Source organism: Castor canadensis, chromosome 13 (assembly GCF_047511655.1).
Source record: "Castor canadensis chromosome 13, mCasCan1.hap1v2, whole genome shotgun sequence".
In the NCBI taxonomy this organism is placed as follows: Eukaryota; Metazoa; Chordata; class Mammalia; order Rodentia; family Castoridae; genus Castor; species Castor canadensis.
Window position 1 is genome coordinate 75,684,871 of NC_133398.1, and position 72,089 is coordinate 75,756,959.

The 72,089-nt window shown below is 38.2% G+C and overlaps 1 protein-coding gene across 2 annotated transcripts; it reads right to left on the minus strand.

The window, feature by feature from the left end:
• Nucleotides 1–7,905: 7,905 nt before the first annotated feature.
• LOC109677403 (aldehyde dehydrogenase 1A1-like) lies at nucleotides 7,906–58,598 on the minus strand. Of its 2 annotated transcripts, XM_074052046.1 has the most exons (14): nucleotides 58,574–58,598; nucleotides 52,976–53,055; nucleotides 35,891–35,995; nucleotides 30,954–31,094; nucleotides 29,167–29,296; nucleotides 27,558–27,619; nucleotides 26,632–26,760; nucleotides 26,100–26,213; nucleotides 22,080–22,182; nucleotides 20,070–20,254; nucleotides 16,075–16,239; nucleotides 13,079–13,236; nucleotides 10,630–10,704; nucleotides 7,906–8,437 (listed from the first exon to the last, which is right to left on the minus strand). In XM_074052046.1, exons 1-14 carry the CDS (start codon nucleotides 58,581–58,583, stop codon nucleotides 8,365–8,367), a joined length of 1,530 nt encoding a protein of 509 aa, XP_073908147.1. In that variant the 5' UTR covers nucleotides 58,584–58,598; the 3' UTR covers nucleotides 7,906–8,364. The 2 variants fall into 2 exon arrangements, with proteins under 2 accessions (XP_073908147.1, XP_020008983.2); XM_020153394.2 differs by lacking the exon at nucleotides 58,574–58,598 and having other exon boundaries at nucleotides 52,976–53,129.
• Nucleotides 58,599–72,089: the final 13,491 nt, after the last annotated feature.

Below are 72,089 nucleotides of genomic sequence, written 5' to 3' on the forward strand. Positions count from 1 at the left end.
TTCCTCTCCAGTATTGCGAGAGACATCTGTGCAATATTAGCCACACTCCCACACATTGTCTATTGTAAAGTTCAAGATTAATTCTCTATCTGGGCTTCTTCTTAGAACAATCACTTCTTTAGATCAGGTTTAAGCCCAGATAACACAGAAGTCTCCCACACACTGATCTCAGCACCTGGGACTGGGGAAGCCATGGCCACGACAACCCCGTTTTAGAAAGGTCTAGGAGATTCCATTTTTAAGGACATCTACTGGGTTTGGGAATTCCCATGTAGAAAGATCTGTACTAAACCTGACTATAATAGTCCATGAATCCTGGAAATATACAATAAATACAATTGGGGCTCAGCAGTGGAGTCTGGATTCTTTGGCTGAAGTTGCATTGCAAAATCTGAGGGACTTAGATATCCTCACTGTAGTCACAGGGAGCCTGTGTACCATGTAACATGAAACATGTTGCTTGTATAGAAATGCATGTGGGCTAGTTGAGAAAACCAAAGCCAACTTATACCTTATAGATGAACTTAAGGAACAAAAGAGTCCAGGTTAATTGGCTCCGCGAACTATTTTCCTAATAATCTCTTTTCCCAGATATTCCCTCTCTTAGGCCCCCTCAACATAATTATCCTCCTCCTAATTTTTGGTCCTTGTAAATCATCTCCTCTGACCTAGAATCAATAAAGCTTCAAATGATGATGGAATTGGAGCCATGACTGCTTCTGCCATGCTTAAGGATCCTTAGACTGACACCCTGAGAAGAAACCCTTAACTGATGGCCCCAGAGTGCCCATCTCAAGTTGGAAGTAGGCAGTGTGGTCATCACCCTCTTTCCCTAAGAGCAGCCAGAGGTTCCTTTTTTAGAGGGGGGAATATTAGGAATTAACTAGTCTTATCTTAGGGAGGTCGTCCTGGGGCCCACCATGGAGTGGTTATCATCAGCAAGAAACAGATATTAGGTGAGAGAACAGAGGCAGCACTGACAGCCCTGAGAATGTGAATGTGGACTTAAGGAGGTTAAGGAACTTCAGCTAGCAGAAGTTGTATCCTGGGCCCACCTATCAGAAACCTCTCTTCAACACCCACCCAAAGGACCACTTATAGAAAGCTTTTTCCAGGGATTTGAAAAGTCTGCCTAAAAAGTGTGCCAAAAGCTAGAGAAACCTTAGACAATACAATTGCCACAGTTCAGTCTTTCTGAGTCCCACCCACGTAGGTATTCTGCCTTTCTTAACTTCAATAAATATCTTCCTTGCTTGTATTCATCTGCTGTCTGAGCTTGTCATTTTCCACTGACCCTGCAAAAGAACCAGACAAAAGCAAAACCAGTATTGCTTTCATGGGAATGAGTATTTAAGAGATATGAAAGGTATTCTCTAACAGGTTTTTTTGGTAAGTTTTACCTCCCATCAAGAGCACTGGCTATGGATCTTTTTGACAGCAGAGGTGAGAGAACTGGACTTAAATGTAAAAAGCAGAGAAAAATAAAATATATTTGATGTCTGAAAAACCCCAATGACTTTTCATGAAACATCAATGCAAAAAAACCAAAATTCACTTTTGCTGGTAATACTCGATGAGTGAAGGGGAGAGGGACAGTGTGTGCCATGGAAGAGCAGAATGAGGGGCCGTGTGATGTTGGAGGTGTTCTTTACCTTGGCTGGAATGATTCCACTGCTTTGGTTGCTGTGCAGTTCTTACTAAAGTTATGCAAGATGTTACCACTGAGGGAACCTGGGAAAGAAAGTACCCAGCTTCCCTTTCTATTATTTCTAATAAGTACAATTGTGAATCTAAAATTTTATAAAACTTCAAACTCAATAAATTTGTTATTCATTGCAAAGTTCCTAACTGTTCATTTTATGACTTGACATTGAATACAAGATTTACACCATCTTTCCCCAAACCTGCCTATCCAGATTCCTATTCCAGCCAATATTCCTGTTCCAGTCAAATAGGAATTTCATTGTATGAGCTTGGGGCTTCCTTCTTTTACCTCTCATTTCCAGGCTAAAACATCCTTCCTCCTTCATCTGCACATGTTTGGGTTCTACTTCAGGTCAAGGGCAGGCCAAATGCTCACTGTTCCATGAAAATCACTCTAGAGGAAAATATTTAGCTCCTACTAAACAACTGCACACTTCTTTGCAAGCAATCTTATGATATTCTGTGCCTTCTGTCTTTTATTTCCATAATTGAATGAGTATTTCTCATCTTTTGAAATACATGACCATTGTGAGAACAGGCTCTTTCACTCACATGTGATGCAAATAATTCTGAACATTACCTTCCACTGAGCCTGCACAGGACAAGGACTTCTTACCCATCGTTCTTTATTCAGTCCTCAGAATTTTGTCCATGGTCAGTTGATTCTTCACTGAAGATTGTGCAAATATAATGAATTTTTTTTTGAAGTTTAGTTACCAACATTATTTTTGTAAATAAATTAGAAGAGTGTTTAGCAAGTGATTGAAACTAATTGATATTATCATAGGATTTATTTAAACTATAATTTAAGCCTTTTGTTTTTAGACAAAATTAGTATCTCCTAGTAAATAAAATACATAGAGATGAAGTATAAAAGTGAGCACTGTAGCTGGGCACAGTGGTTTAGACCTCTCATTCCTGCAATAATGGAGGCACAGATTGAAAAGATCATGGCTCAAGGGCAGCACCAGAAAAGTAAAAGTCAATGAGACCCCATTTCAATAGAAAAGCTGGGTGCGGTTGTTCACACCTGTTATCTTAGCTATGTGGGAAGCATAAGTAGGAGAACTGCAGGCACACCATGACAAAGAAAAGAAATCCTATCTGAAAATAACACAAGCAAAAAGGACTGTTGACATGGCTCATGTGGTGCAGCACATGCCTAGCAAGGGGAAATACTGAGTTCAAATCCCAATACCACTTTCTTAAAAAGTTGATGCTGCATATCTTTTCCTTATTCTAGACAAAATGAGAAAAATATAATATAAAAATATATAATATTATAATATAAAAATGGAGTAATGGGTGTTGCATATATATTCAATTGCTAGTTAATTATCTTGCAGTACCAAATGTGACAAAGGCTTTAGCAATTCCTAAGAGTTAGGAAATGAAGGCTATTAACCAGACTCTGACAATGGTAATTTAGTGACCTTTCAAGTATGGCTTGAATTCTCCATGCCTCTGTAAAATGAAGTTACTGGGCTAGAAGAACACCAGGTTATTTTCCAGCTCCTATATCTCTGGTTATATGAATGGGGCATGACTATACAGTGGGCACAAATGCTAAACCCTGTGCCTTTCAGTCCAATAACCCTTCCACTGAATTCATGTAAGCTGAGTCTCTGAATCCATCAACAGGTGACCAACATCATTGTGGGCTCCTGTGTTGCATTTGAAACCAGCGTCTTCTATTTGATCGTTCACTGAGTCTGCTATCTCTATTAGCTTAAAGATTAATTGTGATGACTTGTACCCCAGATGAACAGCAGTTGAGTACATTTAATCAGAACAAACTCTACTTTGATATTGCATGTAATTACATTTCTAGCTTCACCTTTGAGTCAGCTAGTTGGCTCACATTGTTCTTACCCTGTTTTTCTGAGATAGTGAATTTTAACTTTTATTTGAAGAGAATAAGAAGAATAAAAAATAAATGGAATTGCAAAATATCACAGTTATGGAGTCTTAATTAAGATTAGCCTAACAAGACAAAGGAAAACTGAGACAAAGAACTTTTACAAAAAGTATACAAAGTCATGCTCAAGAGGAAGTAGACCTTGGTGCCTATCAGAAATTATAAATTTTGATTAAATTACTATCAGGACAAGATACTTTTTAAGGAGATCAGTAACATGTGTTAGGCACTTGTCATGTCCTAAGATCTTTGTTTAACATTGTAAAAACATCATTCCATGTAATAGAATAATTCAATGCAGTCGTAATCATTGGAAATTCCTTTTTGTAGATAAATAAATTGGTACTTAAGAAAATGGAGAAATTTATCTGAAATCCCAAGATCAGTTAATTCACAACCAGGATTTGAAACCAGCTTTCTGGGCTTCATATGATTAAGTAAAACATTTGTTGTTTCCAGAATGTTCCATGATCTGATGAATGACAACTGTATGAGAAAAGTTTAATAACTGGCCTAAGGTCACATTACTAGTGATAGCTGGAATCATAATTTTGCCTCTGTTTGACTCCAAAGGTCTGGATGTTACTAGCATAATTATGTTTTGAACGGAGTGTATACTTTCTATGTTGCTAGAGGAATTGTAAGTAATTAATTTTAAGGTATCTCCCCAGATGTTATCAAACAGTACACCCCCTGTTATTAAAGGAAAGAATTCAAATAAGTAATGATGAAGAAGAAATGAGAAAGTGCAATACTGTAATACACGCAAAGAACAGACAGCAGCATTTTCAAGGGAGAATAACTTTTGTTCCCTATTCAATTGCACAAGTTAGAAATCACATTTTTTGATGGAGCTACAATTTGAATTCAGGTCTTTCATTTCCTGAATCCACTCCTGTAGCTCAAAGTCACATTTTTCAGCCTACATACCTATTCTTTCCTCTTTTATCATGAAGGATGATAATTAAGGGTCAAAGATTGAAGTGATGTATTTTTTTCCTTAAAACCATCACTTCCTTTTGGCTGATTATTGTTTACTAGTTACTTTGAATTCAGCAAGTTTTTTTCTATCTCCATTCCAGGACAAGGAATGATTATTTGGTAGGCTTACAAGTTATAGCCCCATTATTTAGGCATAGTAAGACAAAAGAATCATTAATTTTTGGTTCATGGGATAAAGTGCCATAAAGGAGATTAAGTGGGACAATTAGAGAAAATTATAATAGATTGCGTATGGTGTTAGTTGGTAATGTGAAATTTCCTGGAATGGATTTTTCCACTGTGTTTTTATGAATGAATGATCTTATTTGTAGAAAACGATATTGCAATATCATGGACTAAAAGGATATGATGTCTTGAAAGTATGTCTTAAGGGGGAAATGTGTCTACATAAAGAATGGTTTCATTGCTATTGCACCTTCTTTAAAAGTTTGAAATTATTTTAAAGTGGAAGTTTAAAAAATCCATTTCCAGCTTAAAACAATTTTGTGTTTTAATATTCAATATGTATATCCAAGGTTAATGAATCTTTCAGTAAATGTCTTGAAAAAAGGCAGCATAGCAATTGAGTGAAACAATTTCAAATTGGTACCATGTCAACCTGCTAGGAAATGTGCATTAAAAATAAAAGGAAAATTGTTGTTAGACTAGCCAGTGCATTGGGCTGAAGTAAATGCTCTAAAAGCATTAGTGTTCAATTAGTGTTGGTATTTCATGAAGTGATCATGGTGATTTTGTAGTGATTTGGGAATTATTCTACATGTTCGTGGGTGAGACTATTTTTCTCAGGGATAATCAGGGCAAGTTAAGAGACATGACCTTGAGCTATCTCAAGTACCCACAGAGAAATTTGTGGTTGTGTCTGCGGAGAGTGGGCTTCTGCAATCTTCCACAGAATGAATATTGAAATGATAAGTAAACTGTTTGTCTTTCATTTGTGTATTGACTCAGGGTATCATTTTGCAGAATGTCTTGGTATGCTAGAGTAAAAATCTTCTACTCAGCACACACTGAATTTGACTTTCTTGGAAATGTGCAATTATCTCTAATTCTCCTACCTACATATATATTATTTCATCCTCAAAATTGGAAAGCCCCAGAGGGGGGGAAAAAAAAAAAACCCAGGGTAAGTTAGCACATGAAAGTCTAATAGAGAATTTGTCTTTAAAAGAAAATATACACTGGTTAATTTCATATGCCTTTAGAAAGTCACCAGAAGGTAAGTGTTTTGTTGATGGTACTCATGTACAACTGTATTTTCAAAGCTCCTGGTGACAAAAAGTTACATGAATTGCTCAGGAATAGGATCTTTTGAGTTTATCATTATTTGTTGAATTATGTTAAGAAATGACAATAATTCTCTAACATGAGTTGATTTTAGGTGGTAAGAAGAATTTAGGAAAACATTTATTCCCTATTTGTCCTTGGTTTTTGAAAAAAATATCAAAGAACAAAAAAAGAGAAAGAAAGGATAAAGGGGCAGGGGAAGAGACAAAAGCCCACTAACCTAGACATTTAGAATCTGTATCTGCGACCTAGCATTGTACCAGCCCGAGGAGTAAATTCTAATTTCTGTTGCTTAGTTTGGTGTTCATTGAAATGAAAATACTTCTACCATGTGGACATTGAGGATAGTAAGATTATGTTTATGACTGCAAAATGGAATAATTCATAAAAATTCCTTAAAATTGGGATACTAAGAAATCCTATAACTTTTCAAATTTTTAAGAATTCTTAGCATTTATATATTTCATACAAATAATGAAGTATAACAATGTCCAGAAGATCAGGATGAGCTAATATAAAACAAACATTTTCTATTTAATCTTATGATGTTTTATTTATACAATGAAGATTTAATTTTCAAATACTTACACTTGCTTCTGGGTTTGGTCTTGTTTTGTGTTGAGCTCTTCTAGTTGTACTTAAAAGTTGTTTTTTGGGATGCCATTGCAGTATTTACCTGTCTACCTATTAATCTATTTACACATCATTGTAAACATATGTTTTTAAAATGTAGGCACTGTTTGGTTTTAGGAAATCTCAATCCTTCTTCATATTTGGATATTTTTTCTTCTCAATGTCTAAAGACTTTTCATTTCTACCTATGGCTTTAGTTCTTCCAGGTTTCAAAATGCTTGTTATGTCCCAAATCTTATAAGGTAGCTCAAATTGAAAATTTCATAGTTTCTTTCATATTTGAGAAACTCAAAATTGGAGTTGAAATTCATTCAAATCTGGGAAGCTAAAGGATTTAATTCATTCTTACATTGCTATACATGACTCCTTTAGCTGATATGGTGTCATATATGTGATCTGTTATGGTAAAAGTATACACTAAATTTTTAAAGTCAAATCTTATTTTTAAATAAAGTTATCCTAAAGATCACTAAGCTTAAACTTTAAGTTGTTGAAATAAGAACATTTTAAAATGTGCACAGTAATATACAAATATTATCTAGACTTACAGAAGAATGAGAAGGTCTTTGCTTTGAGGGGACAATGGAAGCATTTCAGTTAGTTTTTCAGCTGCTCCCTTGTGATCTTCAGAGTTCTCCCTGGAACACTAAGGGCTGCCTCACTGCATAGGCCAGAATCTTCCTACATGGGGTTCTTAATATTCATTAAGTGTTAACTGAAGTCAGAGGGAAGGCAAACTTTCTGCTAAAACAAATTTGGTAAAAGAAATATATATATATTAAAACAAAGCTAAATAGTTTGCAGGACTCCTCAGAACCTTGAAGATACTACTAATGTGCAGTTTGAAAGTCTAATAGAAGAAACTAGGTTGTCCTCCTTCCTTTATTCACAGAAAATCCTCTCACCATTAATTCTCAGGTTCAGTCAAATCTTCGTGAAACCATTTCCAATTGCCTCCGTCACACTCCTTCACTTTCTCTGGGCACATTATGGTATTAAGAATGCTCATTTTCATTTTACATCCTCTCCTTTTTAGGGTGGCAGGAGTTGTTATCTCTACTTGCCAGTAAATTAAAGTATTTGAAATGACAGGCCATTCACTATTTGCCTGTTTTGTGTAACGCTTCTTCTGCTTAGAACTTTGTAGGAACTCAATAAATATTTGAGAAGAATTGCTCCTATCTATCTGAAATGCATGCTATTTGTCTCAAGAATTTGTCTGGATCCATTTGGAAATAGGTGTGGTTAATATTATTTTTAAATGTATCTCTATTTTCACTTAACAGTGCTTTTGCATGATGGGGGATACATGGTAAATCACCATAACCCAAACATTCAACTAAAACAATTGAAACTCTCAAGAATCATGCAAAGTTATTTTTATTGAGCTTTGTATACTGATTACAGCTAAGTGTTTCATTTGACAAGCAGAGATGAGATTCTAGGAAACATTTCAAAATACTTCAAGCACATTATATCTACTGGGGACATAGCTACTTACTTTGCAGCTAACATGTATATTGGCTTTAAGTAAAGGGCTAAGTGATTAATGGCTCTCTTCTATAAAGTGGACAAGAAGTAATAAAGAAAAGCATATAATTATGATAGAATTACACAGATCTTGTTTCCAAATACATCTTTTTTATTTAGGACCAGAATTGGACTCAGATCAAGAGGAAAATGATTCTTTTAGTCAGATACATGTTTTCTAAGTGTGGTTTTAATAATAATGATTAGTTTATGTTTAAAAACTTAAGAAAATAAAAATTTTATATATGTTTAGCTCTTGAAGAAGAATCTTCTCTCCATTTTGCAGGGCATTTTTAGGAGTTCTTCTGAGAGATTTTCATTGTGACTGTCTTGATCTCTGTGTATTCAAGGACACCCTCTTCTCCCCTGGAGGCAGAAAAAAGATACTTATGAATACCATTGCTCACAGCAGTGCAAGAATACTGCAGTCTTTGATTTGGTAGAAGCTTTTCCTTGTTTATGTGGCTAGGAACAATGTATAATATTTTCTGTGTACAGAGGATTTCATACAGTAGCTAGCTGATCATAAGTTATGTGGTTGAACATAAATCCCCCTTTGGAAAACAATTCTGAAAATTATCTTTCACTTAAAATAATGATACATACTCAGATGATTTCCAAGATATTGTCCATTTTTAACATTAGTCTACTTGACCATTAAAGTTCTAACTAGAACTCACTCAACAAAATTTTATAAACCTGGATTAGATTCAAATAAATAAGGTAAATATAATTCAAGAAAAGTGGCAATATATAGCCACTCAAGTAAAATCATAAACTGAAGTTGGCCATACATTTGCCATCTCCTTTGGCACAGATCATAATTAGATGGAAAGTTATCATGCCTTCACTTTCCTTCTAAGGGGTCCTAAACTTTCAGAGTTGTAATTTTATCAATATCATTTGATTCTCGACAAAACCAAACAAAACCTTGACCTTTACTTTTAGAGTTTTCTTTCTTTTTGGATTGTATGTTTTTCTTCTTTTTAGGAAGAGTAGAAATAAACATTGGCCTACATTCTTTTTGCTGATATTCTTTTTGCCTAATTCTCCACCACTTGCTTACATAACTTTTAAGTTCACCAAAATGACCAGACTTAACACAAGACAATCTGTTTACACTATGTTTTCTTGTTATCAAAATAATACCTCTGATCGCTTTTGGAAAGTATGGTTTACTCTTTGTTGAAGACACAGAAGGCTTGGTTTCAGATGTCCTCTGTATTATTTTGATGAGAAGATCAAATTGCATGTACTTAAGAATATACTTAAAATCGTATCACCTATGGACTTGGAGGCATACAGAAGAATAAGATAACGATCCTTTCCTATAGTGTACAGGTATGTCAAAGATATCTCTTTCTCCTAAGAATCCTAATCCCTTTACATTGACTATTTTCTTGGGCAAGTAAGTTTTTGAAAGCACCTTTCAAAAGCTTCAATGGGTGTGTTCTTCAAAGTAATGAAAGGATTTAGACTGCACTGTCTGAAATCCACTTATCAACATTCCCAGGGGTACATGTGATGTAGATGGGCCTGCAATGAACTAACTGAACTGGCCTTTAGAGTAATCTAACCATTGTAATACTGTGTTGTACAAATTAATTAGCTCTGTCAAGGAATTTTCCGGTAATGAACCACCATTATGAAGAGAATAAATGAGGGAAAGGGGAAAAAGTTTTGAGTCCTTACCTGGTGATAGTTATAAAGCTAGAGATTGAACACTCTGTGTTATTTAACTCACAATTATCTTAGGAAGGGCACAAATACTTCCATTTTAAATATGAGGAAATCGAGATTCATAAATTAGACAAGTGGAACCAGCCCACCTTGTTTAACAGATAAAATTTGTGGGAGTTTAGAGATGTTTTTGATGTTGTACTCTCTTGGCACTCAGATTTTTTGTGCTTCAACAATTCACTCTTCAGTTTAACTGCTTCCCTTATGTCATGAGGTTGAGCTTCTGATCTATTACTACTTATTTCATACTGTGTGTAGCTCTTTTGCACTATGTACCTGTTTACATATTCTTTCTGACACTACAGTAAAATAGAGATTGAAACATAATGCTAAGACTCTGGAACTTCTACAACCTCATTAATAGCAAGTACATAGTTACTATATGTTGAGAAAGTGGACAGAACATTTTATCATCCTTCCAGTTCTCTGCATTGCCAAGTATATTAGTTTTATTTCAATTAAAATCAAAATAAAACCCTGAACTTTACTGTTAGAGTTTTCTTTCTTTGATGAATGATTACATTCATATATATAACAAGTAACCTTAAAAGTAGGAAATAATTCAAACACCAATGTATAGTGTTAAATATGGTTCCTTATGAATAGCAAGAGCTTAGTAAATTATATTTCTCTCTTGCTATTGTCTTTCTATACTTATGGAGTATATCCAATATTTAATAAGCTATGTGGTGGTATGAATTTTTGTGAAAGAACTGAGGCATATTTTGTTTAAGGTGGTGAACATAGATTGATTACCTTTGAGTAACAAACCATTTTCATCAAAATAAGCATTTATCTTAATAAATGTTTATTCTTACATTTCTCTTCCATTTCCAGACATCTTGAATCCACCAAAGGGGTTCTGGACAGATGACATCAGATAGCAATTTACCCTGAAAAAAAAAAAAAGAAGTATGTTATAGATAATACATAACCTATAAAATAACTCCTTAATTGAGAACTTCAGAAACTACGAGAACTTTTTAAGAACTCCATTCAGTTCAGTATAATATAGTCACTGAGATAAAGAATAAAGCAGAATGCAAAAAGCATACAGATGTGTGTTTGTGTGTGTGTATATATATAAAACATAGAATGGCACAACTATGTATGTGGGTAGTCCTTTGGGTAGTATATCATGTCTTTAAGAAGTAGTACTGAATTAAAAGATAGGACAGCCTGTATGCCATGTGTTTGCTACAGAAAGATATGTTTGCTACAGATTACAATTTGCTGTATAGGTATATTCAATAGGCATTATAATTCTCTTGAGGTTTATTTACTTATCAGGATAGAATCACAATGATTTTTTGTGATTAAAATATATATCATAATATTTGGTTAAGTTTTTCATTAATTGGCTCAATAAGTTTCTTAAACACAGTCCTTGGCAAGAATTGTACTTCAGGCTGGAGATATTGCTCAAGTGGTAGAGTGCCTGCCTAGCAAGCATGAAGCCCTGAGTTCAAACTCAAGTACCACCAATAAAACTATTGGTCTTAATTACCAATATGTCTATCAGTTGTCATAGAGTGTTTAAAGATGCTTATATGAAGAAATATAATTACAAAATGTGGATAAAATTTTAGACCAGATTTCAATAGAATATCAAGACAACAGAGGGGCCTATAATGCAGTTGCTCATATCATGAACAATTTGTTTAGCTCTAAATTTCATAGTGACCAAAGTTAAATGCAAAATATAATTACCTACATGATTTTCATTACACACAAAAGGAAAAAAATTAAAGGAGAAAACAATATTGTATTTTTATAGTTCTTGTCCCCACATGCTTTACAGTAGGTGAACAGCCAGGTGACCCCCAGATAAACTGTGCCTGGAAGACTCTAGTCATTATTTTGATTTTGAGGTAATGTTCAGAAGTTTTCTCAGGAAAAGCAGTTACTATTCCAATTCCCACAGTTCTACATTCTCACAAGGCCTCAGAGTCCTTACCCATGCCTCCCATACTGGAGGGATAGTTCCTTGAATAAATTTACACCTTTAGAAGGAGGCTTTTGTAGGTTTTAGAAAATGCTCTTTCGATTAAAAATAAGATTTCTACTTATTTTTGGTTAAAATCCAAGCAACTCTGGAATTCAATCACTCCCCTATTACTGGCTGAGTATTCCTAATTCTAAAATTCAAAATGTTCCAAAACCCCAAATATTTTGAAAATTATATCAGAGCATTTTAGATTTTAGATTTGTGGATCAGAACACTGTACTTGCACTAATATACTGCTGGGATTGAGAGCCATTGTTTTAGAGTAGGACACAGTAGGTTTAACTGTCAGCTCTGTTGTTTATTCTGAGATCTAAATAAGTTACTTAAGCCCACTAAGCTTTTCACCAATAAATATGAGATAACAAACAGTCATTGTAAGGTAAAATAAAATGATGAATGTAGAAATACATTGCCACATGGAGTAAATAGTTAAGGAATAAGACTCTTACTTGGGATAAGTGGAAAAGACTCAACAGCACCTAGAGGAAGAGGAATTGCTTGGTTGTGTCCCTCAAGGACACTTTTCAATGTCTAATACTGTTTTCTTTTCCTTTATTTAGCTTGAATAGGTGTGATACAGAGGATAATCTTGTGCTTTTCCCAGGACTGAGGGAAAAACGGGAGCTTCGACAGAATAAAATCTATTGACAGAATAACTCAGGAAAGGAGACTGGGGAAGCAATAGAACATTTTTAGAGTCAGAGCCTTAGAATTTCAATCTCTTAAACTAAATATAAAAATCAAACACATTAATGAGATCCAAATGAGGTGGACATGCTGTTCAAAACTCAATTATGTTCTTCTAAATTACAACTTTCAGCTGTCTCTAATAATCCCAGAAAAGTAAGAATCTGATACAAGAATTCAATATGTGCATCCATAAGGTTCTCAGTAAACATCATCTTATATAATTAAACTTTATTAAAGTTACTTTTCTTTTATCTTCTTTGTACATAACATAGTGAAAATACCTAGACTGCCTCTCAATACCTATTTTGTATAAATCAAAAATCCATAAAGTATTTTGGCAAAGTAATTGCAAAAGTCTGGATAGAGTTAAAGAAAGGTCTTCCAGTATAGTAGTTATTTATTAGAATTTTGTTGCTGTTGTTTTTGTGATGTTTTTACTTTTAAAGGAGTAGCTATTTTACTATCTGGCCACGTAATTTCAAATGAAAAATTCAGGGCTGCAAAAAGTTCAAGTGAAGTGAACCTTTTGACATGTAAACACCAAAAGGCTTAACTTCAGTTTCACTTACCACACTACACCCGCCTGCAGAGCAGAGGAGACTGTTATGGCTTTGTCAAGGTCTTTGGTAAAGACTCCTGCTGCTAAGCCATAGGGAGTATTGTTGGCTCTCTTGATCACTTCATCTACAGATTTGAACTTCATGATTTGCTGTACTGGTCCAAATATCTATAGCATAAGAAATTAATGAAAAAATAAAAATAGGTCATAAATAAATATCTTAAATTATATTAAAGGTTTCCCCTATTCTAAATTGGTTAAAGTTTTGTTTCTTAGTTCAGACCCATGTGTAAGAACCAAAACAGGTAGCTGTAGAAAAGAAAGGTGAAAACAGGCAATAATCATATGTTAAATTCCCTTTGAAATAAGAAAGGATACAAATAATAAGGCAATACTTATTTTCCATGTGTTAGAATTAAGGTTCATATAACTTATACTAAGCATGAGTTCACTGGCAATGGCTGTAATCATAGCACAGGTAACAAAATTCACAATTGGATTATTACGGTAGTCTCTAATTATCACGGCCCAAACTCATTCTGTGTCTTACCCCAGATAAGCAGATTTTCTCTTAAAATGAAAACTTCTGTATATCAATAAAACATTTATAAAAACTAATAGAAGAGATAACTCTCTGAGTGCTGACAGAGTATTATGGGAAAAGTGAATGAGGTAGGCAAAAATCAGAAATGATGTTCCCCATTGATGTATGTGGTATAGGGAGGGGTGGGGGCTGACACTCAGCATAGACTGAGTGCATATCCTAAGGTTGTAAGTGTAATCATGACATTGTAACCCAGGAACTACAAGTAGAGAAGCTGTTGCTACAGTAAATGTGTTAATATTTTACATAATTTTACTTGAGCATAATACAAGGCTCCAGGCTCCTACTTTGAAGCAAAAGCTACTATTCTGCTATTATAAGTATATAGATAGATGATAGATAGATAGATATCACTTGATCATCCACACCCCAGCCCTTTTTGCTTCAAATGGTTTTCAGATAGGCTCTCTTGCTTTTTGCCCAGGGCTGCCCTCAGACTGTGATACTCTTACCTCTGCCTCCCTCTTAACTGAGATTACAGACATTCACTACCATCCCTAGCTTGTTTTTATTTTTTTTGTGATATGCCTTCACTAACTTTATTGCCTGGGTGGCCTTGAACTCTCATCCTCCCATCTTTGCTTCCCACATAGCTGTGATTACTACACTTACTGTAGAAACACGATAAATGTTTACTTGAATTATGATTGTTTTCTCTAGCCTTTTCTCTCTAGTATTGATCAAGATGCACAAGAACTATAGCTCAAACCAGACAAGAATTTTCTAATACATGCAAATGTTATAATTCTGTTGAGGAATGAGTTGATGTGGAGAAGCTCAGTATGTTGGATATCCATGCACTGTAATTTGTTTTCCCTATTTACTTCTTCTGTTTGAAAATCTGATTGTGTCCTTTCTCTTTGATTTGCTATTTGGGGGAGGGGTAAAGAAAATAACCTCAGGGCCAGATGTGGTAGATCATGCCTGGCATTTCAATTACTTAGTAAGGATGATCATGGTTCGAAGCCAGGCCAGCCCAAAAGTTAGCATGCTCCCTATCTCAACAAATAAGCTGGGCATGGTGGTACATGTCTATAATCTCAACTATGTGGGAGACATAGGCAATAGGTTCATGGCATAAAACAAGCCCTGGATAAAAACATAAGAATATCTCTGAAAGTTAACTAAAGCAAAAAAAATGCTAGAGTGTGGCTCAAGTGCTGCCAAGGAAGTGCAATTGCAAGTGCACGGCTCATTTCAAACCCAGTGCTGCCAAAAAGAAAGATATAAAGTGTGTGTGTGTGTGTGTGTGTGTGTGTGTGTGTGTGTGTGTGACAGAGAGAGAGAGAGAGAGAGAGAGAGAGAGAGAAAAGAAGAATAAGAAGAAGGAGAAGGAGAAGAAGAAGGAGGGAAGGAAGGAAGGAAAAGGAAGGGAGGAAGGAAAGAAAGAAAGAAAGGAGAAAGAAAGAACCTGTCATATGATGGACATGAAGTACAAATATACTATTTGTATATATTGTATATTAAGTATGTAAATATATCTATTAAGTTTATATATTTGTCTGCTATATCATGCCTCACCTTTCATGTGCTCTTGATCTCAGATGTTTCAGATGTCACACTTCCAATTTTGTGTAATATTGTTAAATATTTGGTAGGTATACATAAATATACTTGTATATTTATCCATAGAAAATTAAGAAGCCTAGCTGATGAAAATCTATACAGTGAATAGTGCAGTGGAAGTTGGGGAGTGACTTGGGGCTGAATAGTATTTTTAAATATACAGATAGTTATGTATAGTAAAAGGCCATAGGGCAAATATCGTTCCAATGAATAGGATTTAGACATTGGCTTATTTATCTATTTGTGTTTAGAAAGCATAAAGTCTTCTCTCAGCAATTTTCAAGTATATGATCCTTTGTTATTAATTATAGTCACCATGCTGTACAGTAGATATCTTGACCTTATTCTTCCTAACTGAAGTTTGTGTCCTTTAACCAAAACACCACAGTCCTCATCTCCACAAAGCCCTGGTAGCTTCCATTCCTCTCTCTGCTCCTGTGAATTAATCTGTTTCATGTTCTACATATAATTGGGATGGTTCAGCATGTGCCTATCTGAGCCTGGCATATTTCATGTAGCAAAACGTTCTTCATGCTTACCTGTGTTGTCACAAATGGCAAGATACTTTTCCATTACTTCTGGACTGTGAAGGAAGGAATCCCCTAAAGATTATTAAGCATTCTGTTCTGTATTTAGGTAGAAATTCTTGGCAGGCCCAGTGGATTCCCTACTATATTGAGTCTTGATCACAGATAATTTCAGCCTTTTTCATAGCAGAAATGAAGAGTACCATCTACTGAGAAAGATGTTCAAAGAGCTGAGAATGTCAGAGGCACAGCTGGTGCACACAGACAACGCATGGCAGCGAAAGGAACAGAACGGAACAACACCATTACCTCCTCCTTGGCAATGCGCATCTCATCTGTCACATTGGAGAAGACCGTGGGCTGGACAAAGTAGCCTTTGTTCCCCCAGGGTCCTCCTCCACATTCCAGTGTGGCCCCTTCTTTCTTCCCACTCTCAATGAGGTCCAGTATTTTATTATATTGTTCCTTGTCAATCTATTTTTAAAAAATTACAGAAAAAATAAAAAATATTGGTAATATATGAAGTTAACAGGTCTGTTGATGAGGGCTTAAAAATTCTAGGTTATTATTAAATCTTGTTGAATCAAAAGAGCCAAGAGTGGTTCAGGTTTATTTTGGGAGACATTTACTTCTCATGAATTTTTTTTGAACAATACCTTGACAATACTTATATTCTTAAATATAAATCTAGAGTCATGTCAGAGATGCATATTGGGATGGCAAACACACATCAACCTTTCAAACAACTGTTATGCATTTACTCTGGAAGACAAGTTTAATAATGGTCTTACACATTTGAATGGAAACTGCAGTCCTAACTGAAATAAAAACCAGTAAAAGGAAAAAGAGAAAACTTTGATTCTGGTTTAATTAGACATAGCAATTGGGAATTAGATGTGTTTGGACTTAAAAAGGCCTTATACTTCCTGTCCCTTTAGCATCCCCTCTGGTCTGGTAAATACCCGTGGACAGCCCATTTTGAACGTGGATTGGATAACTTCCTCAGTTTCGATCAGTAGATTTGCTTGACATTTATGGCCAGTCCTTATTATTATCTTCCTGCTTCATTGAATGGTCCACATGTAAATTGATGTCAAGTATTACAGAAGTTAAATGGTTTAAATAATATTTAAGTGGAAATAAAAAAGCAGTCAGTGTTCTGGTTAGGAGTCACCAGGAGTACATACCTCTCCTCCATGCCATGGAATGGAGGGATTCTGTATTATCTCAGTTACTATAATGGGAGTTTGAATGATTGAGTGACTATTGGTTGGATATCATCAGTGTGGACTGCCTGTCACAGTTGTGGATTGAAGTAAAACAATGAGATCTAGGAGCTAAGAAGATTGGGATTCTTGCCAGGTTAACTTCTCTCTTCTCACTACTCAGAAACAAGAAATTCTTTATCTTCTTAGACTGTAAATTTTCCCATTTTAAAGGTACAGAAAAAGCTTCCACAAAGTTATTTTTGACCTCACACAACTCAGCTCTCATCTAATTAAATGCTATCTGCAATCAGAAACTATTTTATAAAATTTGACGCAATAATTGGTGCCACGTTTTTCAAGGCCCTTCCATGCCCAGTATTCAATAGGACCTTCCACAAAGAAAACCTCTCATGTCCAACAGCTTATGGAAGTTGTGCTATTGGTTTAAAAGGAGAGATTTTTTTATTACATATTGGTTAATATAATCAAACTTAAGAGTTGGTGTTAGATAGATTCTGTCTGGTTAAAGCATTCTAGTAAATAAAGGTTCCATGTACCTTCATGAAAAGCTTCTTTGCCTAGTCTAAGATGTTAATCAGACTATGACCTTAAAATCAAAATTTTTAGGTTATTTTAAGCTATGTTTCCCTTGAGCTGTTGGAGTAGCTCAAGTGGTAGATTAGCTGCCTAGCATAGTGAGACCCTGAATTCAACCACAGTACTGCCAAAAACAAAAAAAAGAAAAATTATGCTACCCAGGGCATATTGTTTCTCTATCTGTAAACAGTGTGCACAGTTGGTAAGAATCCAGTCCCTACATGTGCACTAAAGAAAGAGGCTTTTTTGTTGTTGTTGTTGTTGTTGGAAAACTTACATAATCACTGACTTCTAAAAATACTAAGTTTTATTGTTGAGTGCCTTGCTAGTGACAATGTGTTCCTATAGTCAGTTGGTCTGGCATCATTTGTTAGCAAAATGTGCTTCTCAGGACCCTCCCTCAACTCACTGAATCCCTGTGTGATTCTAATGCATAGGGAAGATGGAGGAACACCATGCTAGAGCATGGGACTAGTGACAGAACATTTCAGCTACGCTGAGGGATGCATTCAATTTGGTCTGGCTAATTTTGATTCACCATCAATACAAACCTATTTAGCATGTTTCAGATACATTTAAGATGAACTTGGCTTTCTTGCAGATAGCAGGAGCTCCTTACTACCAGGTGAATCACTGGTTCATGGATGGGTCTTTGGATTGGTAAGAATCATGGCATTGTTGTAATGTTCTTAACATATATTTTAATGTGAGGATTCTTTTATTCCTTAGGTTTAATGGGTTGAAAAGGAAGATAAATTGAAAAAAGACACAAATACAACCCTCAAATTAGTTGCAAACTATAAATCAATATGAGTTATGAGAGCAGATATATAAAGTTATTAATCTACACACTTGTCACAAAGGTGTAGAGGCATGACATTTTCACTTACTTAATAGACATTTAGGCATACATCAGTATTCTGATGGAAGCATTATATAGCTTATATTATTTTACTGTACTATGGTTCGGTAGATTGATATTACTGTGCCCAGTTTTACAGGTAAGGAAATAGAGTTGGCCAGAGGTTTTCTTTTAAATCCAGCCTGTAATTTAAAACCTATCTTTCCATACAATGACAAGATCCTACTCTGCTGATGTTAATATGTTTTATGTAGATATAACTTCTTTTTTAAATGAATATTCTAACTTTTCCAAGTTTTAAAGGAGCTCCATATTTTTGTCTATGAAGTCAAGTAAGAAAATCACTTTAAAAAATGAAAAATATACATATGAATACACATATATAATATAAATATAAGTAAATCACAAGTAGTGCAATTGATTTAATGCTCAATACTTTGTAATCTTTCAAATTAGAAAAATAAACTTCTTTTAAAAATTATTTTTCCTAAAGAAATATTTTGATCATTATTTTCTCTATATTACCATTTTGTTTAATATTACTGAAGAAGATCCTAGAGATATGTTTTGTATGCCTTTTACTTAACCAACAATGAGCATGCACTAGGCTAAAATGTAGTAAATGAGTGTCTCTTTTCTATAAGGCCTTTTTCATGACAAAACATAACAACATGAAATATTCTGAGAGTAGAGATGCCCTGGGTTCTTCTCAGTCTTTTGTTTCTCAGCATTCCAAAATACCTCTTATCCTATGCATAAAATGCAACTTGTGATAAAAATATATTTACTTATAGAGATTAACATCTTACATTAATCAGGCAGACAATTGGGGTACTTTCTTTAGAATTCTAGGAATGGATGTTTTTTAAAATCTATTTTAACTTCCTCCTCTTATGAATAATGATATATTTCAGCTCAATTTTTTTGAGCCTGTTGTTGAATTGCAGACTCTTCAATGGAGGAAAATATTGGCCAATCAATATTTTCAATATTAAATATCTTAGATAGTCTCCTCTTTTCTTTTACTATGTGTGTACATAGTATGTAGATAGGTATGTATCTAATGGAAAAGGTACTTTATGTTTATAGACATAGATATTCAGATAGAAAATAAAACAGAAAAGTTAGAATTGTCTTCCATTTGGACAGTGAGATCAGTTTAGATTGGAATCAAATATATTCTTGGCATTCATTTGAGAAGTTACCAAATATGATAAAAATTGGCAATTCGTATATGTAGTCTTACACTTAAAGACAAATCCAAAATATAATGAGATTAAGATAAAAACAAGTTATTACTTCATTAGCCAGTTGTGTTAGGACTTTTAAATTTCAATATTTGTAGTAGACCAAATCCTAAGGTTTTCTCACTGGATACTTGGAATCAGCTGTGTTTGTTAATTTTCTGCACACCTTCACTTCTCAGCCTGGCTCCTAAACTCTTTCTATACATGAAAAATGTACAACCCAAGAAAGAATGATTTCTTTATCATGTGGAATTAGGGGTTTTAATCACCAAATTGGTACATTATTGTTAAAGATGTGCAGATGAGAGGTAAATCTTAATCACAATTAGGGCCTAAAAGGGATCTTTATTCCTGCCCCTTGGTATGTCATTCTTTCTGTTACTCACTTACCTGAGGGCCTTGAGTTATTCCTGGAGTCAGAGGATTTCCAAGAATATACTGCTTAGCCCGCTCAACACTCCTTCTCACAAACTCATCATAAATTGATTCGTCCACAAAAAGCCTGGATGCAGCTATGCATATTTGGCCCTGGTGGGCAAATACCCCGTGGTGTGCAAATTCAACAGCATGGTCCACTGCAAAAAAAAATTAACATTAAAGGAGGAATCTTTTGGTTTTTCAATATTGGGGTTTGAACTCAGGAACTTGTGCTAGCTAGGTAGGTATTCTACCACTTAAGCCATGCTCACAGCCTTAAAGAAGAAATACTTTCTATTTTCATGTGTTTCTCAGAGGTAATATGAGGATATAGAAAAATGATGAATTGTATAATTACAGATGAGCTAACTATAGTTCACCTCTTAAATGCCAGGTGAGAAATTAATTTTTTTAATTCTGTATTTACTATGGAAATAATAACAATTACCAGCTCCTAAAACATTACAAATAAGGACTTTACTAAGAATATGCATTTGATCATAAGATCAAGTATCACTTCAAGTAATTTTTATAAGCATCTCCATTTATAGTTAAAAGTGGTATTTATATTCCTTTACTGTTTATTGACTCCATGTACTTATAACACATTGATAAACTAAATATAGATAAAATTTTTTTGTATGTGATGAAAGTTTCTTTTAGACCTCAGGTTTTAGATAGATTACAAAAACACCTGCACTGTCCATTTCCTTAAGTAAGTTTAATTTTAAAACTTTCTTAAATACTTTCATCTATAGGAAAATAACTTTTCTGAACAATTAACAAGAACATTTAACCAAATGCCACTACTCTTTTGAATCTCTCAGTCACCTTATGATCTTTTTCTAGGACAGTTTCAAATAGATGTAAAGTATATGTCATATTATTTCATATATGCTTATAAACTCCTTCTGTTTCATTTATGTGGCACAGTGTGCATGACTCGCTTCATTAGGATCTTGTTGATCCCAAGAAAAAGGACAAAGTTTTATTTGCATTTTAGTTTTCTAAATGCTAAAGATTCCATTCAATACTAAAGCAACTATATATGAATGTGTGACCTCAACATAACTGTGTAAGATGTTGAAGCAGTTTACAGATAGGCTTGTCAAATTACAAATTTTATCATTTTTATAGAATGTTCACCAAGATAGTATGTTCTAAGAAAACTTAAGTAAGGTCACAATAGTAACACAGGTAGTTCTATAAAACATTTGTGTTTATGGCCTGACATATCAATAATGCAATCATTTAAGTGATTTAGGGGAATGTTTTAGTATCTGTTTCTGATAATGAACTCCTGTGTAGGAAGTAATTTTGGGATTCTGTTAGGTAATATAATCAGAATGAACCTATAATATCATATATGGAGATAACATAAGAATTGTATAATTAATGTATGTAAACTCAACTATACCTGATAGGAAAAAAAGAAATTTTAAAATAGGTTTAATTTCTTCTATATAATGTGCATAGCACTCAGAATGGAGATGTCAAATGTGAAATTGCAGTCTCCCAGTGGGTCTCAGTCCACTATGTCTAAAAAATCTCATAAAGCTAATACAATGCTAATAATTAAAGAAAATGAATTATTAAAATTGCATCATGGCTCCTAAATGCAAACCATTTATGCTATCTAAGTTTCAGATTAGGAAGTAGCAGTCTATTCCAAATCCACAAAATATTGTATCCATATGAAGTTTGTCTACGTGTTATAACTTCAGGACAATTTAAAGGACTTTCATGAAAGACCTGAACACAAACAGTTCATGGAATTGACCTCTATTAACATTGTGATCTTAATTGAGGGTATTTTTTTTTTTTTAGAATATACTACTTTGTTAAACTCTGTACAAATGTTATTATTAATTCCTTATACTTTACAGAAGCAAATCTGTTTGTAACAATTCAAGTTCACTGCATGGCTTTATCAGATATCCAAACAAAGGAAGGGTGAAAAGTTAACAAAGGGGCAATACTCACAGTCAGCATCAGCAAACACGATGCAGGGGCTCTTCCCTCCGAGCTCCAGGGTGACTCTTTTTAGATTGCTTTTTCCTGCAGCTTCTTTGATCATTTTGCCAACCTGAAAAAGAGTGTTGCAAAAGAGGAGGCTTAGTCTGCTCTCATGAAAACACATTCTTTTATTATCTTAAATTTATAAGATGCTGTGCCGTAATTAAACTTCATTTGGAAGAAACAATGAATAGCATTTTTCTACTATCCAAGTATGCAGACATTAGATGAGTTGGAGAAGTACTCATAGGCAAGAGAGCAGAGATACAGAACAGAGCTGTTATTGAGGTTATTTTTTGTTTTCATTAGAGCATCATCTATGGATTGATTTATTTGATATCTCATCCTTCTATTGATGTCCAAAAGCCTCTGTCCATGCAAACTGACATAATCTCCTAAATCTCATCTATCTTCTTATTATATGCCCTCCCTAACCTGACTTGCCTCCAAGTCCTGCCGTTATTTGGGTTCCAGCTCATATTTCAGCTCTTCCTTGATTTCTTCTTTGATGACTCTGCATAGACATGACCATTTCTTCTCCTGGTCTCCCAGGGAATCACATGAACACTCTTTCAGAGTCTGCCTTGAATTGTTGTATTTATATATGTATCATTTCCCTACACAAATTTGTCACCTCCTTGATAGTCATGACAATATCATATCATACATCTCCTCATCTCCTCAGTAGATTTTATCCCAGTTGTTGACAACTCTCTCTCTCTCTCTCTCTCTCTCTCTCTCTCTCTTTCTCTCTCTCTGTTTCTCTCTCTCTCTCTTTCTCAATCCCAAAATCTTTGGACAGTGGAGTTAGAAGAAAGAAATTGGAATTGAATCTGGGTTCTGTACTCTTACTGCAGTGAGCTGGAATCCAACTGTTCTGGTTTCTTCTTTAATGTTAGTTGTTTCTTTGGAAAAAAAGATCTTCCTTCCTTCCTTCCTTCCTTCCTTCCTTCCTTCTTTCTTCCCTCCCTCCTTTCCTTCCTTCTCAGGGTCTTGGTTTACAACTCAAAATGTGCTCAAACTCATGATTCTCCTTTCTCTGTCTCCCAAGTACTGGGATTATAGGTGTGTGCCAGCACATCCATATTTTTTATGACCATTTTCATTTGAAGTGATTAAGAATTTTTTATTTTCTACATAATGTTTTGTGTTCTCCACCATTTTTGAGTTTCTCAGTTTCTTTCTGCCCCCTATTCTTTGCTTTTCCTCTATTTTAAACTTAGATTTACTGGTGAATCTCTAGATTTTTGTCTAGGTAGATTTTTGTTTTGGGGAATGTACTAAAATCAGAAGTATTTTTCTAGATGCTACAGGAGTCAAAAGTACAAATGCAAAAGCTGATTAGAAGTATGAGTGAGGAAGATTACATTTTTGCTTAGTGCAAGTTTAGATGGTAAATAAAGGCTTGCTTGCGACTTACCCAAATCTAACTCAATCCAGAACAAAGAAACGTTAATTTTTATGCCATGAATTCATTCCCTTTCTTAGGAAAAAAGTAAAGTTTTATAATTTTTCTCAGAGAAGTCGGTGATGAAAATAAACATAAGAACTACTAAGACTATGGTGAGCAGTGTGTTGTATAGTATTGTGTCATTGCTGTGTGAAGCAGAAGGAGCACATTCTTGTGAACATAATCTAACTTATGCAATGTTGTTGGGGTTCTATTTTAAATTAATTTGATGAGGTATTAAAATTCTTAACTTAATAGAGTGGGTCTCATTTTTCTAATGACCATAAGGAATGCAACCTAAAATGTTCCCTTAAATGGCATTTGGCAAGTTCCCTAATTTAAGGCAAACAATAAACCTGAAGCTGAAAAGGAACCAAAAATGAATTCTTAGGTGCATTTGAGTTGGTACTCGTGCTAGTTGTTTTCTGTGTCACTTCTAAAACCATGTTGTTTATACTTACTTCATCAGAATTCATTCACAGGTAGTTATTGTACTGACTTCTGAAGTAAGAATAAACAAACAGCCTTTGAGAATGCTCAGGCAAGAGAGAGATAATAAGGCATTGGGCAAGTAATTTCATAATCACATATCACAGATATAGGAACACAGATGGGAAGATTTTAAATTCATTAGGTTCTTAGGACACCAGATATAGGGAGCAAGCCAGAGAGGGAACATGGGGAGTCATGTTAGAATAGCTTCCAGTTACAAATGAGCATGCATGGGGAAATAAAAAGATTCATGGAATAATCAGAAGTAGTAGGGCAAAGTGGCAAAGATCCAGGAAAATCAAATGGAAGGGAATAAGGGTAGTTAACTTTTCAGAGACACGTAGCTAGGAGAGTTGGAGGCAGAATTTGAATCTAGATATTTCCTAGTCTTATAATTTCAAGATTTTTTTTGGTAAGTAAAGGACCTCCCAAATGCTCTATGACCTGAGAGGTGAGTAAAAACAAGCATGCAGTGATGCTGCCACTGGATTCAGGGAACCACAATCCATAGTGAAAACTTGAGAAGAGAGTATAGGATCTGGACCCTGAAATGTATGTGGAGTCTCTGTTGGGGAAGGTTTAGAATGTGAGACTGAAGGTTTAGAATCTTTTACCTTCTCTGCTGTGATTTCAACCTGTGGCTTCACCATTTTTTACATATTTTGGACATATTCAATTCACGGTTTGTCTTTTCTCTGTCTCAATTACAGATTTGCAGAATGTAACTTTTTTTTTTGTCTCATCTCAATTTTCTGTGTAATTAAAATATATACATAATGAAGTGACTAACTGGAATTATAAAATAATCAACTTTCCCTCAGCTCACTGTATAGATTGTTTTTTGCCTCTCAGTCTCTAGGAATTTTAAAAAGCATATGTTCCTTAAAACCCAGAGGAAGTTCTAGCATTGCCTGCCTTGTTTCTTATTTGCGTAGGTGGCTTTATAAAGGGAACTATGTGTAGTCTTCATCCTCTATGCTGTATACCAAATGAGAGGAATGCATTGTCTTTTATATTGAAAATCTAACAATGCCATAACCTAACAGAATGACTCAAGAATGTCTTTGCTTGATATACTACACTTTCACTACTCTCTCAGTCTTACCTGCTTCCTTTCACAGTGCTCATGGTTTGAGTCCTGATTTCTTACTTTATTTCTGGCCAAGTTGGACCACAGAGAACAGTTAAGCAAGGCCATCAGTAACACTGAGGGAATTTGAGGTTCTGGCTACCTTTCAGGATATATAAGGAAGAGAGTCCCAAATAAGGAGCTAAGGATGAGGCTCTGATAGTTAATTTTTCTAATCTTTAAGATACAACTGCATTCATTCATATAAGTCGCTGTGGCCTAATTAATGTTTTCCATCATAAATTTTACCAATCAGATGACATGGGTTAAGCAGCTGTAATTCACGTGACAGAAAGCAATGAAAATGCTTAAAACCGCTCACACTATTCCTTCTGACTTTGTAAGACGAATTTCATTTCATCCAAACAATATCTGCTTATGCTATATCAACACATTTGACGGCTAGAATAAGGAACAAATCATTGAAAGAATTTTGTTTTAAGGATGTGACTTAAAAATAGTTACATAGAACATGCTTGTGATGGTTAGACATGTTGGCATTCTTTTTAAAAAAAATTACCATTTTTACATTTACTTACACGTATATACATTATTGGGGCCTTCCCCCCCCACTCCCCACATCCAGACAGAGCTTGTTCTGCCGTCTTGTTCTGTTTTATTAAAGAAAAAACATATAAGATAAAAAGAAAAACATAGCATTTTTGCTAGTTTGAGATGAAGATAGCTATACAGAGAGATTCCATGTGTTATTTCCATGCATATCTGTATTACAATCCAAACTGGTTCAGCTCTATCAGACCTCTTCACTACCTCCTAGTCCCTTTCCCATAGTGACCTCTACCAGTATAAGATTACTGTATTTGCTCCTGTACAGTGAGCACATCAACTACATAAAGAACTTGAGAAGACAGAGATGCCGGCATTCTTAACTGCCATTCTGAGTAAATGACATTACCTCCATTGAACCTGTGAAGGCCACTTTGTCAATGTCCATGTGAGAAGAGATGGCTGCCCCTGCAGTTGGCCCATAACCAGGGACAATGTTCACCACACCAGGAGGAAACCCTGCCTAAAAGTTAGAAAGCAAAGCAGTTACAACAGAATTCAGTGGCCTTCACCTTCATACAGATTAAAAATTCCTTTAAATTTAAAAGGATTTACAGAAACCAGCAGGCCCACAGTGGCAGTTACAAATCAGCTTAATATTTCAACGTTTAAAAGAATGTTTCTTTATTTCACAGTGTTTGTGAGAGTTAACAAAAGAAATAATTGGTCACAAGGTGACTGATTCCAAGCCTTTGAGCCTGGTGGAGACGCATTTGGGTTGACTGCCAGAAACCCCAGGCAGCTGTCTTGCTACTTGTGTCTCTACCACTGGATGGACACCATTTGTAAGAAATATAGCTTATGGAAGCACTAAATGATGTCTTCCTATTATTAATTAGGATTCATGAATTCATGTGCATGTTTTGATTTAGGAAACTCACCTCTTTTATTAAAGATGCCATGTGAAGAGCAGTGAGGGGAGTTTGCTCAGCTGGTTTGACAATCACTGTGTTTCCACAGCTAAGAGCAGGGGCTATCTTCCAAATGAACATAAGCAATGGGGCGTTCCACTAGAAGGCAATATTCAACAAGAGAGTCTTTGAGTTACTCCAAAGAACTGCTAATGTAACATCTACATTTACAACCCTCTCCCCCAGAGATGTGAGATAATAATTTTGTAGTTTTCTGTAATCTAATAGCACATCCCATTTAAGTACATTGCTAAAAGCAATGAATAAATGATAACGAGTTCTGAGTAACCTACATAGAAGTGAGCAGAAAAGAGCCTCATATTTAATCGAATGCAGTAATTTTGGATTCTTATTCTACCAGGGGAAACAAATAACAGTATGATTTTGAATACAATTAAGCATATATGTTATTTATGCCAAAAAAGTATGAATATTCTCCTTTCCCTCTAGGTCATTTATTTTGTTCACCCAATAATATCATTAGCAGCATTTATACCCAGAGCAATTTTTTTTTGTGGTTCTGGGTTTGAACCCATGGCCTTTCACATGTTTTCTATGTGTATATTTGCTTTACCTTCAGCTGAGGAGAAATAATCTTATTAAATATAAACATGTCTATGGTTCATACTCATGTATGAAAATGGAACAGTGAGACCTGTTGAAACTATTCTAAGAGGAGAGTGGGGATAAAGGAGTATGGTGGTAGAGGTGAATCTAACTAAGATATATTGTAAGCACTTTTGTAAATGTCACTATGTACCCCCATTATAGCAATAATATGCTAAAGAGACTACACATATGTAAGCAACAATTTGTGTTAGAGTTTTAATAACCAAATTGAATAGAATTAGGGATACCTCCTCTCCAACTGAAAACTATATAAGAGAACAACTTACAGGAATGATTTGGCCACAAACACCAATAGGTTCACGTCTTGTATAAGTGAAGACATCCCCATCTAGAAAATAAAGCACAGCACAATACCATAAAGCCAAATGTATTTGACATTCACAGAAGGATGGTTTGAAGTTGATGGGAGAAGAATATATAAACAGCAATTTTTTAAAAAGGAAGAAAGAACATACCTCCACCCTTTTACAAAATAAAACATTAAGCACTCAAATGGTAAGTTAGAAGGACAGAAACCATAACACAGAGATACAAGATTGGAAAATAACTTTCTTATCATCTAGGAGGCCGATTTTGTATGTCATAGTTTTTTCTCAAAGTTTTATAGAAAATCGGTGAGAAAGAATACAGAGTCATGTCTGGCTAAAAGAAGAACCATATTCAACTGTGTTTCCAGCTGCTCAAAGTTCTACCAGTATTTTCTTGTTTTTTAAAAAAGGTAATACAATTTAAAAATAGTAAAATCTCCTATGAATAATTAGCCTACTTACAGACTTGTTCTAAATTTTTTTCTTTTGCATATCAAACAAAAAGCAAACTCTCTTAATACATGAAAAAATAACGTGTGAAATGTTGACTGAGTCATGTGTCTGTATTTGACGTGGTCAGCCTGAGAGCTTTGTTCTCTGTGTTCATCTCTGTTCTAGTTCACACAGAAGCCTCCTGGCTATCACATCAAGAACTCACCTTCTTATGACCCAAGCATTGTATGCACATATGAATAATAAAAAAAAAAGAGCAATAGGGACTTTACTTGGTTTTCTCCATGTTTTCTGAGGGTAAATTAGAGAACTACTAAAATAGCCAAACACTTCTTCGTACTACTATTGTCTCATTCTCCTTTTTTGAACTTCTAGACTACCACTTCTAACTTACTAGGTCCTCCAATTAGATCAGAAATGCACAACAGGGCAGTCCTGGGATTACATTCCTAAAGTCAACACATTTGTAAGAGTTAAATTTTACCCTTAATATTTCCCAAATTAATGGTTTTCATATGTCTATTCTGTTATGTGTACATTACACTAAGTAATGCATACATATTCATTTACATACAGAGATTCTTAATCCAGGCTATAAGCATAGTCTTATCTTGCTATGAAACTATTTGAAACAAATCAGTATGGATTAGCTTAATTAGGCTGGTCTATACTGAGTTTGAACAAGCATAGATGAGCATGACAGCCTCATACTGGAATATGCAAACAGACTTAAATAATTATATTACAGAAAGAGTATAAATGTCATCATGGATATGAAACCCAAATAAATAATTTCAGCGGCCAACTTTTTAATGTTTGGGCCTTTTCAGAGACAATTGCTTCAAATCAGTGATTGCAGCAATAAGAATGTTCTTACTGTAGTATTTCCTAAAATATTCCATGCTGTCTTCTGCATGATTATGCAGAAACAACTTTAAAAAGGATTTGTTCAACCTCAATAGAAATTCCACATTTAGAACTGTGTTGGCTTTAGGTCAAGAAGATAATTCTGCCTACTTTGCTTGACATCTTTAAAAGGAAGAGTTTGAAATTATTCAGCTCTATAATTGCCTCACCCCTACACCCACTCTGGTGGTTTCCTAGATCTACTTACCACTCGGTATTGTGTAACCATGGATCTTGTCAGCCCATCCTGCATGGTATTGTAATGTTTTTATACACATTCCTAACTCTAGCAGGTATGCTGGAGGAAAAAGTTTTCCACCATTCATTGACTCCATTGTCTGAAAAACAGATAAATATTCTTATCTAAAATTCCACAATAATTTTATATTAAAAACTATACCATCAATATTTTGAATAACATGATGTGCTAGAGAATTTTGGAACTAGAAGAAATCTTAAATTATCCTGTCCAATCTCTTCTTTATAAAAAAGGAATTAAAATAATTTATTTATGGTCACATAGCAAGATTCAGTGGAATGGGTAGTGAGATTCTGGTGGTTAAACCCTTGTGTTCTTTCTATCCAATAGCTGATTATCCTTCAACTAACCAATGTTCTAGGATTTGGTGACACCTGGATAACTGGATATATAGCTAATTGGCAAAAATGATACTTAGTCTCTTTGGTCAGATCAGAGTTCTAAAAAGTTTTCACTAGTAATCTGATTACGGTGATAATTTAGTTTAATGACAATTGATAATGCCTCAAAATTCTTTTGAATTTTAATTTTCCACTTGGACAGAGCCAATCTGTTCATACAAATTTAACAGCTGGATCTTTCACCCACAAATTTTCTTCTGCAAAATTTTCAAGTAAAAACCTCCTGGTTTGAGCACTATTAAAATAATTATCATTTGGACAGTCAAACTGTAAAGTTCAACATTTTCTATTATTGCAGTGCAACAGTCATACAATGCCCTTTCTCTTATTTTCCTTCTTTTCTTATGTAGAGCTTTAAAGAACTCATGGGGGTCTAGTGTTTTGCTGTGTGGTCAGTGGTAGCAATGAACGGGTGATTAACTTCTGAAGCTCTTCTCTCTTTGTATTATACTGCCCTCCATGCCTAAATGTAAGCAAACATTATTTTTGTGTGCCTGTGATTGCCTGCTCCCTTCCCCCGACACATAGAATGGGTTGAAGGAACCCTGGTGACATAGGCAGGCAACACTGTACACTCCACAAATCAGAGAAATGAGAGAAGCCAAGTTTTAGTAAGTCTTCTGTCTGCCTATAGGACATTTTGGTTAGTACAATTTTATTGCACATAGCCTCTGGTTTTCTCATTTTTCATATTTCTAATTATGCTGTATCTTTGAGTAATAAATGGTCCTTTAAATATAATTGCTAATTTTTCAAAATAAAATGAAGGGTACTTTTTACTTCCACTTTAAGATTCTAATGGTAACAAAAATTTATTCTGAAATTCAATCTGGGAATTAGTTAAATTTGTTTTACTGTAATGCTTGAGAAGGCAAAGAGGAAATGCCCTCTTCTACCCATGTTATATGCTAACTCTGTCTGACTGATAACTGCCAAAATTTTAGAAACAGCAAAACCAGCAAAGATAAAAATATACATTTTGTAAATGTATTAGCAATTAGATTTTATCTTTTAATTCTTTGCTTTTTTCATCAGTGATAATGAAAAACCAGATCATTTAATTATGAACACTGTGAACAGACAGATTTTCAGAAAGCAAAAGCAGTTGTTAAATATTTTGCGAGTTAGGTTAGGGAAAATTAAAATATATTTTAGAGAAACATTTTGAGAACTTGTAACAAAGCTGAAGAGATTTTCCAATAAAATAGTTCAGGGCCACGTAAATTTGGGAAACCCGGTACATCATTCTAGGAGATTCACACAGCATCTGACCTAGAGTACAAGAAGGAAATTCATGCCTATTGTGCTCATTTAAACAAAATTGACAATACTCACTGCTAGCAGCAGACGATCTCTTTCAATTAAGTCAGCCAGCTTAAGTAGTAGGCGTCCCCTCTGTGAAGCATCCATAGTACGCCATGGAGAACCAATCTGGAAAGCCTGTCTTGCAGCCTTCACTGCCTTGTCAACATCTGCCTATAAATTACAAGGAATTTAGTAGGCTCAACTGATTGGATTAGCAAGTCCAATAGCAATAATTCTATAAAATAAATCAGGGCTCTTCACAGACTCCACTAGCCCAAAGTCTAGCACGTTCTATATACTCCACTACTGTATGTTGGGATGGCTCTTGAGTAATCATTAGATAAGTTCTGTGCAACTGTCAAATATTTGATTTCCTAGAATATAACTTTTATCATATATTAATTATTGCTATTGTATCTTATTTCAGTAGGATACTTTGAGTTTTAACATTATTTCAAGTAATATTCTAATAACTTTACACAGTAGCTCATGTCGTTCTCAATAATCTTATGGAACAAACATTTTGCCCATGTTACAGATAGATAAACTGAATAAAGAAAATGAGGAGATTGGTTCAAGGTTAATGATGTAAGAACTGCTGAACTGAGATTCAAATATATCTGGTCTGACTGTAGAGCCTTGCTCTTCCTCACACGTTAAACTCCTTTGGTGATTGAATTGCAGTAGTTGTTCCACTGTTCAAGATCACAAATAGCAAGTATCTTCTGTGGCCTCTGGAGATTCTATAATCTGTCCACTCTCATGAGGAGTTTATGGAACACTGAAGAAGAACTTTTCTTTGTTGTTGAAGAGCAAGCATTACAAGTGTTTACACGAATTCCTTTTGTGTAGAGGAAAAAAAGGCATAGAGGGAGTGGATGGTACTGGTCTATAGAAAGGTCTGAATGTGATATGCCACCTTTTCCCAACTGGGTCCAAAATCCTACTTACTCCTTAATTCGGTAAAAGAGTAATTTTCTTTTATTAGTAGTGCACTGCTTAAAACTCCATTAATTCAAGCATAGATCCAAAGATAGAATGAGTTCACACTCATTAATAAGTCTCGCCTCCTTGTCTTCTCCATGCTCTTTCTTCTCTTTGTGTTTTTTTAAACTTGGCATTGTCTTTAGTTCCTTCCTAATCCACCTGGTTTCTAAACTCTTTTCTGCAACTCCAATCCCCTATAGATCTCTGTTCAGACCTCTACTCATTTCCTACAGAATATACCTACTACAAGAGTCACCAATTCTTCCATTACTACTTCCTGTGGCTTTATTTTCCTCATCAAGTAAATCGCAAATATCATCAAAGCATGTATCATTACAATATCTGTATTTTGTAAAAAGGACTAACCACAGCACGGAATGCCACAAAGCATGATGACATCATAAGACAGTAGATTGCAACTTTTTTCAGAGAACACAATTCTCTTTGAGAATTAGGGTAGAAGGAAGGAAATGACACTAATTTTTTGAAGCTATTCTAATGTTAGACCCTTCAAAGCTGATGCCTCCTCAAATTGACATTTTCCTCTTTATTAGAGTATATTCAATTAAGAAGCTACAAATTTACAAGTCAGCAAATTAAAATTAATAAATAAACTATTTTATAGTACAGCTATTCCTTGAGTTATAATAGAATTACATCCTGATAAACCCATGAGAAGCTGGAAATGTTCTAAATTGAAATGTGCTTAATACTCCTGACTCATCAAACATCATAGTTTAGTCTAGCCTGTCTTACATGTGCTCAGAACACTTAAAACCCATTTTGTAATAAAGTGTTGACTACCTCATTTAATTTATTAAATCCTGCACTATGGAATGCAGGATTGGTTGTTTACCTGTGTAATTGTGTGAATTGTTGGGAGCCTTGCCCAGCATTGGAAAAGAATACAGTAATGCTTGTGCTAGCCTGGGAAAAGATCAAAATTCAAAGTACAGTTTCTACTGAATGTGTATTGCTGCTGCACTTATGCTTACATTGAAGTACAGTAAATCTGGAGCCATCTGTATTTATCATCAAACTATTATGAACTGGTGCAAGAAGGGCTACTTAGAGGCATAATTTGGTTTGATTTAGTGTTAATTTTACTCACTACATGCAAGATTCACTCACTATAATACATCACACACTGGGTTATCTCACTGTCAAACTTTAGGGACAATGATGAATATATATATATGTGTATATATATATATATAATACATGCATTTATTTCTTGCATTTGTGAAAAATACATATACAACACACATTTTAGAATTTAATTAATCATATGCACTGCTTATATTTGTATGTTGTTTTATGCCACAAGTTGTAACCTTTTCCAAATTAAATTCAGAGTGCTGTTTGAGAAGATAGGCAAACCACAAGAATCTGAGATTGCCAGCAAGATCTGTGGATACCATGGCTTATAAAACAAATGCAGCTTTGTATATAAACAGATCTGTGTGACACAGCTTTCATTTGGTTCCTTCTTCTCAATCTTCTATCATTGGCCTTAGCCAAATACGGGCTAGCATAGGCATCCTGGTCTCCCAAAAGGAAGTGGAGAAACTAACTTGAAGACAAGTAATTCTGCCATATGAAAAACACATCCTTAGAGAATGCTGCTAGAAATAAAGATGTTCTTGTGGTTATGTCTTTTGGATGCTCTACTTTTCTTACATCTTATGGTTAATATTGCAGGAGGAGAAATAGCGTAATGATAGTGAATTAATAGGTTTAGAACAAAGCAACACATATATAAATTCTTTTCCTCTGTATTAGCTATGTAAGCTTTGAGGAATCTAAACTACCCATTCATCAAAAAATTTCATTCACACTCCACTCTATAGCATTTTCTTATCATCAGTCTGCTAGTGATAAAATGGTGAAATATTCAATCAAATGGAAGGTTCATACAACTAAATCATCACCCTCCCCCCTTATTTTATAAATGAAAAGTCATGGTCGGCCCTCAGTGTCTAAGAGGACCTTGTTTCAAGATGCCCTTGTAGGCAGCCTAATCTTATGAATGTGTAAGCCTTTTATATAAATTAACATAGAATTTACCTATGCACAGACTTCTATATGCTATGAATTATATCTAGATTTCTTATAATACCTAATACTATGTAAATCTTAGGTAAATAGTTGTTATAATATATTGTTTATGGAATAATTGCAAGAAAAATTACACATTCAGTATAGACACAACCATGGTAGTCCTAATTACATAGTCTGTGTGAGAAACAACCTAACATTTTTGATCCTTTGCTGGTTAAATCCACAGATACAGAGCTTATGAGTACAGAGGGCCCATGCATTCTAAGGTGAATTATGTATGCGTGCCACAATTTCTTTAAGATGCAGTGTTCTTTAAAATCAGGGTAAGCTGCCTCACAGGATTATGTTAAAGGCTAAATATAATATGCTTGACACAGAATTTTTATGTTACAGACATCATGTTAAGTGCTCATTAGAGGGACACAACGTTGTCCTAAAAGACAAAACAACATTCAAATAACTTAACATTTCCTTTCAGTTTTCACTGCCTTCTACTGTTGTAGGCTCTTATTACTTTATGTTGCACATAGCCTGCAGAGTTCATTCTCTTCAGCATACAGTTTTATCTTATAAGTTTCCCTTTCAATGTTTTCAACTGTTTCCTTTTATTGGCACTCCCAGGGACAAACTCCTGTTCTTGGGTCCCATCTCATCTGCCCAAACTTTATATTCACAATTTTTGTGCTCTATCTAACCCAGCACTTCCCACCTTTAATGTGTGTGTATCTGTATGTGTTTGTGTTTGTACAAGCGTGTTTTTTTAATTCACCTCCTTAGCATTGCTAAAGTCATTCAAGTAAGTACAGGGGCATTTGAAGTAAAATAATGTGGTATGAGTCTCTAGAAGCCTCTGATAAAAGGTACTCATTCTCTTTTTTATTGTAAGAATGTATTTTTCTCTCATTTCTGGGAACACCTCTTAGAAGACATGTTTCTGGACTTTGTTAAAGGTGATCAGTAGTTTTCTGCCCAGTTTGGGTTTCTAGAAAATCATGAAGATTGATTGTACAGAGTGATTGCCACAGCGGTTTCCTGTCAAAATCTATGCCCCCCATTACATATCTACAATCAACTGATTTTCATCAAAGGGATCAAAAACAGACACAGGATAAAAGGCAGCCTCTTCCATAAATAATGCTGAGAAAACTGGCTATCTATTATGCAGAAGAATAGATCTAAAACACTAAGTTTTGCTATATCCAAAAATCAACTCAGATGGATCAAGGACCCAAAAAACAACCTGAAACTATGAAAGTACTAGAAGAAAACAGGGAAATTCTTCAAGACATTGGCTAAGGCAATGAAGAATTTATATAGTATAAATGTACATACAGTTGCCATAAGTATAAAATTAAAACAAGATTTAGAATTTTATAATGGTCACTATATGAATTTTGTTTTCATTTTTATTATTATTAGCTAGAATGTATCAAGTTTTAATCAGCTATTCAATATAAGTCATTTTAAAATTTAATTATAAAGGCATTGATTAATGTTAATTCAATGATTTTTAGTGAAATCATTTGGTATTACAGTTTTTAAAAATTCTTATATTACCTTTTAATTTACTCTTGCTACATAAAAAGGCAATTTTATATAAGCATGATATATCTCTCCTTTTTAAATCAGTGGTCAATTCCCTCTCATGCAGTTTATTTATATAAAAAAATCTAGACATTATTTCAATTGAAAAATAATCAAGGTGAATACATGAAGAAGATAACCACAAAACCCAGACCACAGGCCAATTGTCATTATATGGCTACATAGTTTCCATGACCAATGATAACTTAGAAAATGTCCCCAGGTTTCCTGAGGGGCAAGACATGTCTTCTTGAACTTTCAGTGGCGATTAGGAGCTCAGAATGTGAGATGCAAGAAAATCTGGCATGACAGGGAAGCAGCATTTAGAAACTCACCTTATCCCCTTCTTCTACCTGGCAGATTTCCTCCTCAGTTGCAGGATTGAGGACAGGGAACTTCTTGCCACTTACCGAATTGTGCCATTCATTGTTTATGAAGATCTGTAAGAATGTAGAGAGGGTAGATAATGAAAGCGTTTATGCAGCAAATTTTAGAAATTTCTACAAACTTACACTGAAGAATTACACAACATGCCTAAGTGTTGTACATCCTTACCTTCTCAAAAAATTTTCATTGTTTCTGACGTTTTAAATATAAACACACATATTCACAGAAACACAATTGCACAGCACACTAAAATAAAGTAGTATGTTTAAGTTTCCTGACTTTATACAGTCATTTCAACACTTAGAAAATGTAGTCTGTTTATAAAACTATTTTCTTCTTGAAACAGCTGTGAATTTAGGGCAAGAACAGAAGTTTTGGTGGGTTTGATTTTTATAAATCATTGCTCACATTTTGCACTACTGAGCTGAACATGCTGCTATGAGACTACTGATGATCCAGTACCACAACTAATTACTTTGTGAAACTTTATTTTATGGCTTTAAAGCTGGCTTTGGGGTGGGATTTTTAAAAGAAGCTTGCTTAGAAAATTTGTGTCCTAGTATGTTTTCTCATTGACATTCTAAAGTCATTGGGGTGTTGTTCTTGTTTTGGAAAGAGTATCTCAAAGTTTATTTATCTTCAGATAAGATCAGGTACTAGATTTCTTAATAAACCTTTCTTAGTGAAAAAACAGAGGGGTCCAGAATTTTTTTTTGTTGTTGTTCTTTGTACACTAGAAAAGAGCAGAAATGTGAAAAAGCATAATACATTATTTAAAAAGTGTTAAGTTTTAAGTTTTGCAGTCTTATGTTTGTAAGAAACAAAAGTTTGAAATTCATTTACCTTTTACAAAGACATTTGCCAAAACTCAATTAATAAATACCTGTTTTGAGATATGTTTCAACACCAATTGTATATGAGGATCAAATCTGATTTTTAAAATTTTTATTTATTTATTTATTTTTCCATACTGGGGTTTGAACTCAGGTCTTTCATTTTGAGCCACTCTACAAGCTCTATTTTTGTAAGGGTTTTTCAAGATAGAGTCTGGAGGACTATTTGTCTGGGCTGGCTTTAAACTGTAATCCTCCTGATCTGTCTCTCCAGTAGCTAGGATTACAGCCATGAGCCACTGGTGCCTGGCTCTTTTGTTTTTTTTTTTAAACAAATGCCTCTATAACTGTTAAGTTATCCCTTTTGTGATGAATAAAGATATGATTTGTTTTGATCAAATGCAGGATTTCTTTTGTCTTTTCATCCCTTTATTTATTATTATTCAAATAATAATAATGTATTATTATTATTATTATAAAAAATAATAATTGCACCTTCTTGTTAGGCTGATGATTGTAATGAAGTTGTTAATAATTTTGAATCATAGGTAGCTGATACATATAGTCTTTTCATTTGCTTAGTTGTTTGCTTTCCTTTGGTATTGGGGAATCTCAGGGTCTTGTGTCTGCTAATCAGGCACTCTACCACTTGAGTCACACTCCAAGCCTAGTTTCCTTTAGTTACTTTGGGGATAGGATCATTCAGTTTTGCTTAGGCTCACCTGGACCACAGTTCTCTTATTTGTGCTCCATACATAGCTGGGATGATAGACACATGCCACCATGTCCAGTTATTTGTTTTGATGAGGCTCTTGCTTTTTGTGCAGGTTGGCCTCAGGAAACTATACTTCTCCTGATTTCTGCCTCACAAGTAGGTAGAATTACAGGCATGAGACATCACACTTGGCCAACATATACAGTTTTAAAAAGAGAGTGATTTATGGCCTAGTTTTGACATGTGTTTTCATTGAGACACCTGTCCTTACTTGATATTGAAGGACTGAAGGCCGTACTTTCAATTGTTCTTTTTCCTAAGAGACCACCCAGAATGGCTAAACAAATGCAGGCTAGATACCCAGACCATGGTAACCCTTTGCAAAAAGCCCCCAAACTCCCTTGAGCAAAAAAAACCCATCTAATGCTCCATCAGCTCCCCCTCTTCCCCCTTACCCAGCTACCTCACACACTAGACGCTGTCCTTCTACCCCCTCTAGTTAATTCCTGGAGGGGACAGAGCTCATGTTCCTTTTAGAGTGAGTGAACTTAAAGAAATAAAAAAGGATTTAGGAAATTACACAGAAAATCTAGATCAGTACATCCAGGCATTTAGAGAAGTCATTCAAAACTTTGAACTGAGCTGGAAAGATGTAATGCTATTGGTATCGCAGACCCTCACTTCTCTGGAGAAACAGCGGGTTCTAGATCAGTCAGTCACAGCTAGAGACAATTATCACTTAGATAAAAGCGGCCCTACAGGCCTGTCTCCTACTGGGCCCTCACAGGAGAAGGAGGGGGAGGGAGAAGAAAGACAAAGACATTGGATACCTAGAAGGAAGCCTCGATTCCCAATTCCAACAGGAGATCAGGCAGTACCTAGGTATGACCCTAAGTGGGACTCTGAAAATGACAAGGATGAAAGGAGTTGTAATCATTTCATCCACTGCATTCTTGAGGGACTAAGGAGAGCCAAGGTAAAACCTCTTAATTACTCCCAAGTCACAGCTGTACAGCAAGGACCCTTAGAAACTCCAGTAGCTTTCCTACAGAGACTTAAGGATGCTTTACGAAAGCATACCAACATTATACCAGAATCACAGGAAGAGGAAATCATCCTAAAAGATAAATTCCTAAGACAGTCAGCACCAGATACCCATAAAAAGCTTCAGAAATTGGTGGCTGAAGGGAGAAGAGATCTGGACCAATTGGTCGTGTAGCCACATCTGTATACTATAACAGAGACTTAGAAAAAAAAATAAAGGACCTGAAAAGGGAAAAGAGAAAGGATAAGCGGCAGGAGGCTCTGATCATAGCGATCCAAGAGGCTCCCCCAGGGCAAAGTCCAAATCTGAGGACATGCTTTCAATGTCGACAGGCAGGCCATTTTAGGGGGAAGTGCCCCCGGAGAAAGCTACCTCCGGGACCCTGCCCCATTTGTCGGGGAAAACATTGGAAGGCACACTGTCCCCGGATTCCAGGGGAAATGAGGTCAGAACCTCCCACCTGAGGATGGGTTCCCGGGCCTCCCATACAGGCTTCTCTGACCACCATAAAAACAGGGGAGCCCCGGGTTTTACTCACAATTGAAAAGCACAAGGTCAGCCTCCTTATCCATACTGGAGGCAGCATCTCAGCTATTCCTTTCTCTCCAGGACCCAGGTCCTCCAAGAAAATTACTGTTGGAGGCATATCAGGCCAGCCTCTAGAACATTATTTCACTCAGCCTTTAGCCTGCTCCTGGGGAGATTTCCATTTCTGTCACTCCTTTTTAATTGTCCCAGAAACTCCTATTCCTCTGCTAGGGTGAGACCTTCTATCCAAATTGGGGGTACAGCTACTTTTACCCCCAGGAGAGTACTTTTGCTTGCCCCTAATAGAGGAACAAGTAGACCCCATGGTGTGGATGGTGGACACACTGTGGGACAAGCATGAACAGCTGCCCCAGTCCTAATTCATCTCAAGGACCCCTCTTGGTTTCCCCGTAAAAACAATATCCTTTAAAGCCAGAAGTTAAGGGGGGACTAATTCTCATAATCAAGGACTTAAAGAAACAGAGACTGCTAATAGAATGCTCCAGCCCATGTAATACTCCTATTCTTGGTGTCAGGAAGGGACCTAACAAATGGAGGCTAGTCCAGGATCTCCACCTGATCAACGAAGCAGTAGTGCCTCTCCACCCTGTAGTTCCCAATCCCTATAAGCTTTTAGCCCTATAAGCTTTTTAGCCCTATAAGCTTTTAGTACTGCTTACTACTCTGTCCTGGATTTAAAAGATGCCTTCTTTTGCATTCCCTTACACCCTAAAATTCAACCTATCTTTGCCTTTGAGGACCCCACAAGAAAGTCTGGACAGGTCACTTGGACTGTCCTCCCCAAGGATTCAGCGACAGCCCCCACCTCTTTGGGTTAGCTCTAACCCAAGACTTGGCAGAATGGCAATACCCACAAGCTACTCTGCTACAATATGTAGATGACCTCATGCTCTGTGGACCAAATGAGCCTGTCATTTCACGAGCCACTGAGTCCTTACTAAACTTCTTTTCAGATAGAGGTTATAAGATTTCTAAAGAAGAAGCCCGATTGTGTCAGTCTAGGGTTACATATTTAGGTCTTGTCCTGGAGAAAGAAATGAGGTCTCTAGGAGAAGACAGAATCCATCCAATCCTGACATTTCCTCTACCTAAAACTCTAAAACAATTGAGGGCCTTTTGGGGTGTCACTAGATACTGTAGAATTTGGATCCTGGGATATGCAGATCTAGCCAGGCCTTTATATCAAATCCTTAAGGAAGTACAGAAGGATACCCAGCCCTTTATTGAATGGGATGACAAATCAGCAAATGCATTCCATGGGTTAAAGAAGGCTCTTATGACAGCTCCTGGCCTGGGTCTCCCAATACAAGACAAGTTTCAATTATATGTCTATGAAAAGGGAGGACTGGCCTTGGGCGTGGTGACTCAGCTCTGGGGCATCACCCCCGAGCCAGTAGGTTACTTAAGCAAAGAGTTAGATCAGGTAGCCAAGGGATGGCCAGGATGCCTCAGAGCAATGGCCACAGTAAGCCTTCTAGTGCTTGAAGCTCAGAAACTTATCCTAAACTACCCCTTAATGGTTTATATCTCACATGACCCAGGGGGAATTTTAAACTCAAAAGGAGAACTTTGACTATCTGACAGCCATCTACTTAAATATTAGGCCCAGCTTCTGGGAGGGACAGAAATAACTTTAAGGACCTCTCAGAGCCTAAATCCTGCATCCCTTCTACCAGAGGCAGAGGGAAATCCTGAGCACTTGTGTGAGGAGGTACCTATGGAAAATTATGCTGCCCAACCTGACTTAACTGAACAGCCCTTAAAAAACCCAGATCTAGAATTATACACTGATGGTGGTTCCTTTGTCAAGAATGGTGTCAGACATGCAGGGTTTGCAGTTGTGACAGAATTTGGCACCCTCACATCAGGTCCTCTTCCTCCTAATACAAGTGCTCAATTGGCAGAATTAGTGGCCCTAACAGAAGCCCTAAGACTGTCAAAAGAACAGAGAGTCAACATCTATACAGATTCTAAGTATGCCTTCCTGATCCTGCATGCTCATGCAGCCATCTGGAAGGAAAGGGGTATGGTAACTACAACAGGCTCTCCCATTGAACATGCTCATGACATACTAGCCCTCTTAGATGCTGTTCTATTGCCTAAAGAGGTCTCGGTGATTCATTGTAAAGGTCACCAAAAAGGGGAAGAAAACATAGCAAAGGGAAACAAAGCAGCCGATGAGGCAGCTAAATGGGCAGCCATGCAGGAATATATAGCTGGCCCTCTCCTTTGGGAAAGGACTCTCCTTCCCCCAGAGAGACCACACTATCGGTCAGAGGAACATAAGCAAGCCTCAGACCAAGGGTACCAGTTAGATCACCGAGGCTGGTGGGTGTCACCCAGAGGAAAGTATGGCTCCCTGAGGCACTCCAATGGAAAATTCTTAAGACTCTCCACCAACTCTACCATTTGGGCTTAGACAATACTTTGGTTTTGGTCAATAAAATGTTTGGGGGAACTAAATTAAGGGACACTGTCCAACAAGGTGTACAGGGATGTGAAACCTGTCAAAAAAATAATCCCAATAATAAGAGACTCCAGGTGCCAGGGGCACAAAGACAGGGATCCTATCCTGGGGAAGACTGGCAACTAGACTTTACCCATATGCCAGGGGCACCAAAGTCAAAACTACTGTTAGTATTTGTGGATACGTTCATTGGGTGGGTGGAGGCTTTTCCTTGCAGTACAGAGCATGCTAGGGAGGTGGTCTGAGTTCTAATCACAGAAATAATCCCTCGCTTTGGCCTCCCCAAAAGCCTTCAAAGTGATAATGGGCCTGCATTTAAGGCAGAAGTAACTCAGGGACTCTCTAGAGCACTAGGCATAGAATACCACCTCCACTGTGCCTGGCGTCCCCAGTCATCTGGAAAGGTAGAAAAAACAAATGAACTTTTAAAAAGACACTTGGCTAAATTGGCCCAAGAAACCCACTCCCCCAGGACCAAGCTCCTCCCTATTTCTCTCATCAAGCTCAGAAACACTGCAGGCAAGCAGGGACTGACCCCTTTTGAATCTCTATATGGCAAGCCCTTCCTAACCAATGACCTCCTTCTTGACCAAGAGACAGCTCAGTTAATTTCCCAGGTCACTCAACTTGCTAAATTCCAACAAGCACTCTCGAGATCAAACAAGCCACCCCCAGGGAGGATATAAAGGGACCCCCTCTCTTTTGCCCTGGTGACTTAGTCCTAATAAAGTCTCCAAATCCAACCTGGGATGTAAATAACCCACTCTGGGAGGGGCCATATCCAGTTATTCTATCTACTCCGACGGCAATGCTAGTGGCCAGCCTGGATTCCTGGATCACTCAAGAGTCAAGGGCTGGAATTCTTCTGTAGATGTCACATCTCCACCTCCAGACCCAGAATTGCAGCCTGCCTCCTTCTCATGAGAACCTTTGGATGGATTAAAACTGCTGCTCAAAAAGAAAACGCCTACAAATACAGCTAAGTCACCTTCATAAGCCTTCTTTATCCAAACCTCCTAATCAGTCTATTAATTCTGCTTAGAATTATTTTAAAAATAGGGCTAGCTCCCCCCTAGCTAGACTAGAGCCTCAAAAAGACAGCATCAGCATGTTCCTTTTATTTGCTAATTATATTGCTACGGGGCTTGGTCTTCTGGATATGCTAGCATCCCCATATGGGAAGAGCTATAGCCATTCATGGAAGACCAATGGGTTCTTAAATCTCTCTCGAGCATTTACGCTTCCAAAATCTCCACTGAAAGACTCCAGGGTTTGCTATGAGAGACCGACAGCCGCTCACCTACCAGCATGGGTCCTATTAAATTTCACTCAGGGTCCCTTTCCTTCATTGATATTCAACCACACAATTTCTCCTATGCCATAGTTCCTCTTACAGGGGTCCCATGGAAGAACCAGCCTACTATGTCTTACTCTTGGCTTCGGTTCATTTTTCAGATGAAAATTTGGATGTTTAATGTTTCTGTCCCAGACAACTATATGCCAGTCTGTCATTCATCAATAAAAAACCTAGGGCCTACATCCCAAAAAGGCATTTTTGACTTCACAACCCTTAAAGGTGACTAACATCTCACTGCCAGTTGGTGCTGTATGAATAACTCTAAGAGCCCCACTTTTATGAGTCTCAATATGTTTTGGGCTAGTGCTTGTAATGGGAGCCTTGTCTCCGAGCTAAACGAGTCCTCAAACCTCACTGGTAAAAACTCTTATTGCATACTTATGACTGGCCATCACAGATGTATCTTAATGAAATATATGATGGGATTAGGAGTGCTGTATAACTCTACCTTTCCACCTCATGTCTCCATCTTTTACCAGCAGCCTTAATGTCTCTGACTACTTGTTTCCAGGAGACACCTCCCAGGCCCAGGCTAACAACACCCAAGGTATCTTATGCCTTGAGGAAGGATATCTCTTTGTAGGGAGGTCATGGAAAAAGGACCAGGTATGGAGGCTGCCATGTCTACACCCAAACAATACTAGAGGAAATTGGGCAATTGCCCAACTAATACCTAATCCTGAACATATCTCTTTTTGGAATAATACTATAATACAACAAACTGAATTTTCCCAACTAACAGGAACAGCTTCCCATAGGGATAAAAGGGAGATTACTCTAATAGTTTTAGGGATAACAGCATTAGTTGCAGCCCTTGCTGGAATCAGCTATGGGGTAGTTGCCAATCATGTAACTGCAAAAAACCTAACCAAAGTGGTAGAGGACACCTCAGACCAGGTAGGCCTTTCCATTAAGGACATGCAAAGGTCTTTTTCATCCCTTGCCTGTATGGTAACCGACCACTGCTTGGCCCTAGATTTTCTTTTGGCCAAGCAAGGGGGGGTATGTGTTATTGCCAATACCTCCTGTTGCACATACATTGTTAGGGTCCAAGAATCCTATTCCTCCGAGAGACAGAGAGTCACGCGTGAATGCAATCAACAAAGCAGAGTTTATTGAACTGGCAAGCCAGGTTCAAGCTCCCACACAGACACACAGGTCCGATTGGGCAGCCAAGACCCTGATCCTCTTTAGGGAAGATCTTATATAGGCCCCTACCGGCCATTACAGCAAAAGCCCGCACAGTACATAGCCAATGAGTTTGTAACACCACATACATTTCCAGCCTATCCATTTAAGAGTACATTACTTCTTAGCCTATAGATTCAAGGGTCAGTATTTGCGCACACGGTTACATTTAGCAAGCAGGCAGGGCACATCTTGCACATACTTCTAGTCCTCTTTCGCAATCTGCTTACATTCCTCACATTCCTCACATTCCACCTGCCCCCATTCTGTTTATCTTATCCTGCACGGGGCATCCTGTGCTGGCTTTACTGGTTTCTGCTATGGGGATCTGTGGGGGCAAAGGGCACATCCTTTCAACATAAACACTTCAGGCATTGTAGAGGAACATGCAGATTACATTCTCCAACAGACTAAATGGCTCCAGGAGCAATCTGTTGAAACTCAGGTTTCTACTCAGGTATGGGAACAAATAAAATCCTGGCTCCCCTCCAGGACTTGGTTCCTACCCTTTCTTGGGCCTATAGTTGCCCTTATCCTCTTGCTTGTGTTTGGGCCTTGCATTTTAAACTTACTTGTCAAGTTTGTTTCTTCTCGCCTAGAATCCATTAAACTACAAATGCCTCTGGTGGAGATGAAAACGACCTACTACCATGGTCCCCTTGACAACCCCTCTCGTGGTCAGCCCTGACGCTGCGGGCCCTTTCATCGCCCCCTGTCAGCAGGAAGCAGTTACTGAACAGACTTCGTCGTCCCTATCCCTAACAGCAGTTAGGGTGGCCATTGAGAGAGGAGAATGAAGGACTGAAGGACGGATTGCAGGAGGTCCCAAAAGGCGATAAGTGGTCAAGGAGACACTTCTCCTACCTAAGAAACACCTGTTTGTATCTGAAAGGCCTCTCTGCCCTCAGGCAATGCAAAATAGGCTATAAAACCCACTCCCCACCCTGAGCCATGGGATCACTGGTTTCCAGGTCCCCCTGCATTCTCCAATATGCTGTTAGAGTCTGTCTGTGCTTTCATTCTCAGAGCAGGCTCAAGAATCTTGAGCATCTGAAATTTCTGCATGTGTCATCCGTGCATCAATATTAAAGGGAGATTTATTAAGAGCTCAACACTGAAGAACAATGAACTTATAACACCATTCCCCACAGTTTAAATCCATTGGTATGCTAAATGCAAATGACTTAGTGATTAAAAATTTCCCAATGATAGCTATGAGGGCTATACATTCTGCCCTTGAGTACACTATGATATTTGTCATTTGATATAAAATGGGTAAGGACAAGCCTCATTTGTCATCTCACACCAATACAATTACTCAGACAAAAAAAAAAGCCTCATTTTTTATATGATAAGAGTTCAAAAGAACTGTAGTGCTAGCCTAAAATTGACAGAAAAAAGATGTGGGTTAGACTGTTTGTGTTTCTGTTTTATTTTTTTGTTTTGAAGTTCTGAGATAGGTGAGGAAAGAGACACAACTGTGAAATACGTCGTCAGAGAAACTTTCAGAACAATAGCAGCAGGATCCATTTCCTACTTCTCCCTTGCTACAGATCATTAAGTCCAGGTCTGGCTCTTGCTCTTATTGCTCTAAATATTCATCAGTTAATAATTACACATATGCTCCAATAGCAACCAATTGGCTGGAGAATTAAATACATATGGTTGCTTTCTAAAAATATGCAAAATAATACAAATCCTTTTGAAGTTTTATGAAAGAGCCTTCATCCAATTAGCATACTTAAGTCTTCTGATGCTTACACTCCATTTTATGAAAAATAAAGGAAAGTTATATTATTTCAGTGTGCTTTGTTTCTCCTTTAAAAAAAAAAAGAAATCTCACTTGTTTGACTTGTTCAAGGAAGTTCCTCAGTAAGTATGTGCTTATCAAACATGCTGACTGTGCTGAAGTTACTAGAACTGCTGCTTACCAAAGTCCACTTGAGATGGAATAGAAAGATCAGGAGACATAAAATTATATTTTTTATTAAATATTTAAAGATCCTAACTCTGACATTGGAACAAGGAAGTAAAGCTTAGAGAGCCAGAGCAGGTTTTACCCTTCCATCTCCTTTTAGATGCTAAGTTACAGTAACAGGGAGACAAAGGGGAGCAACCTGCTTCTGCTTTCCTCTTTGAGATGTTTACAAGCTGTAGGGATCCTTGGGTGGGTAGAGACTCATCAAAGGGAAGTTCTAAATCATACCTATTGTCCTTGTGATTTGGGTGGGGCAAGATGACTCTTCCATGTTTTAACAGCCATCTCAGTCACTCAGACCCTTTACCTTTGACTAAGTGTATTTTTCCAGCTCTCCACTATAAGACTAAGAGGTGAATACCACAATTTTTAGTCTTTGCTCTCAGTTCCTGTATGGGGAAATGGAAATGTTTCTCTCTGTATACTTTATCCTGTTACACTAAATTAAATCCTTAGTAAACTTCCATCCTGTGAGACTCCTTTTTACAAGACACCCTGAAATGCTTTTGTGGATTTCAAGGACCTGTGATTTTGTATGGGAACTGGAAGCTGTGGGAGCCCCTCATCTGTCCTCTGGTGACATATTTGTGAGTCAACCAGAAGTAGAATCTTCCAAAGTATGTGTTGGCAATAATGGCGCCGATAGGTTTCAGCTCTTACTGAACCCTTCAGCTTCTGTTTTCCTGTGTCACAGTCCTGCCTCCCAGGGTCACAGTCCAGCCTCAAGTCTAGCTTGAATCCTCCTTCTGCCCCAACCTCCAACCAGCATGAACCATAAGATCCTAACCAATCAGATCATGCTAAGTCTCACTGAGTCTCACCTGCCATTCTCTCTCTCTCTCTCTCTCTCTCCCTCCCTCTCTCTCTCTCTCTCTCTCTCTGTTTCTCTTAGATCTCTGCTCTCTCCCTCTCCCACCTGGCATAAAGAATATCTTGGCCAGATCACTCCTCTCCACGTGGTCATTTTGGGGCCCACATTTCCTTACAGTATGGAAAGCATTTAACTTTGGAACTTTTCTCGTTCAATCTGTCTTAGTCATAGTGGAGTTTTCCTTCACCTCTTCTACTCCATAGCCTGCTCCTGCCTCCTCTCTTGTACTGGCCACCCGAGTGAGGACAACATAAGCAAAGATGGATGAGGAGAAAGACAAAGGGAGAGAAGTCCTGCTTCAGTCACTTTTCTCATCCTTCCCAGTGACTCACAGAATCCCAGGGTTAAAAACTGAAAATCAGTTGGGAATCTAAATGGTATGAGGTTGAGGACTGGAGCTGCTTCTCTCCTGGATTTTTTCTACCTAATTCTAAGCCTCTAAGTCTGTTTAAACTCTCTACTCACAGTTAACTGCTTCAAGTATTGCTTTCAAGATGGGATGCTTTTCCCATTGCAGACATGTCAAGACTAGGAATGGGAACATGTTGTAGGTGGCAACCATGGGCTGGCCTGTCCCCTCTATTTGCTCATGCTTACAGACCCATGCCCTCAGCCTCAAGTATGCACAGGTTGGAAAGACTAAAAGAGGGAATTTAAAAATTGGGACCATAGTATTCCAGGTTATTGCATTAACTAAAAGGCAACAGAACAGCTCCTTCTTGGGTTCTGCTATGGGTTCAATAGCCATTTGGGTTTTTATGGTTATAAGAGGTGCCTTCCCTGAAACTAATTCTTAAGGGGACTAATTCATCCTACCTTTTCCTTGCTTACTTTTTGCCCCTTTTCCCTGCCCAGCATGCAAATTCTGACTTGAAAACTTATTTTTGGTGTAAATTATCAGGGTGGACTCGTGCATCTTGTATCTTTTTTCTGGAGGAGGATATATGATGCCATCTCTCCACTCAAAACTAGGCTTTCTAAATTTACTTTAAAAGATTTGGGTAATAACAAAGTTGCTGTAACCCAAGGTAAACTATTATTAGAGATTATTTTAAAAAGAACCCTCTAGGGGTAAATGTGAAGTCTTTTAATATCGAAAGAGTGCATTATAAATTAAGATTCAGCTTCTTGATCCTAGTTATGTGTCTCAATATGCCTAGTAAGGGGATTTCCTAGTGGGACCAGCAGTAAGGACTGGGAGGTGCAATGATTAGGATGTTTGCCTCATTAAAATTCATTGCAGGTTTATCAATCAGACTCATTAAGGTGAAAGGAGATATCCATCCTTAAGGGTATAGATCAATTGTCCCAAATAAGGGAACAGAGTACTTAGGAAGTGGGGAGAGGAAACTTCCCCAATTCCTTGGCAAATGATTCAGCTATGCACAGCTTCATTTCTTTCATTTCTTCCTTCTATCTTTCTTCTCCAGCACAAATTGAGACAGCATAGAAAAAAATGCTGTCCTGGTGATTTTCCCTTAGGATTTTATTAGCACTACTTACTGAGGTAAGGGTGCTACTAAATATGCAAAATTTTAAAGAAGGAGGGATTAAGAAAAATAATATATGTCCAAACTTAACATTATAAACCCCAAAATTGGGCCTTGAAAGACTCAAATTGCAACCTTGGTATTTTTGAGCCATTTGTGGACTTTTAAACTGGTTTTGATTTTCTGTACTTTGTCTAACAGGGAAATTTGGATTCTATATTGGTTTAGTAAGGAAGGAATGGAACACATTAAAACAGGAGGTTTAAGGAGACCTGCTGTGATTTGCAAAAAAATTTAAAGGTCCTGAGTTTATCTTGTTTCTGCCCTTAACCTGTCTTGCTGCTCCCTTGAGGAAAATTCTAATTTACATCTATGGTTTAAAAAGTTTTTCTGTGAGTGCACTCTAATTGTATTTAATGTGTCTTTTCAGGTATGTCTATCTTGTGTTTATGATTGACTTAAGGGGATAAGATTCTAAAAGACCACAACCATAGTCTTGTTAGAAATTTACTTTTGTTTCAGCCAAGATAAGCCTCTAACAAAGTGAGTTCTAAAACAGCATTGGGCACAACTTAATTTCCTCCTGGAATTTCAATTCATCTTATGTGCTCTTTCATTGACATTTTTTGATATGCCAAATTTATAAGACTTGTTTCTGTGTTTGTGTGTGTGTGTGTGTTTGTATATGTGTGTGTGTATTTTTGTAAACATTTTCAAAAAATGGTTGTTAAACTGCTGTTATAAGGTTAATGTGATATTTAAGGTTTACCAAAAAGAAGGTACCAAGAGGTAACTTTTAAGAAGTTAGGATTAAAGTAAAAGTTATTTTTAAATGAAGCTATATAAAACTGCTTAGATTTATGGGGACAAGTGAACTTAATGTGTTTCATTCAAATGAAATTATTATTCAGATCCTAATCTTAAAATATCTAACTCAACCAACAATTGTGTTTTTATAAAATGTCATTTAAAGAAATGATTGTTAAATTATACAAAGTACTTTATTTGATTAGAAAAGAAACTATTTTATTTAAACTAAACATTAATAGAAATTAAAATATTTCAACAAGTAGGAAATACAAAAAGGTACTGGGTATGTTTTTGAAAAAAAAAAAAGCTAGACTTTTAAATAAAGGATTTTGTAGGATAAGGTTTGCCCTAAAGGCTTGTTTGAAAATAAAATGGGACAAAACCTCAATGCTCAAAAAGTAGCAAAATATATGAGTAGGTCTTAATAAAAGTTTGTATATATAATTAATATGGCTGGATTATCTAAATGATTTCCTAAAGTCAAAATTTTGTACACTGATATAAAGCTAGCATCAAATTTTATCTTAAAGATATTCTGTTCTTAGTACTATTTGCTTACAGCTGACTTATAGGAGAAATTTTCTGTTTTATCAAGATAATTGACTGCTTAAGGAATTAATTAGGTTTTTTGGGCTCTTTAAGCAACTGAGCTCTAACTAAATCAGTTTATTTAAATATTTAATGTATGCAACACTATAAAAATGTGTGGGCTGTATGTCTAAACTTCATGTAAATACTATATGAAAGTTTATGGGATTGAAATTATAAAAGTTTAATAGAAAGTGACCAGAACTTTTCCAATAGAAAACAGGTCTATTTAGGGGTACTGTCTCCTCTAAACTTGTAAGAGGTTTGAAAGTTTTGATTTTTGCTAGTGGTGGCACACCTATTACCTTCCTTAGCCAAAGATTCAAAATTCTACTCAAAAAGTAAAATCTAAATTTACATCTATACCTATATTTTATATGTACATATATATGAAGACATCTGTGTAGCTGTGATGCTAATTGTTACTGTCTTTAAATGTTAAATGCACTTATGAGTGTATTATTTTCTAAAATTAAAAGCATTGCCATTTAATTAAGAATTGGACATTGGTCACTCACAAAGTATATCTGTAATGAAAAGCACATTATAAAAGGGGTATTTACTCTATTAATAATATGTATTATATAATGTTTTACACTACATATGAGTTTTAAATACATTTTTGAGATAAGGAGAGCTTCATGGTCCTAATTGATGCTGTCCATCATAATTACTCTTCTAAAATGCTTTATGCAATAAAAATTGTTCTGTCAATTGTTAAAAATTTAAAACCATTCTAACAATAACCCTTCTAAGTTTTTGTCTTCTACAGTTTGAATCTTTTTCTAAGGCACTTATAATCAAACTTCCAGAAAACATCTCTAGCAAGTATCTATTTTTCAAACATTTGTCTATTTAAATATTTTCTCTCATTGGTTTAGCCTTGCATTTTCCTTCTAAAACTTTAACTATTCTCTGTTGACATTTTGCAAAAGTAGCATTTTTAAAAATGCCACCACATTACCTAAAGAGCAAAACAATTTAATTTAAAAATGGGTACCCTATAAGCCCTGCCTAAGGGTCACTTCTTCTAAACCTCTCAGTTTGCTTAAATTGACCAGAAAAAAGCATTTTTATTGGCATTGACTCTCAACCTATCTGATGCTTGTCCCCCAACATGGGATCACAGTTCACATCAGATTATCTCATTCTGGCAATGAGGGACAACTAAGGCCAGACCAGAGTAACTGATCAATGGACATCTTCCAAAGGAAAATGTTGAGAAACAAGGGGAAAACTGCCAGAATAAAAATAAAGACATGCTGATCATGGTGGCCACATGCTTGTTATCCCAGTGATTGGGAGGCTAAAACAGAAGGATCATGAGTTAAGGCTAGCCTGGCTACATAGTGAGTTCCAGGCTAACCTAAACTATATAACTAGACACTGCATCTAACCCAACAGCAAAATAGAGTCACTCCTGGTAGCCCTTCCAAAGGAAAGCCAAGAGGTTAAAAAGAATGTGGGTATTTTGGATAGGCAATTTAATTGGAGATTTTATGCTTAACAATAAAATCTCTTTTATCATGATACATCAATTATTATTTATTATAATTATTTGGGTTTTATTTTTTGCAATGAGTAACATTAACACTAATGCTGGAGACTAATGAAAATTTGCTCTCTATAGTTCAATGTAGTATTTCAGATTCTAAACTTCTTTAAGGTCCTCTTCAAACTGTAGAGTCTTACTATAGTATGCAGATGATCTTAAATTTTGGGGTTCTGAAAAATACTGGGTCTGCCCACAAAAAGGTTTACAACTCAAAACTAAAGGTATTTTACTGAACCACATTGTAACTCTGGGGAACTAAGTCTTGCCCCTAAAAAATTAGGGCCACTTAAATTAATGATGACGATGATGATAATTAGCTTAAATTATCTGTAAATGCCAGAGTTCTATAGGGTTTGGATTCCTGCCCTTTTTGAGGCAAACTAGGATCCTATTTTAAACACCTGGAGTAAACTGGACAAAAATAAAAAGCCTCTCAAAGCTCAAAGGTTTACTGGTGTCTACCCTAGCAGTATGTAGGATGTCTCCTGGTCCTGATTCTGACAACTTTCAACTAAATTTTTTGCCAACTCTATTTCCCTTGACACCTCCTAAATTGAAAATAGAAAAATGACTTTTAAGTTCCCTTTCTAGGTAGGGCCAGCACCCAAACTCAGCAGGAAGTAGCTATAGAAGATATGGACTGTCACCCCTCTGTACCCTTTTAAGATGAAAAGGGACCAAAGTTGTTTTGGAGGGAAATGAAGCAGGACAGGTAGATGAAGAGACAGAGAAATTATATTATTTAAAGGGCCAGGGTCTGACACTGGAATGAGGAAGAAAGCCTGGAGAACCAGGGCAGCCAGCCTCCCTCTTTCCGCCCACATCTCCATTTAGATGCTAAGTTACAGCAGCAGGGAGACAAAGTGGAACTACCTGCTTGTACTTTCCCCCTTTGAGATGTTAGCAAGCTATAAAACTCCTTGAATGAGTGGAGAATAATCCAAGGGAAATTATAAAGCATACCTATTGTCCCTGTGATTTGGGTGGGCCAGTATGACCCATATGTGTTTTAATAGCCATCTCAGCCACCCAGATGAATTATTTTCAACCATGTGCATTTCTCTGGCTCTTCACTATAAGACTAAGAGATGAGGACCACAATTTTGAGTCTTTGCTTCCAGTTCCTGAATGGAAAAATGGAAATGTTTCTCTCTCTTTTTCTCTCCCCTATTTGTCTATACTTTATCCTGTCATACTAAAATAAATCCTTACTAAAACTTCCACCCTGTGAGACTTCTTGTTATGTAACACCTTGAAATACTTTTGAATATTTGTGGATTGCAAAGACCTGTGATTTTGCGTGGAAACTGGGATGCTGTGAAAGCCCCGCATCTGACCTCTGGTGATATACTGACTTCTGATACATGAACCTTTCACATGAAGCAGAACTCCTCTCACTTGAATGTATTTTAAGAAATAAATTTAGGAAAAGCCTGATATGATTTAGAATTCACTGTTTCTTCAGAACCTGTATTTTACAAACCTTTTATTTTTGTATTTATAAAAGGCTCTTTACAGAGCTTAGTTAAATGGACATTTTATGCTTTAAATAGATATATTCATTACAAACATAAAAATTGCACTAACCTTAGTATACTGAATCTTCAAATTGGCAATTGGAGCTGGTAAGTCTGGCTGTCTAGAGGACTGCATTTCTGATTCTTTTCCTGGAACGCAAGTGACAGGGTCAGCGATTTGGTTCTGATGCAGCACTTGGCTCATTTGTTTCTTTTTATCTTCACAGGGCTAAGGTTTATTTGTATATTTGTAAATGATTGGATGAACAGCTTGGAGAAGACTAGAAATGACACTACTTATTTATAACACCCAGGGCAGGAAACTGTTGCTTTTACATGTAAATTCTTAAGATTTAGCCAGGTGTCCTCAGGACAGGGATGTCGGCAAATCAATCAATCTCCCAGGATGCTGCTGAGGGAAGAAGAGTCATCGATCTATATCTTACTCTAAACTCTAAACTAGCTTTTAAAAATTCATTGAATCAGGTGTATTTTCAGTACTGGGTAAGTACACTTACTGTGATTTCAGGAGCCCTAACCTCTCTTTATTTTCTATATGGAAACAGAAAAGTCAGCAAGACATTTTGGGAACTCAGAATATACTGTCATACATAGCTACCACCATTGGTCATATGGCAATGTCATGTGAAAACTCATCTAAAATAAAAGCAACCTATGTTTTTGGAAGATGCATGTATTTATCAGTCATTACTATAGACAACTAAACAAAGAATTAAAAAAGCGCTCCCAAAAAACTTAAATTCTTTTAATCTTTGTGGGCCAGATGATTTCTGTTATAACTTACACTTCTTGGCTTAAAGGAACTATATGCAATAGGTAAATCAATGAGTGCATGTGGTTTTTAATAAAATTTCATATGAAACTTAGGAGGCAGGTCATGAACCAATCCTCTAGATTTTAAGTCAATACCATTCTTATGTCTGTGGCTATACCATACCTCTTTTGTGAAGACCAGATAGAAACTCCTCTTTTCAACATTTCTCTTTTTCTCTCTTAGTTCCTTTCTTTATGTAAAATCTGGTTGTTTCTCCTCCATAATGTGCTTTGATTTAAATGCACGGTTTTACAGGAACTGTTATATAACTTGCAGAGCAGAAACAGTGGTTTAGTTGCTCGCTTCTGTGCCCAGATCTACAGTTGTTTGTGGATTCAAACACTGGTTTATTTGATGTCCCGGAAGTGAAAGCACAAGACTTCATAGCACACTTGGCATGTCATCTCATTCTTTGGATGAGCCCATATTTGATTGGATTTTGTTGGATTATTATATAAGAATAGTCTCTTTAAACCAAGCATTACTGAGTATAAAGGAAACAGCTTTGCAGACAGGTAAGGACATCTGCTCATTTCATTTCAACCAATGTTTACTAAATATCCTTTATACAGCTATCATTATTCAGCCTTTACATCACTTGAAGGGCAGATCTTTTCTGTCCAGAAACAAAAGGGCACAAGATGTATATTTTAGAAGTCCCAAACTTATTTTGCAGAATAGTGTATTACTGAGAATGACTGCATGGATAAGAGACTTTTTCTTCACTTCCTTCCCTATGATGGGAAAAATAACTTCCGTTAGAACAAGTGGGCTGTGGAGGCACACTTCAAGACTGAACCCAGGGTTGTGTATTTTTATTACATGACAGGCTTATGCAGCAGATGAGGTGCAGACTGGTACTTTAACTTGGGACCCTTGATAGGGGTATTTACTCTTCTCTTTCTTATTAGGGACAAGCTAAATCACACACACACACACACACACACACACACACACACACACACAGTGAGAGAGAGAAACAGGAAATATAAAGTCTATTCATCTCTTGAATGTGACTTTTTCTATATCTTCTCTCATGCTTTCTGATTTCCATATCTTAAAAAATCGTTTGAAGCTGAATTTCTTAGTCAGACTGTGGTCTGTGTGATCCTTCTTTGTTGGTTTAAGCATGACTGATGAGTCTGCCTGTTACTTAACTCATTTTTGCATCTTGAACATCTTCCAAGTTTAGTGTCAGTATAAATGAACATTTTATTGCAAAAGAAAAATACAATAATTAATAATATTTGTAAAAGGTATTAGTTTTTAATATTCTTTTTATTTGGATATTATCAAACTTTTTGTTCACATTTGCTTACTTGAATTGGTTCCCACAGTTGCTCTATGATCAATGAGTCATCAAAAAAATAGGGAGATATCAAAAATTTCCTGGAATTTAATGAAAATGAAAGTATAACCTACCAAAACCTATGGAACACAGCAAAGGCAATGCTAAGGGGAGAATTTATATATGAGTGCATATATTAAAAGTACAAAAAAAGATGTCAAATAAATGACCTAATGCTGCATCTCAAACTCCTAGAAAAACAAGAACAAGCAAATCCAAAAAGCACAAGGAGAGAAATAATAACAAGGACTAAAATCAACAACATACACAGTGAAAAAATTGTACAAAGAATCAACAAAACAAAAACTTGGTTCTTTGAAAAGATAAATAAGAATGATAAACCTCCGGCCAATATGACTAAAATGAGGACAGAAATGATCCAAATTAATAAAATTAGAAATGAAAAAAGGGAGATCATAATAAACACCAATGAAATCTGGGTAATCACAGGGATTACTTGGAAAACCTATATTCAAATAAATTGGAAAATCCAGAAGAAATAGATGAATTTGACCAAGTAAATATATGAATCAAATAAAATTGAGCCAAGAGGATATAGATCACCTAAATAGAGCTATAACAAGTAATGAAATTGAAGCAGCAATAGTTTCCCAAAAAAGAAAAGACAAGGGCCTGACAGATTCACTGCTGAATTCTACCAGACCTTTAAAGAAGAACTTTTTCCATAGAAAGTTTAGAATGGGAAGGAACACTGCCAAAATCATTCTATGAAGCCAGTATTACAATCATCCCCAAAATAGGCAAGGACACAATAAAAAAAGAGAATTATAGGTCAATCACTTTAATGTACTTAGATACAAAAATACTCAATAAAATACCGGCAAACCAAATTCAACAGCATATCAAAAAGATCATATACCATGATCAAATCAGTTTCAACCCAGGGATGCAGGGATGTTTCAACCTACACAAATCATTAAATGTGATACAGCATATATTACAGAAATAAAGACAAAAATGACCTGATCATTTCAATAGATACAGAAAAAACCTTGGACAAAAGTCAGAATCCTTACTTGCTAAAATCTCTGATGAAACTAGGAATAGAAGGAATGTTCCTCAACATAATAAAGGCTATATGTGACAGGCCTGTAGCTAACATCATAGTAAATGGGGGAAAACTACAATCATTTCCTCTAAGGTCAGGAACAAGACAGGGATATTCACTCTCTCCACTCTTATTCAACATATTCCCATTTATTTTTAAATGGTTCATTTTATACAATTATAATTCATGATTTTATGTTATGTGAATTTCAGTTAAATGAATTATTGTCAAAATGTAAAGGGGAGGCTCCGAGAAGTTCACTTGTGACCATTTCTAACAACCCAATGTCTACCACAAATAATGAATGATTCTGTGAGGGGGCTGTAGATCTTGCAATCTAGGAATTTTTTTCAGTACTTGCGTTTGACTTCAGAACCTCGCACTTGCTAGGCAGGTGCTCTACCACTTAAAGCATGCCTCCAGGCTGTATTTTTTAAGATTGATTTAGTTAGTTTTCAGATATGGTCTCACACTTTTGTCAGGGGCCAACCTCAGACCACAATGGTCCCACTTCTGCCTCCCTCATAACTGGAATTATAGGCATGAACCGCCATGCCTTGTTTATGCTGTGAGATAGGTTCACCCTAACATTTTTCCTGGTCTGATCTCCAGTTCCAATCTTCCATAATTCTCCCTCCTGAGTAGCTGGGATTGTAGGCATTTATCATCATGCCCAGCCAAGGCACAATTTTTATGACTTTGAATCTGACCTGACCCAGGAATAAATAAATACCATGGGGAAGTATGAATTTCATACCACTTCAGAAATTTTACTCCTGTGCCCTATTGCTTCAGGCAGAGTTCTTTGATGCTGTGACAACATAAATCACTATTACCCTTTATTGGATAGCCCTCCAAGAATATTGCAAGAGGGTAATTCTTGTATCTTTTTCTTGTTGTTTCTGTTCACTTTTTGAATCATAAGAGATACTTTTGCTATGTCTTTCCTCCTTCAAAGACTAAAACAAAAGTAGGTACTAATTCATAATATTAGTTGTTATCCCGATTCGTTTTATAAAAGGTTTAGACAACATCCTAAGACTCAAGAATATGTTTCTCTCTGAAATCAAACTACTGTAGCTTTTTAGCATGGACTAGCAATTTGGGAGGCAGTATTTAAATATTTTAAAAACAAACTGTGTGTGAACATAGGAAATAGCTTCTCTCAGGCGGTAGTATCATGGTCCATCTTGGACCCAGATTTCAAAGGCTCCTTTTAAACCTTTGAGAGATAGACCTAAGAGAATATAATCTGCCTAGGCAGAAAAGCATTGGCATATGTCTTTCCTGTGTACTCCTGTAAGAAGACCAATTTCTCAAACACATGGTCATGAACTCTGCACACACATGCAATTTCCTGAGAGTATCTGTTGGCAGTCCAAACTGTTTGTACAAAGAAATCAGATTCAAGAGTTCAAAGTCTTGGATGAACTCTGGAAAGTTCACGTTAGTATTAAACAGTCGATGTTCCAAGAGATTTTTTTTAAATGAAATTAGATCTGCAATTCAATCCTTTTAAACTGCAAAATTCTAAGATACTTAGCTAGTGCCAAAAATATTTTTTTCAGATTTTAAGCATTGTGTACACAGATTCTATGCTGCTTTATAAAACTGGTTAATTTATTCCTCCTCACTTGACTCAAATGTGACACTTCAGGGGAAATGATATTGACATTATACAACAATTTTTCTTTTCAGCTACTGAGTAAATCCAAAAAACTGACTAGTAGAAGAGGTTTTTATGTGCCTCCATATCTGGGCTGTCATTGATAGAGTGCATACAAAAATTATTTTACCCAATTGTCACACAGAAAGTGAGAACTGAGGGAGTTTTCCCTCCACAGGACAAAAACAGGAAACTAATAAAAGTGGTAAATAAAAGCATTATTTCTAAATAAAGAATCAAGTTCCTAGAAACCTCAGTGTCTCAGAGTTCCTAATAAGTTTCAGGCTTAGGAAAGGTATTTCTCTTAGTAAATCCGTATTTAATGCTGCTGCGCTTTGAATTCAAACCTATGAAATACCTAGTAGCTGATAATTCTAGTTCATATGCCAAGCATTCTATATGCCATCATTTTCAGTTGTTGGAATGTCATCATTATGCAAAATCAGTTGCTTAAATCATTATGTTGACTACCACAAAATGCCAACTATGGCACTGAGAGTTATTTGTAATTACTATGAGCACAATTCTACTCTAGGGGCTTTAAAAATCTAGGTGAAAGTACCTTCCACATTGTACAGATGATAATACTAATTTTGGTGAGGTCAATATTATCCTCAGATTCCTACTGCCTTTCTAACCCTTTCTACTATTTCAAGTCTGTTTGACCCCTAATTTCTTGGACTTATCACCTGCTATAGAAATTTCTTAATTTTTTCTTGATATGTCTCTTAATAGATCCCCCATACTTACCCATTCTCATCTTTCCAGCAGCCTATAAATTGAAGGAATAGCCTGTTTCACCCAGCTTAGTGCCAAATGTACCTTGCCTTTGATAGACTCTTGCATACTTCTTTTTAAGTTTTGTAAATTGCTAACATTGATGCTACAGAGAACAACAAAGTTTTGTGTACAGACAACTCAGTTTCTATTTGGAGTGTTAATGATTTATTGCTTCCTTGTTTCCTGAAACATTGTTCAACCTGAGTTGGCACAGATAGAAGGTTCCCATTATACTTAAGAACTAGGATACCTGGTGAAAGGTTTTTGTTTTTTTAAAAGTTGTTAACTAGCATCTAAGTTTCCTCTTCCTCCAAATGTGGATAGAGTGCTTAATTAGAGAATTAATGTTTCTTTTTGGTTAATATTCAAGGATACCTCTCACAAAGCTTCAAATTCATTTGCCTTGCAAGGCAAGGAGACCATGACCATGTCTCATGATAGTATTCTTAAGTCGTGACAGTTTTGAATTGCTAGTATGTTTTTTCATTTTAGCTTAATGTTAATTTCTTCTGTGACCACATTGTCATTCTGCCAACTTTGTTCTCATATTCCAAATAATTAAATGTATAGAAGCTTCAGCGACTGGAAAAAAATTACATTCCTCATTTTCTCCTCTTATCTTGGGATGAAAAACTCTGAGTATCACTCATAATTCGGTTTAAATGTAGAAATCCCTGAAGATATTTTAGGGATTTTTCTTCCGAGCAACAACCATTAATATGTTACTCTATTATCTCCATATTTGGAATCATGTTCTTTGTATCTTTGGATAGTAAAGACAAGGCTGGCATCCTTCAGTTAGACAGAAAACTGTTATTCCATGTGAGGGGAGACAGTGCCACTTTCTATCAAAACCTGCCACCTTCATTTCTCATGGCATTAGTAGCAAGGATGACATGCACTCAGAGCGTGTTTCCAAAAGTGTAGTGTGCTACCAGGTGGTGGCACTTCTTGTACTGACTGCACAACTTCCAGATTCTCTTTCCTTTTCCCACCAGCAGGAAGCTAAATGAGGTGAGAATGCAGTTCTATCTCAGAAAGAATGAGTTTGTAAAGAATGAGTTTCTGAGGCAGAACAATGTTGTGGAAGGAATCTGGTCTGCGAATGATCTTCAAGAGTATGGCTTCCCCACTAAAGTGGTGAACTCATGAAAGTGGGACTTTTACAGGGTACAGATGTGGACTGCTTTTATCATTTCGTCCCTGGATTTGTGTCCTGACAATTCCCCCTGATCTGTGAGTAGACACCTCTTTTGTGGACTATTGTCATAACTTTAGGACTCATGAGGAAGTAGAATGACCCAGATAATCGAGTAGGGAAACTTAACCTCCATCATTTTTAAATTGTTTTAATTAAACCAATAATAACTATGTCTACAGGATTTAGGACTTTGTCAAGCCATAGGAAATATTTGGTCTTCTATTCCAGCTTGCCATATAACTTCTAGATTCCAAAATTTCTGCTATATTTATTCACATTATAATATCAGTATGAAAATCTATAGACAAGCTCACACGTGGAACCATATTTTTTCTAATTTAGCTTCAATTTAGAATATATGAATTTGTTGATTTCTTCTTAACAATAATCAAATATCCTTTTATCATTTAATTGATATATATTTCTATATTTCATTTATTTGTATCTATATACCTAATCTACATATCTATCTATTGATGTGATTTCACCAAGACATCTGAGTTTTTTTGTTTTCCTTAATTTTTTAGTACAGAGATTGGCAAACTTTTTCTATTTGGGTGAGGTAGAAGTATGCTGGAATATTGAGAAACACTGGAACAATGCAAACATGGCCACTTCCAATAAAAGAAACAGAGAAAAACAACACTTACAACCCTGTGTCCAGCCCCAATGACCTTCCCGTTAATGTCCAGCTCCTTCCCCCATCCCCCCTTTGCAGTCATTCTTCCTAATGCCCATCCCCCTCCAATCTCCCTTTTTTCTGCCCCAGGGGGCTTAAAAAGCCCAGCCTGAAAGGTAGGCATGTCCATGCCCCTCTCAGAGTGTTACTCTGATGGCTGAGGGTCCCTCTCAGGTCTCCTCTCCCTAATAAAGACCTGCTGATGTAAAGGTTCTAGATTCTTTCTCAGTGTCCCTCTCTCTCTCTCTCTCTCTCTCTCTCTCTCTCTCTATCTCTATCTCTTTCTCTCTCTCTCTCTCCTGCTTCCTTTTTTCCCTTTCATTTGGTGCCAAAATCTGGAGAATGTTTCTAAGGGGGGATTGAGGTAGGAGAGGGGAATGCCCTCTTCTAGGGTTACTGTGATTCCATGGCAATCCTCATTTGGTCTGTGGTGCACCCCCATGGGGGTCCCTGATCTGGGGCATATGTGGATGCATTAAACCCAAGAGGTGCCTAAGTTCCCAAGAGGGATGCAGCTGGTGCCCACCTCTATCCCCAAACCACCCAACCTCTCTCAAAATTCTCTCTTTCTCTCCCTTTTTTCCCTCCTCACTATCTTCCATATGACTCTATCACTATTACATTTTCTGCTGAGCCTCCCCATCATACTGACAGTTCCTTTTGGGCATAGGGTTAGGGTTAGGGGCAATTGCCCCTTCTGATTGAACTCAAGCCCAAAAGTTATTGCTAGTCAGCTTTTTCTACCTAATAGCCACACTACTCTGGGGCTTGACCTTCTGGTCATACATAAGCCCTAACTTCTCATTCCTCTGTAACCTACTACAAGGCCCTTTGCTGATTCCACTCCACACACTCAATACTGGCTCCAATTTCTATAGGGACAGGTAAGACCTGACCTTCTCCATTTAGCACTCCATGGTGCCTTGGTGTGTTGTACACCAGCCATTCTCACATTCAGTATTCTTATCTCTCCCTCTCCTTCTCCCTTTCTGGTTATTTGGCCGCCAGTGAGTCTAGCCCCTGGCTACATAGGTTAGAGACATTTACCTACTGTCCCAGGTTCATTTCTTTTCTGGTTTGGATGCCCTAGAGAAAATGTCCTAACCCCTGCATGGGCAATACACACTTTAAAATTCTCTCTGACTCACCTCTGGGGTGTCTCTTACATAACCTCACAAAATTAGGCCTAAAGAGTGATTTAAAATAAACAAACTTCATGCATTTTTCCACACAAATTTGGCCAAAATTTAGATTAGATAACTCCTCAAAAAGAATTTGGCACTTTTGACCCAATATTCTCCAAGATCTTGACAGTTTTATTGTGAGAAATGCCAAATGTCAAGAGGCCCCTTATCTTCAGGCTTTCTTTTATCTCAAGTCCTGACCTTCCCTTTGTTCAAACTGCAGCCCCCTACAAGTCCTTCTTCTTGATTCTCACCCCTCCCTTTCAGCTCCTGTTCCTAATCCCCTCCCATCAGTTTTCAATCCAGATCCCACCAACAAACATCCTCCTTATTTGTGCCCCCTCCCTCCAACCCAACTCCTCCTAGCCCCCTCTCTTCTCTGAAAGACTCTCCCCCACCCTTTCCCTACAAAACCCTTCCTCAATTGTGGCCCCTTCCTTTCACACTGCTACAACTATACACATCAACACATTCCCCTCCAGCTCCTGTTCTCCTCTTACAAGATGTGGCAGGAGTGGAAGGAACAGTCAGAGTCCATGTCCTTTTTTCTATGCTAGATATCTCCCAAATCGAACAAAGATTGGGCTCCTTTTCAGACAATCCAACAAGATACCATAAGGAATTCCTTGGGCCTATGCCCTCATATTGTTAGGGTACCTTTGAGGTTTGCAGCCCACTCAGTCTGAAACCAGCCATGGCTATCATGACCCAAGCTGCCACTTACTGGAACTAAGGGAGGTGGGACGGTTTCTGGGAACAGGGACTGTTTCTGGTTAACCTTGCTAAACAGTATGTGAGTCAATGAATTAAGACACCTGGTGTTTATCAAGTTCCTGATAAATAATCTTCAAGTAATCTTGCCCCACCACCAGGATGTGGGTGATATCAGAAATATGTGACCCCAGGGGCCATAAAAATTGCTGTGTGACCATGACTAATGTTTAAAAAAATATAAAAGCAGCCTGAACTTTGCATTCGGGGTCCTTGTTAAAACCCGCTGCGTGGGGCGGATACCCAGACCCCAGCTAGCTGGAAATAAACCTCGCTTTGTGGCTTAAATTATCTTGAGTGTCTTTTGTTCCTCTGAGGGGTGGTCGACCTTGGACCCCAACATCTGGAGGTTCCACCGAGATATCAGCCCCTCCCTGAGAGGAACAAATGGCCTCTGATACTGAGGTTTAGTTGAGAAAGACTGTGGAAGGAGGATTGGACACCTCCGTTTGGAGGGACTTAGAGTCCCCATCTGAATTTGGTTGAGAATTCTCATTGAGTAGAAGGAAGGGGTTACAGCCCTGGAGGCTCCACTATTGGAAGTCGTGGGAGACATCCCCGATGGTCAGGAACTGCGCCAATGTCCTCAGTGGACGCCGTTTGGGCGGTCTTTGGGTAAGGATCCTGAGTCTGGTGTGAATGGAAGTGCGCCTGTGGAGTAGTCTGGTTGACCGGCCAGTACTTGTGCATGTTAGAGAGTCCTGTGCAAATTTGTTTGTCTGCTGGAATTGTCTCTCTTGTTCTTTCTTGTCTCCTTTATCCCTCTCTCCTGATCATCATGGGACAGGCTCAGGTAACTCCTAAGATCCTCTTTCTGAGTCATTTTTCAGAAATCCGTGCTAAGGGACACAATTATGGCATGGAAATTAAGAAAGGTAAGTTTAACACCCTTTGTTCAGCGGAATGGCCAACCTTCAATGTAGGCTGGCCTCCTCAAGGTACCTTCTCCTTGGACACGATTAAGAAGGTCTGAGACGTCATTAATAGACCCGGTCTTCATGGCCATCCTGATCAATATCCCTATATCCTTATGTGGCAGACTTTGGTAGAGGACTCTTCTTCCTGGCTGCAGCCATTTATCCATGAGTCACCTGCAGACTGGCCTACGATACTGGCCATGTCGAGGAACACCCCCATTCCTGTTACTTCCCCTAAAAAGCCTATTCTACAGGAAGAACCGATTCTCCATCTGTCCTTGATAGACTTAGATTTTGAAATAAATCCCCCACCATATGCCGCTGCCATGCTGCTCCAGCCAGAGTCAGCTGGCCCCCCTGAGCCTCCCCACTCGTCAGCCTCCCCATCTGCACCACCGGTCTCTGGAACGGCAAGGAGACTCAGGCCCTGTAGGCAGCAAGAGGAAACCCCAGAGGAGGAGCCCTCCTCCACTTCCACTGGGGCCACTATCCTCCCGGTGCAGGCCCTTGGTGGTGCTGGTCCCGATGGGGGACACACCTATCCGTATTGGCCTTTTTCAAGTAGTGACCTGTACAACTGGAAAGCCCAGAATCCTCCTTTTTCTGAGGAGCCTAGAGGCCTGACTGATCTGTTTGAGTCCATTTTGCATACTCACAGTCCCACATAGGATGACTGTCAGCAGCTCCTTAAGACTCTATTCACCACCGAGGAACGGGAGTGGATTCTCACTGAAGCCAGAAAGAATGTCCCCGGCAACAATGGATGACCGACCACCCTGCCGAACCTGATTGATGATTGTTTTCCTTTGAACAGACCCGGCTGGGACTATGGGAATGCAGAAGGTAGGGAGCGTCTCCGGGTCTACCGCCAGACTTATGGCAGGCCTCTGGGTGGCAGCTCACTGCCCTACCAATTTGGTTAAGGTAAAGGCAATAATGCAGGGGGAAAATGAAAGCCCAGCCACATTCCTTGAGCGTCTTTACGATGCATACAGACAATATACCCCCTAGACCCACTAGCAGAGGTGAATCAGTCAGCCGTGATAATGTCCTTCAAAATCAGGCTACCCCAGATATCAGGAAGAAACTATAAGCAGGAAGGACTTGGGGAAATGACTATCCGGAATCTGATGAAAGTAGCCAAAAGGGTTTTTAACACCCAAGAAACCCCAGAAGAATGAGAGGATAGAATCAGGAAAGAGAATCAGGAACTACAAGAAAGGATTTGGAAGGAGGACAGGGAACACCAGAATAAGGAAAACAAGAAACAGCAAAAGGAGATGGCTAAGATATTGCTAGCAGGATTCCATGGTCTGGCCGGACCGAGTTCTGGATGGACTGGCCTCACACGTCCCCGAAGAGATCGACCCAGGCTAGACCAGGGACAATGTGCCTATTGTAAGGAATACAGACACTGGAAGAAGGAATGTCCCAAACTCCAGGGTCTCCCGGGACCAAATAGCAGGCCCAATAATGACGCCTGGATCCTGTTAGCCAGAATGGAAGTGACTAGAGGGGACGGGACTCGGATCCCCTCCCCGAGTCTTGAGTAACCATATATGTGGAGGGGAAGCCTGTGAGATGCATGGTGGACAGAGGGGCCCAATATTCATTCCTTAATAAACCTACTGAGCCACTGTCCCAGAAAATTAGTCTAGTGCAGGGAGCCAATGGGTCCAACAGGTGGATTTGGGCTGACATCAGGTGACCCATTCCTTTCTGGTCATGCCTGAGTGCCCTGCCCCCCTTCTGGGAAGTGATCTGCTAACTAAGGTGAGGGCTTACATTCACTTTGAGCTTGACAGTATCAAAGTGACAGATGGACAAGGACAGCCCCTCCAAGTCTTGACCATGTCTCTCGAGGATGAGCATCACTTGTTCTCCTTACGGGACCCTCCCCCGAAACCTATTGAGTGGTCCCCTGAAATGGCTTATTGGATTCAAACCTATCCCCAGGATTGGGCAGAAATAGCAGGTGTGGGGTTGGCGGAATCGAGCCCCAGTAATAGAAGAAATCAAGGTTTCGGCTCAGCCCATCCAAGTCTGTCAGTATCCCATGTCTTCCAAAGCACGGAGGGGGATTGCCCCTCACATTAACTGTCTCCTGGAGGCCAGAATATTATGGCCCTGCCGTTCTGCTTGGAACACTCCACTCTTCCCCGTTAAGAAACCCAGGGGAAAAGACTATAAGCCAGTCCAAGATTTAAGGGAAGTAAACAAGAGGGTCGAGGACATCCACCCCACAGTCCCCAACCCCTATACCTTGCTGAGCCATTTGCCCCCTTCCCATGTTTGGTATATCACTTTGGACTTGAAAGATGCTTTTTTTAGCATAGCTCTGGCACCCAACAGTCAACGCATTTTTGCCTTCGAATGGCATGAAGAAAATATGGGAACCCCCAGACAGCTAACATGGACTAGACTTCCATAAGGTTTCAAAAACTCCCCTACTCTGTTCAATGAGGCTCTTAATCAGGATCTGGACTCATATCGCCGGAGCCACAGTTCCATCACACTTTTGCAGTATGTAGATGACTTGCTTCTGGCAGCTGCATCTGAAGCTGAGTGCCTGCAGGCCACTGGAGACCTCCTCCAGGAGCTGGGGAAGTTGGGCTATCGGGCCAGTGCAAAGAAGGCTCAAATTTGTAGACAAACAGTCACCTACCTAGGGTATGAACTAAAAGAGGGAACCAGATGGTTAACAAATGCTATGAAAGAAACTATTCTCAGACTCCCCATCCCCACCTTGGCTCCAGAAGTCCGAGAGTTCCTGGGGACGGTGGGCTACTGCCAGCTGTGGATATTGGGGTATGCTGAACTGGCAAAACCCTTATATGAGGCAACTAAGGACAAGGCCCCTTGGGCCTGGGGGCCAGATCAACAAAAGGCCTTTGAGGAGCTCAAGACCGCCCTCCTGAGAGCCCCGGCCCTGGCGCTGCCAGACCCTCTAAAGCCCTTCACCCTCTTTGTAGACGAAAGGAGGGGGATAGTGAAAGGGGTACTAATTCAGTGCCTAGGGCCATGGAAGTGTCCAGTTGCTTATCTGTCCAAAAGGTTAGACCCAGTTGCAGCAGGCTGGCCCCCATGCCTGTGGATCATAGTGGCAGTTGCCCTAATGGTAAAGGATGCAGATAAGCTCACTTTTGGGCAACATCTGAAGATGGTAACCCCCCATGCAGTAGAAGGGGTCCTAAAGCACCCTCCAGGTAGATGGATGACCAATGCCCGACTGACTCATTACCAAGGGCTCTTTCTGGATGCTCCCCGCATTCTCTTCTCTGAACCAGTCTCTTGAACCCGGCCACCTTGCCGCCAAATCTGGACCTGGAAGCCCCTCTACATGACTGTTAGGAGATCATAGCTGAAATCACCCAAGTGCGCCCCGATCTCCAGGACTCAGCCCTGCCCAACAGTGAGCTGGTATGTTATACAGATGGGAGTAGTTTCGTCTCGGATGGGATACGTAAGGTGGGCGCAACGGTGGTGGACCAAGGTGGGAACATAATTTGGAGTGCTTCATTGCCCCCGGGGACCTCAGCCCAGAAGGCCAAATTGATCACGTTGGTAGAGGCACTTGAGCAGACTGAGGGAAAACAAGTGACTGTTTATACCGACAGCCATTACGCTTTCGGCACTGTCCATGTACATGGTGCCATCTACCAGGAAAGGGGTTTCATTACAGCAGAAGGAAAGGAGCTATGTAACCTCCCGGAGATCCAGAGACTATTGACTGCATTGAAGATGCCCCAAGCTGTTGTGGTAGTACAAGTTCCTGGTCACCAATCTGCCCAGACTCCGGAAGCTATGGGGAACCAGCATGTGGATGAAGCAGCCCGAAATGCTGCTTTGGCCTCCACAACCCTAGTGCTGACTTTACCTGTGCCCAAGATTCCATGCTTGCCACCGTGGCCTGAGTTCACCACGGAAGACAAACAGTGGGTCCAAGATCACTGATGCCCAGAGCCCAAACAGCAAGGCTGGTATCGTGATATCAAAGGGCGGCTGATCCTTCCTGAAAAGTTAGGACTGTTTCTCCTCTCCAATTTACATCAAGCCAACCATTTAGGCAAGAAGAAACTACTCGCCCTCCTCAAGTCGGCCTGCCTCCGGTTCCCACACCAAACAGCCCAGATTCAAAAGATTGTGGACCAATGTGCCGGGTGCCAGGCTATGAAACCCAGCAAAAAGGGACTCCTACATACAGGTACATGGGTACGGGGGAGGGCGCCGGGATGGAGCTGGGAAGTGGATTTTACTGAAGTGAAGCCAGGAAGGTATGGGTGTAAGTATTTTTTGGTTCTGATAGATACCTTCTCAGGCTGGGTGGAAGCCTTTCCTACAAAACGAGAGACTGCCCAGGTTGTAGCTAAGATTTTGCTGGAGGAAATCATACCCAGATATGGCATCCCTGAAACTCTAGGCTCTGATAACGGTCCGGCTTTCATCAGTAATGTCCTACAAGGGCTGGCCCGGGCAGTGGGGACTAATTGGAAACTACATTGTGAATATAACCACCAGAGCTCAGGGCAGGTAGAAAGAATGAATTGAACCCTGAAGGAGACCTTATCTAAATTAGCCATTGAGACTAGTGGAGACTGGGTGGCCCTCCTACCCTATGCCATCTTCTGGGTTCGAAACTCACCATATGTACATGGATTGACACCTTTTCAAATTCTGTATGGGGCTCCGCCCCCCATTGTTGTCTGAACCCTACCAGACCAAGACCCCAGTACGGCCCCAAATTACTTGGCCAGCTTAAAAGCCCTACAAGAGGTCCAACGTGAATTCTGGCCCATAGTGCATGCCTTGTATGAGACAAAGGACACATCGAACCCAGAAAATGGCACCGTCCCAGGGAATTGGGTATGGGTAAAGAGACACAGAGCTTGCACTCTGGAAGAAAGATGGAAAGGCCCTTACATGGTCATTCTGGTTACCCCCACTGCTCTTAAGGTTGACGGTGTCGGGCCTTGGGTCCATCACTCCCACATGCATCAAGCCAGTCAGCAAGAACAGAAAGACACTAGAGAGTGGACCACACGATGGCACCCAGATAACCCATTGAAGCTGAAGCTTCTGTGACCCTGGGAACATGCAGAGTCTTCAAGAGCAGCCACGGATGGGTTGGTTGGTCACTCTGATCTTGCTCAATGCCCAGAGCAGGAGCCTCGCAGAAACCAACCCTCACCAGCCCTATAAGCAAACCTGGATATTCACTGACGGGGAGATTCATACCACCCTTAATGAGACTACTCGCACTGCCCCCATAGGAACTTGGTGACCGGAGCTTCAATTCTGCTTTAGAGACATCAATCCTGCCTACAAGTCTACTGCCCCGGAGTCAGCCCGACGTTATGGTTTTTATGCTTGCCCTGGCCACAAAAAGAACAAGGACTGTGGGGGGATACAATACTCCTTCTGTAAGTCATGGGCATGTGTCACATCCAACGATGGTGAATGGAAGTGGGGGATATCAAAACCAGACCTAGTCAAATTTGCCTTTGTAAACAGGGTACCCTGGGGATGCAGAATTCCATTACCCACCCATGAATGCCAGCCCACAGATACAGATAGAATCAAGGTCACTTTCACTGACAGTGGCAAAGAGGACACCCCCGGGTGGATACAAGGCAAGGTGTGGGGACTTGTGTTTTATAAATATGGTGGACATTCTGGCTCGATTGTAGTAATCAGATTAAAAGTTGAGCCCATGGAGCCACCGTCCAAAATGGTAGGCCCCAACAAAGTACTCAAGCCGCCCTATGTAGAGCCGCCTCTCCAACCTCACACAACCCTGGTCCCTCCCCAGCCTCACACAAAGGCTAGTATTAAAACTCCAGGACCATTAGGCACTAGCCCTCCCTTGGTGAAGCCCAGTCTCATGACTGGGTCCACAGAACCCCTCTGGAATTTGATAAATGCTGCATTCCTAACATTGAACCACACCAACCCTAATATGACTACCTCCTGCTGGCTGTGCTATGATGTGAGGCCCCCATTCTATGAGGCAATAGGGCTAAATGTCACCTACAATGTCTCGACTAGTGAAAACCCCACTCAATGTTCCTGGGGAGACCGTAAGAGAGGTCTGACCATACAACAAGTGAGCAGCCAAGGAACCTGCTTAGGGAAGGTGCCGGTGGAAAAACAGGACCTATGTGCTACTATAGATAACAATCCCACCTGGGGCGATGGTATTAAGTGGGTAATTCCAAAAGGCAATAAATGATGGGTATGCTCACAGTCCAGGCTTACCCGTTGCCTATCAATTAATGTCTTTAACAGCTCTAAAGAATTCTGTGTCCTAGTGACTGTGCTGCCCCACAGCATCTATCATTCTGAGGAGAGCCTTTATTCATACTGGAATACAGGAACAGGTGAGAGAAAGAAGAGAGAGCCTATTTCTGCATTAACCATTGCTACCCTACTTAGCCTAGGAGTGGCTGGGGCAGGAACCGGCATAGACTCCCTGGCTACTCAACATAAAGGGATGTCCTTGCTGCGTGTGGCCATAGATGAGGATATAGAGAGGATAGAAGCCTCCATTAGTCACCTGGAAAAATCCCTTACCTCTCTATCTGAGGTAGTGCTTCAGAACCAATGTGGCCTATACTTATTGTTCCTCCATCAGGGGGTACTATGTGCAGCCCTAGGGGAGGAATGTTGTTTTTATGCTGACCATTCAGGGGTAGTTAGGGATTCTATGTCTAAAGTGAGGGAAGGACTGGCAAAAAGGAAACGGGAAAGGGAAGCCCAAGAAAATTGGTTTGAAGCTTGGTTCAATAGGTCCCCCTGGTTCACTTCCTTGGTCTCTACCCTGGTGGGACCTCTGGTCATACTACTGCTTATCTTAACCTTTGGTCCTTGTATTCTGAATAAGCTAGTGACCTTCATGAAAGATCGAATTAGTACAGTCCAACTCATGGTCCTGAGACAGCAATATGAAAAGTTATCTAGCCCTGAGAATGTTTATGTTCATCGCCTAGATGAGCATGATTCCTCATTATGAACAACTAAAGGGGGGAATGTTTGGGTACCTTCGAGGCTTGCAGCCCACTCAGCCTGAAACCGGCCATGGCTAACATGACCCAAGCCATATACTGGAACTAAGGGAGGTGGACGGTTTCTGGGAACAGGGACTGTTTCTGGTTAATCTTGCTAAACGGTATGTGAGTCAATGAGTTAAGACACCTGGTGTTTATCAAGTTCCTGATAAATAATCTTCAAGTAATCTTGCCCCACCACCAGGATGTGGGTGATATCAGAAATATGTGACCCCAGGGGCCATAAAAATTGCTGTGTGACCATGACTAATGTTTTAAAAAAATATAAAAGCAGCCTGAACTTTGCATTCGGGGTCCTCATTGAAACCCGCTGTGTTGGGCGGATACCCAGACCCCAGCTGGCTAGAAATAAACCTTGCTTTGTGGTTTACATTATCGTGAGTGTCTTTTGTTCCTCTGAGGGGTGGTCGGACCCCAATATTATGAGGTGACATTTATAACATTATTAATGACACTGTCACAAGGGATGAAAAAGAGAGAATATGTATGGAAGGCAGCAGAACAACATATTAATCAAATCCATGAACAGCATCCCAATAGACATCCCTCTACTGCTGAGGCAGTACCTAAGACGGAGCCTCAATGGTGCTATCAAGATGGGAACCGGAGATCAAATTCCCAGGATCATATGATTTCCTGCCTACTGGCAGACATGGACAAAAGTAGCCATAAGTAAGTCAACTATGATAAGGTCAAAGAAGTCACACAAAATCCAGGTGAAAATCCCTCCCTCTTTCTTAATTGCCTTACAGAGGCAATGATTAAATACACTAATTTAATCCATGCCTCCCAAGAGGGTCGTATTTTTCTTACATCTTCACTTTATCAGTCAGTCAGCTCCAGACATCAGAAAAAATATCCAAAAACTTGAACAGGGCCCCCAGACTCCCCTCCCCACCAAACCTTGGTAAACAGGTTCTTTATAGTTTGTAAAAATAGGGACAAAGAAGCCAAACAATTAAGGAACAAAAATACCTGCACAAAATACCAAATGCTGGCCTCCATCCTCCAAAACTAAAACCAGGCTCCCCATACCGCCCCAAAAAACCTACCCAAGGGACCTGGCAAACCACCCTCCAAGGCCTGCTTTTGATGTGGAAACCCAGGACACTGGGCAAAAAATTGCCCAATCCACATCTACAATGTGGACAATGGGGACACTATAGGATGGACTGTTGGCAGGGAAAGTAGCTTTTTCCTCTTGCATAGCCTCAAATTCCTAATAGCCCCCCAACCCAATATCCAATACTGATGTTTCCTCTAGGAGATTGACAAGACCTGGATTATAAAGTCCCTGCCACTAGCAAGTCTACTGATCCATGGATAACTGGGACAGTATCAGGAAAGCATATTTCTTTCTTCCTTGATACTGGGACACCCAGATTAAGTTTTAACCAAATATGCGGGTTCCCTTAAAAAGACCTCCTTCTCTATTGTTGGAGTAGATGTCATACCAAACATGCCTGACAATAACAAGTCCTCTCTACTGTACTTTTGGATCTAAGTCCTTCATGCACTCCTTCCTGGTTATTCCAGTTTGTCCCTTTCCAATATTAGGATGAGATATACTCCATGTACTCAAAACCACCATTTTTATCCCGACCATTAATTCTGTCCAGCCTATACAATTTATTCTTCCTATATAGGACTTTCCACAGCCCAAAAACTTT

Coding starts and splice junctions, on each gene's coding strand:
- LOC109677403 (XM_020153394.2), bottom strand. CDS start 53,110: ATGAGCCAAGTGCTGCATCAGAACCAAATCGCTGACCCTGTCACTTGC. Junction 35,996..52,975: donor TGAAGATTCAGTATACTAAG/GTTAGTGCAATT, acceptor ACATTCTTACAG/ATCTTCATAAACAATGAATG. Junction 26,214..26,631: donor TGGCATCTTTAATAAAAGAG/GTGAGTTTCCTA, acceptor TCTAACTTTTAG/GCAGGGTTTCCTCCTGGTGT.